At 46.5% G+C, this 52,519-nt stretch overlaps 1 protein-coding gene across 4 annotated transcripts; it reads right to left on the bottom strand.

The window, feature by feature from the left end:
- Positions 1-16,240: 16,240 nt before the first annotated feature.
- On the bottom strand, positions 16,241-51,645 carry KIF3C (kinesin family member 3C). Of its 4 annotated transcripts, XM_058551633.1 has the most exons (9): positions 51,365-51,644; positions 49,329-51,201; positions 32,620-32,721; positions 31,792-31,914; positions 30,546-30,664; positions 29,954-30,070; positions 18,106-18,214; positions 17,756-17,928; positions 16,241-17,516 (listed from the first exon to the last, which is right to left on the bottom strand). In XM_058551633.1, the coding sequence occupies exons 2-9, from the start codon at positions 50,868-50,870 to the stop codon at positions 17,423-17,425; spliced, it is 2,379 nt and encodes a 792-aa protein (XP_058407616.1). In that variant the 5' UTR covers positions 50,871-51,201; positions 51,365-51,644; the 3' UTR covers positions 16,241-17,422. The 4 variants fall into 4 exon arrangements, with proteins under 4 accessions (XP_058407616.1, XP_058407617.1, XP_058407615.1 ...); XM_058551634.1 differs by having other exon boundaries at positions 18,106-18,211; positions 49,329-51,645; XM_058551632.1 differs by having other exon boundaries at positions 49,329-51,644.
- Positions 51,646-52,519: the final 874 nt, after the last annotated feature.

The raw sequence follows: 52,519 nt of genomic DNA, 5'->3' as shown, positions 1-52,519 counted from the left end.
GTGCTATCCTGAATGGAATCCTGGAACAGAAGAAGGACATAAGATAAAATCTAAGAAAATCTGAATTAAGTATGGACTCTAGCTAATAATAATGTATCAATATTGATTCATTAATTGCAACAAATGTATCATGCTAATGTAAGATGTCAATAGTAGGGTTAACTGAGTATAGAATGTAGGGGAACTCTCTGAACTATCTTCACAATTGTTCTGCAAATCTAAAACTCTTCTGAAAAATAAAGCTTATTTAAAAAAACAGAAAGAAAAATGGTTCCCAATGAACCATGCCTCTCTGTGTCCATTCCCCTTTGTAATAGTTCTTGCCGCTCCTCCCATCAAAAGAGAGTCTGTTTCTCTCTTTGAATCTGGGTTGACCTTTTGTCCTGGTTTGACCAATAGAATGTTGTGGAAGTGATGTTCTGAGTCTCCCGAGCCCCGGTCTTAAGAAGCCTTATAGCTTCCACTTCCATTCTTGGAAGCTTGCTCCTAGGTAAGAAGTTCAACTAACCCAAGACCACCAGGCAGTGAGGAAGTCCAAGCTGGCCACAGGGAGAGGCCAGGGAAGCAAGGAACCCCAGCAGAGAGCCGCAGCCCAGCCACTAGTTGGATGCAGTTGTATGAGTGACTCCAGGCAAAACTAGAAGAAGAACTGCCCAGGCAACCCCCAGAAGTATGTGAATTAATAAAGTTTTGGGGTAGTTACACAGTAATAGTAAACTGAGACATTTAGGGAAGCACTTTATTCTGGGAGTTTGAATTTAAGCCCCACTAGCTATAAGATCTTGGGGAAAATGAAAAGAATATTACCTGCTAATGTAGAGGTCCCTCATGAGAATTGGATGAAATAAAGCAAATAAAAATGTTTTGTAAACATTAAAATGCCACACGAGTTTAAGACATTATTAGCAGAAAATTATTAGTAATAATTGTAACTGATAAGTGCACAATTTGTTTCCCCTCCTTGAATTTTAATACCAAAGAAATATTCTCTAACCAGTTGTATTTCTACTCTCTATGGTGTTTAAAGAAGCTGTTTTTGGAGAGAGAGTCTATTCTGAGGCCCCTCAAACTAGCCAAAAGAGGGTCATCTATTCTACCTATAAAGTAGTTCAGCCCTGCTTGGTTATTCCAGTTTTCCACTGAGACTTCTTTTGGAGAGAAGCAGTGGTTATATTCTTATCCACCTCCTCCCACAATCTTTTTTAGTTTTGCCTAAATGATACATCAGAGGCCCAAAAGTCAGGAATAAGGAGCTTCCCCTCCTGCTATGCTCCACTGAAATTCCCTGAGGATCCTTTCCTCACTGAGGGCCTGTGTTTTAGCTACACCCGTGTGCAAAGATTCTCTAGGGATGCTACTTGCCTGCCTGAGCTCAGTCCTTGTAAAAGAGACAGACAGACCCTGAGGAGGCTGACCTTTCTGCCCCTCTGTGAGCCCAGGGGCTGGAGCTCCAGCAGAGCCCTTAGCAAGGATGTCTCATCTCTCAGGTTGGCCTTCAGCAGAATCCCCTGGAAATAAACCTGCATACACTTTGGAGACCAATAGCGCCTCCCATGCATAACAGTAAGAAATAGCAACCCTTGTGGTCCTTGCTTGAAATAGAGGGTAACAGAATCTTTGGGCAGCAGGACTCGGGGTAAGAAAAGCATCAGTGACTCACTTAGCTGTTCCTTCCGGCTTCTGCCCATGAGTGGCATGGTGATCACAACGAAGGACACATCAAAGAAAGCAAGAAAAGAAAGAAATGCTTGTTGAATGCTTATTGTAATGGTAGCTGCTGTGCTAGCTTCTCTCTCTCTCTCAACTTTTTATTATAAACAATCCCAAACATATACAGAAATATAAAAAATAGTTTAATGACCTCCTATTGATCCATCACCCAGTTTCAACAAGTATTCAGGCCCAATCTCGTTTCATCTTTATCCCCACCCTCCACCTCTTCCCCATACTATTTTGAAGCAAATTCCAGATGTCATATCATTTCATCCAGAAATAATATTTTAATATGTATTTCCAAAAGATACTTTTACAACATAACCACAAATCATTAACATACCTTAAAAAATTAACAATAATCCTTAATATCAAATAGCCAGTCAGTATTCAAATTTCTCTAAATGTGTATATACATTTTTTAATCAATTCAGATGTTTCTCTTATTTTTGAACCCTTCACTGCCCCTTGTCATATCTATACTTTTACATTTGTTGTCTTCTTTGCCAGGATTCCCCTTTCTGGTTTACCAAGCAAGACACAGCCTTCCAGATCTACTCAGGTACCTCCTCCAGGAATCTTTCCCTTGCAAAACTAAGCAGTTAGTCATTCGAACATCACTAACACTCTGCTCTGTTTGAGTACATGCCTGTGTCTCCTGGAGACTGTGAACTCCTTGAAGACATGCCCTAATATTATTCTCATGGTCTTTGTAACCCCAGTAGCTAGCATGGTGCCTGACCCACAGTGTTTGCTTCAAGCCGGAATATTATTTCTAAGGAGGGGTTCCCAAGCCCTTTCCATTGTTCTCGGTGTTGATCTAACCTTTTCTCAAGTTCAGTGTCTTTTGCAAAGACAGTGTTTTTCCTCCCTGATCTGGGCTGGGAGTTGACCTGGTGTTTTCAATCTGAAAGCTTTTAGAAACCACTGGAGGCAGGATTAATTGGTTTAGAGCTTTTTTTTTTTTTCTTTTAAGATTCCAGGATTGACATAAAGCAGATAGACTGAGGAAAGAGAAAGCCACTTTGTCAATCAGCAGCCTACTCTGGGATTAATGTAGTAAGAACTGCACAGAACTGAAAAGAAAAGGACATTAGCCTTGCCCTCTAATTGGATACCATGGACAAACCTCTGGTTCTCTGAGAAGGACTTTGGAACATGCTTGCAGTTTCCAAACTGTAATTAATAACAGTTTGAACCACAGTTTTCAAGCATTTCTTTAATCTCAGAACCCCTTCTTCAGGTTTATCTAGGCTGCAAGATCAATATTTTACACAGATAAAGGCTTTCTGGAAAAGTGGCAAGCAGATCCCTGGGGCCTAGTTCTGTTGGACCCTCTGCTAAGTCTCTCCCACATGGCCCCTGAAACACAGAACTCAGAGCACCAAATCAATCATTCATTCAATCTGTCACCATTCAACAACTACTTATTGAGTGCCTGCTATGTGTTTGGTGCTGGTAGCACCATGCTGAACAAGACAGATGGACTTCCATTTGCTTGGATTTACATTCTAGGGGAGACGAGGGAGAGAAGTAAAAATCATTGTAAGCCAGGGGTTTTCAACCTTTAATTTTCATCAGAATCACCTGGAGGGTTTGTTAAAATACACATCTGGGCCCCATCCTCAGAGTGTCTGATCCAGTAGGTCTAGAGTAGGGCCCAAGAATATGCAGTTCTAAAAATTTCCCAGGTGATGCTAAAACTACTGATCCCGGGACCACACTGAGAACTACTAATGTCAACAATCAAATAAATAAAATACCTTCAGATAATGGTAAGTGCTATGCTTTCAGAAAATAAAAAAGGGTAATGGAGGGCCAGCCCCGTGGCTTAGCAGTTAAGTGCGCATGCTCCGCTGCTGGCAGCCCGGGTTCGGATCCCCAGCGCGCACCGACGCACCGCTTCTCCGGCCATGCTGAGGCCGCGTCCCACATAGAGCAACTAGAAGGATGTGCAGCTATAACATGCAACTATCTACTGGGGCTTTGGGGGGAAAAATAAAAATAAATAAAATCTTAAAAAAAAAAAAAAGGGTAATGGAGTAGAAAGTTACCTGGGTGGGCAGCCACTATCCACTAGGTGGCCAGGGAAAACCTCTCTGAGAAGGTAACATTTTTGATATGAGACCTGAATGATGAAAAGGAGTCAGCCATCTAAAAATCTGGGGGAAGGGTATTCCAAGAAAAGGACATGGCAAGTGCAAAGGCCCTGAGCAGGGAACAAGCACAGCACATTTGAGGAACAAAGGAAGACATTAAAAGCGCCAGTGTAGCTGCAGAGTATTTTGAAGGAGGAAGAGTGATACAAGATTGTCATTGAAGTAGACAGGAATCAGATCATGCAGGACCTTGTTGGCCTTTGTAAAAAGTCCAGTTTTTAAATTCTTTTTTATTTATTTTATTTTTTCCCCCAAAACCCCAGTAGACAGCTGTATGTCATAGCTGCACATCCTTCTAGTTGCTGTATGTGGGACGCGGCCTCAGCATGGCCGGAGAAGAGGTGCATCGGTGCACGCCCGGGATCTGAACCCGGGCTGCCAGCAGCTGAGCCCGCGCACCCAACTGCTAAGCCACGGGGCCGGCCCAAAAGTCCAGTTTTTAAAGTGCAACATAAAGCCATTGGAGAGTTTTAAGCAGGGGACTCATATGGGCCTTAGATTACATTTTAAATATAAATTCTTTGCTATGAAATACCTCTTTGGCTATTGTGTAGAGAAGGTAGCATGGGGGCCAGGAGGGAAGGTGAAAGCAAAAGTAGAAGCTGAAAGAGCGGTAAGGAGGCTCTGGCAGTATCCTGGGCAAGGTTTGATGGGAGAGGGGAAGTAGCAATGGAAATGGTGAGAAATGGTAAGCTGTGCAGTGGTGAGGACTTGTTGATGGAAGCCACACTTAGCATAATGCCTTGCTCCTTGTAGGTATTCAGCAAATAGTCATTGAATGAATGAAGGAATGGATGAAGCTCCCTTCCTTTCTGAAATGCCATGACTGTAGTCCTTGACTGATGAATTGAAGAATATTGTAAATTAATCATTCCCTGCACTGAAGTCCATTTCCTAGCTGGTAACAGGGGTTTTGTATAGGTGTATGTGGGTGTGTGTGCATGCACGTTAGTTGAATTTTTTTTGAATGTCCTATTCCCCTTCCACTCTCTAGCTCTCTTTTTAAATATTTCACTGCTACCCTGCCCTCTTTTTTTCAGATAGAATGCAATTTTCCAACAGCTCGATAAGAATTATTTTCCCTTTGTAAAGCAAATTGAGTGCAGCAGCCTGGGAGCTCGTGGTTCCCCTGGGAGGTATAAGTAGTTGGTTGGTCTCCGGGGACTCTGTTGCTGGGAGAGGCTGGGAGTGATGAGCGACTCTTCCCTTCTGCACTGAGGGCAAAAATCAATTTATTCCTTTAAGTCGTTTTCACTGAACTGTTTTTATTATCGTTTCCACTGCATCTCATCCTACTGGAACAAAATGCAATCAAAATATGGATCTAATTTGACAAGGGGAAAGGGCCACAAATGACTGTGAATTGTCAGTACTGTGGCAGACGACAGCCCTGGTCTCTGCAGGAACAGAGATGAGTCAAGCAGCTTTTGCAGATCAAAGGGAGCCGTCATACTGCTCCACTGACAAGGCTTGTTAGGTACGGGAGAATATATCTGAAACACAAGTCCTGCCTTCCACTGCTAGCAAAACTTGTAGAATTTCCTGGGGAAATAAATCATTGTTTGGGCATGAAGTTTCAAAAGCTAAATAATAATAACAGCAAAAAACCTGTTTTTCTTTGCAAAGATGACATTGAAATTCTTGCACCAGTTAAAAGGGTTCAAAGGTCGGCCTTAACTTGCTTTAGCTCCCAGAACCCTGGAGGACAGGAGTGGGGTGCCCCAGCACAAAGCACTTCCTGCTGGGCTCCTTCGCCATCTCCCACCTCTTCATTGCTCTTTGCACGTTGTCCTTGCCGAATACTGTGTTTTCTAGATGACGTCCCTGGATAGCTCTCTCACGTCTTTCTTTATCTCTTTCCTGCAAACACTTTTTTCTCTTTCTCTTACACGTATCTTAACCAGCCAAACCCAAAACCAGCTGAATTGCAGAACTCAAGTCGGTTCTTTTTTATACGTTTAACTATTAGTTTTACATACAAACTATGTAAGCTATATATAAAACATATATAAAAATACATATATGATATTTATATAAAAAATATAAATATATAATATATAAAATATATATATACAACATATAGTTTTATATGTAAATATATATTAGTTCTTCGTTCTTCATTAGATAGGTAAAATATATTTTCATTCTTTCTCAAAAATAAAAAATATTCAATATTTGCTTTTTCTTTATTTTATTTTTTATTTTTTTGGTAATGAAGATTAGCTCTGAGCTAACATCTGTGCCCATCTTCCTCTATTTTTTGTATGTGGGATGCCACCACACCATGGCTTGTTAAGTAGTGCATTAGTCCATGCCTGGGATTCGAACCTGCTAAATCCAGGCTGCCGAAGCAGAGCTCACAAACTTAACCACTACACCACTGGGCTGGCCCCTATGTTTTCTTTTTAAATTACTGATTTTCCCCCTGTGGGCCCCTGGCTCTCCAAAAAGAGAGAGAGAGGTGGAGAGCAAAGAAGGAGGGAAGAAAGGAAGACCCTATGTGCTTGAATTCCATCCTGTGAGAGCAGCCTAATTGTGATCAGACTTTATGCTGATTTTTAAATAAAGATGTTCCTTAATCAGCTACATTCCAGGATTGGCACCGGCTTGGGAAAGGAAGGTCACACAGACTGGACATCAAAAATGAACGTCTGTGTGAATACATGAGACTCTAAAAACTCTTCATCCTCTCCGGAGAGAGACCAAAAACATGGCTGTATGAGGAAGCATGTGTTCAAAAAGCATCTTTGAAAGAGAAAAGAAGAGTGCCAGCCAAACAGAACACAGATTCTACACCATACCTGATGTAGAACAAGTGTGTATACCTGTGTGTGTACAAATAGGAGTGCATGCATGCACATGCGCACACCCACACCCCTGTCATGCCGAGCAGCAACACTCTGGAGAAGCTCAGCCTCCGTGAATGCTGCCTGTGAACAGGGGCTGGGCACAGTCCCAAGGTGGGATGAGCAGCTCTTAGCCACCCTTTCTTAATAGTTTCTAAAATACATAGACAAAAAAATTAAAATTATTTATCTAGGTATTGTTTAATGTCCTGTGTGTGTGTGCATATGTGTGTATATGTTTATTTCAAATTTTATGACTTGGCATGTATTAATCTTATAATTTTAAAAAAAGCTTTATATTAAGAAATTTTTCCATGGTGATACTTGCCCATTTATGTTCTCTTCTTCAGGAGGAGAGATCTTTGGGATGGAGAGGAGGGCAGAAAAGGCAGGGCTCGGGTACCAAAGGGGATGCAAAGTTGCTTTCTACCTTGAATCATGGCCATAAAAGTGCTGCCCTGCTTCTAGGGGGACTGAGGTAGATTTACGATGAAGCTACTGAAGCTGAAACCCCAGGACTCCCTGCTTGAAGGGCCCAGTATTCATATGCTCATATGGTTCTTAAAAAATTCTAAAAGTAAGATATTTTAGCTACAGTCACTTAAGACCACTGTCTCTTTCTACTCCTACTTCCCTCTTACCCTCATGACATGGCTGCATGCATTTTTGAGATGTAGCTAAAGGGAAGTTGAGTTGGGGACATATTTAGTTTGGTTTAGTGGGATATATTTATGTGGTTCACAGTCACTTGCGTGTATAGATAGATTATTGTGCTGACCTGGTGTAGGAATGCCTGCCAGGAATACTCCTATCACCCACTCTGCCAACTCACCCACTCTGGTGGCAAAATATGAAGGTGCAGGGTCAGAGAACACAAATTGATAACAAAGAGTCCTACAGTGCCTGGCACCAGACATCTGTGGGTAGTGAAGAAGGGACAAGATTTGAAATTTACAGAGCCAAAAGCTAGTCTGTGGAAAATTCTTCCAGTGATCAGACATGCAAAACAGTAAATGGAATATTTGCTTCTCATCAATGCCTGATCAAAAGGGAAGTTCTCTCCTGGGAGGAATGTCCATGACACAGTGTATGTATTCACAACACACAATTCATTTTTTTTCCCTCTTTTTGATGGAAACTGTGCAAAAGAGAATTATCACAATTCTTGTGTTTGCAGGCACAATCTTGTAGCAGTACTAAAAGAGCTAGTACATCTCTGTGTATGTTATATGTTTTCTGCATCCCAACAAATACTGACGTATGAAATATAAAAAATTCCTAATAAGCCATTACAGTTAAGATATTGTCAACAAACTGATTAATGAGCATTATTATTTCAAACAGTATTTGGGATTAGTCACTACACACGCACACAAATAACTTGAAATTCCCTGAAATCTTATAGCTCATATATGAAAGAAATTTGATAGAGGTGTCTCCCAATTTAACCATAATTCTAAAAATTTACATGACATTACCAATAATGAGTTGAAGCATAAGGAAACTTTTCTAAACTCTTAATAATAAAAAAAATTTTCAGTCAACCATGTTAAAAGGAAGACTAAATTATTTTCCCATTTTTTGGCTAGAAAATATTACAAAATTGTTGTTGTATGCAGAGGCAACCAAAAAGTACACAGTCAGAAAATGCAGGGCAAAAAGTTTTAGAGAGGTATGTTAGGTATTTGAATAATAAAAACATTATATTGTTTTTCTGAATTTTGTGATGTTCTGGTATTTGTCAGCTTTTAAATTGTGTAATTTGTTGTGATTTATTCTCTCATTCTAAACAAGTATTCACTTTTATACCTAATTTTGTTTCACAATTTTCATTCTTTTTCTTAATAAGAGCTTTCCTCCCTCTTGCCAAAGTTGTAGAAGCTCCAACTCCTGCAAACTGTAGCTCTGCTGTCCTTGGCAGAGACACATCTGGACTCTGCAGAGGCCGTTATGAAAAGCCCAAAGAATACAGGGCTTGTGAACAGGAACAGGGCTAATACATACAGTTGCACCATAATAAAACCGGTGATTATTAGTCATTCAGAATAAAGACACAGATTCCCACCTTGAAGGTAGGTGTGACAAGGTTCTGGCCAATAGGATTATGCAACTTCCGAGTTCCCATAGAGGAACAGGGCACGCCCTCGACTTCACCTTTTCTCCCTCCACTGACTGGAATGCAGATGTGGTGATGAGCATCTTGGCCATGTGTTCAAGGACAACACTCTAAATATGTTAAATCAGCAAGATGGAAGGCGTGTAGGTCTCTAATCCCATGGAACAGCCCTATCAGTCTCCAAACCAGCTCTGGTCTACTTATACCCATATTACTATGTGAGAGAGTAATAAAACTCCTATCTTGTTTAAGCTCCAATTATTTTAGATCTCCATTAGGCAGCTGATCTTACGTCCTAACCAATATAACCACAATAATAGCCCATTGCATTTATAGGGTTCTTTATTCTTTGTAAAATTCGGTAGTGTCTCTTATCATCAGCAACTGCTGATGAGGGGTGGGGTGGGGAAAAGTCTTCACTTTGACCTTTCCTATGAGGAACCTGAGCCCCAGGGAGTTGACTGACTTGCCTAGGGGCATACAAGAGAGGGTCCCTGATACCAGCGAGGACAGGCGCCAGATGGAAGCCAGATGCGTGCACAGTGAACACCAGGGTGGGTGATGAGCACGCTGGGTTTTTGCTCTCAGCATTCAGAAAGAATTTCTTCCTGACCATTCAATTTGTAAACCCCTGGAGTAGGGATGGTTCACATCCCTTCTTTTCGTATCCTCTTGGATTTTTCTAAATTTGCTGCAGCACATAGAGAGGAATATAAAATAGAGGAGGGTTCCTCAAACATAATGTGTCTCTCCCTCTCTCCCTCCTTTTCTTCCGTTCTTCCTTAGTAATTCAGTCAAAAAGCCACTAGGCAAGGCCAAGCAGAGCAGGGGCCTGGCAGAGGTCGGGGCCCACATGAGGAGGGCAACTGAACAGAGTGGCAGCCCTGTGGGGGTCAAGAAATTGACCAAGTACACAGGAATTGGGCAAATAAATAAAAATATTGAGGTTAATGAAAGGCAGGTTTCTCAACTGTCAGAGAAAAGAGTTATAAATGTGAAAAACAGGAACACAGGAATAAACCCTGAGATGCTGGGTTAGAACTGGAGGAAGCGTGAACTCATGGTTAGATAGGTAGACGTAAAGTAAATATAATTGTAAAGTGCGTGTATGTGAAGCATGAGTGTACTATATATATATATATACACACCCACACATATATTTCCAAGCTCTGTCCACTGAGAGCGCCTGGGAGTAGAGACAGCTATTAGCAACAAGCGCACCATTCTCCACTAAAAGGATTCAGGACTCCTTGGATAAGTCTGGAACATCTTTTTGTGGCACAAAGTAAGGAAGTGCTCAAAGAATAGTGGGAACATTTCAAAAGGACACAGAAGCCAGCTTGAAGGCACTGCCACTGACGAAATCTGGGATAATTTGAACAAAAAAACAAACAACGTAATAATGGATTATAACATATAACCCATTGAATAAAATAGGAATTCATAAATTCACATTGATATAAACAAACAAACAAATAAGGGGAAGAGAAAGCTGTTTCTCACAAGTTAATGTCAACTAATAAATGTAGAAGAAATAATGAAATTAAAAAGCCATCATTTAGCAACCATATAGCAATAATTAATTTAAATTAATAATGCTTAAGCAGAAAGCATCAATGGATTTTAAAACTAGTGGGTGAAATTTAGAGGAGTGAGATATTTACATAGTTTCACGGTATCTCCTCACAAAATGCTTACTAATTATAACGGGATAAAGAGTAACTACTTTACAATAGAGAAGCTTGGCAGACACCACCTTAATAACTGATCAGTTAACATCACCAGTAATAGGACAAAGCACTGTCATCGTGTGCCACCTGATGGGATATAGTGACCAGAGCGTCACTTCTGGGCATCACCTGAATCTAATGAGGAGACAGACAAACCTGAATTGAGGGACAGTCTACAGATTAGCTGGCCTGTAACATTAAAGAATGTTAAGGGTGTAAAGGACCAGGAAGGACTGAGGAACTCTTCTAGAGAAGATACTAAAGAGACTGAGTACAACACATGATCCTGGATTGGATCCTTTTGCTATAAAGGTCGTTCTTGGAACAGTTGGCAAAACTTGAACGGGGTCTCTGGGTGAAGAGTATATGGGAGGGGCAGGCCCCGGTGGTGTAGCGGTTAAGTGCATTCGTTCCACTGCTGGCGGCCCGGGTTCGGACCCTGGGCGTGCACAGATGCACCCCTTGTCAGGCCATGCTGTGGCAGTGTTCCATAGAAAGTGGAGGAAGATAGGCACAGATGTTAGCCCAGGGCCAGTCTTCCTCAGCAAAAACAGGAGGATTGGCATGGATGTCAGCTCAGGGCTGATCTTCCTCACAAAACAAAACAAAAAAAGAGTATATGGGAGTCCTTAGTACAATTTTTGCAAATGTTTTGTGAGTTTAAAAGTAATTTTTAAACAGAAATAAAATTAAATAACATAAACAGTGTGTCTGACTAGTAAGTCCTTATGCTTTCCAGGCCCACCTTGCCTGCTAACCATTAGCGTGACTTACAGGAAATCACCTTCCTTTTCTGGGTCTACTTTTCCTTATTGCAAAATGGGAGCTTTGGATGTTAAATCATCACTTTGGTTTTCTAGCTCAAACAAACCGTCCCCTCCCTCCCCCAGTTGTGAAGAAGCGACATGTGGCTGAGCACAGGGGCTCCAGGGGCTCCGAGGTGCCCTCAAGTGGCTTTGTGCCCTGTGCCCCTACCATCCTTGAGTGCAGTCCTGGTGTTTACATAGGCAGGTGGCCCCAATGTTGGCGCTTGTTGAAGGGCAGGCCCACTGTGAGCATGACTGGGAATCACAAACGGCTGGAACCCAGATTCTCGACTTGAGTGAATGTTCACTGGAATCACCTAGAGGTGCTTGTTTCAAATGCAGATTCTCGGCAAATCCCCCTAACACTGGCTTAAATCTGTAGGGGCTTGTCTGGCATCCAGGCTGGTGCAGCAGCACCAACTCTGTCAGGTACTTGTGTCTCCCTTCTCTCCACTCTATCAACCTTTACATGGAGTACTTGTTGCTTTGAAGTTACAATATGGCGGCTACTTCTTGAACAAGCCTGACACGCTCTCATCCACGAAGCCTGCATTTGCTTTCCCTCTCCTGGAGTCCACTTCCTTATCTCCTTCAGGAATTTGCTCAGACATCACCTTCTTAGTAAAGGCTTTAACTCCCCACTCCTATCAGTACTTGGAACTCTCGTCTCCCGTCTCCGCTTTATTTTTCTCAACCATGCTTATCACCATCTGATAGGTGATACATTTTTCTTGCTTAATGTCTTTCTCCCCACCCTAGAACGTAAGCACCGTGAGGACAGGGACTTCTGTCTGTTCTATTCCCTGCTGTATTCCCAGCACTTGGAACAATACTTGGAATATATAGGTTACATATAAATATTTGTTCAATGAATGAATGCACTTCTAGGAGGTGCATTTGAGTTCTAGGCAGGAAGAAGAAAGGAGAAGAGGAGAAATGAGCGATGTCCATATCAGGAAAGCAAAACCATTTCCAGAAATCCCTAGCCAACTTCCACTTACATCTCCTTAGCCCAAACCATGCTACATGGCCACCCATTGCTGCAAGGGAGTCTGGCTGTGCACTGCCATCCTTGGACAAAATTATTTTGTAAGTAAGGAAGAAGGGAAGAACGGTTATTGGAAAGGCAATCTGTAGTGTCTACCACACTGATCTCTCCTGGACCTAATGAAGTAGAATCTCTGAGGGGGGTAATTTTGATGCAGGTGATCTGTTGTAAGAAAAATGGCCAGAATAATAGGATAAGCTCAGAGCAAATTTTTCTTTAGCCATCCTGGGTGATAGAGGCACTGGTCATGGACATCTGACACAACCTGCCCAGAGCACACCCTACCCCCACCGCCATCCCTATCATCTTTTTTGACAAATATATTTCCACTCCCACCCATACACATGGTTATAGTAGTAGGACTCTTGGAGATCTTGTTCATATATCATGTTCCCACCCACCTGACCCAAACTGCTGAATTGGAATCACATTCCCATGAATTTGGCATTGGGACTGAGATTCTAAGTCTCCCCAGATGATTGGATCATGTAAATAGAAAGCTACTGGCAGACGTGTTTTCTACGTCATGAAGTGGAGCAGTTGAGGAAAGAGCACGAACCCCACACAGGAAGGAGAAGTGTGGTGAAACAGGGAGGGTCTTTGCGGTATGTGAGTCCCCAGTACTAGGTCACTCCAGAGGCCTCGTTCTGTCCTAGCCCTTGGAGTCCACTGCATACTTCTGTGTCCTTATTTTGTTCAGGCTAGCTTAAGGGAATCTTCAGTAGCGGCCAAGGGTTCTAACTAACACACCCCCAGCCCTGGGCATCTGAAAACAGAAAGAACTCTCTGGAGCTCAGGTGCCCAGTCTGGGAGGAAAAAGTGAAACGCAGCAGTTGCCTTATCCACAAAGAGTCAACAATAGACTCAGCCAAGGGTGAGTTCCTACCCTCTGGCCGATTTGTGGAGCTCTACCTATCTCAGCCACACACATGACCCCACTGTCAACGGGAGGCACGAGTGGTTTTTATTTTTTTGTGAGGAAGATCGGCCCTGAACTAACATCTGCCAATCCTCCTTTTTGCTGAGGAAGACTGGCCCTGGGCTAACATCCGTGCCCATCTTCCTCTACTTTATATGGAACGCCACCACAGCATGGCTTGACAAGTGGTGCGTCGGTGCGGGCCCAGATCGGAACTGGGGAATCCCAGGCCGCCGCAGCGGAGCGCGCACACTTAACCGCTTGCGCCACCTGGCCGGCCCATGAGTGGTTTTTAAATAGGATCCCCAGGTTGAGGGTCTGGAGATTTGGCTTTAGTTCCAACCACTCTGCCCTTCTTTCCCTGGCTTTCTCCTATCAGTTTTCCTGAGGTACAGATGGTAGAGGTAGCGTGGCACAGAAGAAAAAAATATGGACTTTAGAGTCTGGAAGTCCAGCTTCATCAGTAACTGCACGTCTTTAGCCAAGTTAATTAATTTCCCTAAATCTCATCTATAAACCAGTGACAATAATTCCCACTGCGGAGGATTGAATGAGGGCGCATGTCTAAAGGATCTAACACAACCTGGCAGATCCCTCTCAAACAGCAGAGCCTCTCCAGCCCTGGAACCCTGTTAGAACTCAGGGCTACAGCCTGGCATGGAGGCAGGGAGCTCCCCCAGGAGAACCGTCAGTGCCCAAACCCGGGCTCACTGACATGCTTTGTGCACCAGGCCAACCACAGTGCTCCCCTGGGAATGAGGAGCTTTGTGTTTGTGTGTTTAGCAGCAACTACTTTTCATTTCCTGTAAGACCTCCATCTAACAGGGAGTCAATAGCTAGAACCCAGGGGGAGGGAAAGAGGCCCCGGGAAGAGAGGATAAGGGGAAGCTAGTCTTTTAAGTTATTTTAATTCAGCACCCACCATGTGCCAGGCCCGTCTACGTGCTTTGCCACACATTATTTCCTGCTTTAATCTCTCTTGGCTGATACATGGAGGAGCAAAGGGGGCAGAGCTGTCAAATGATATTGACAGCTAATCTGGACAGCATCTAGGCTGTTCTAAAATCTACTAATAGCTCGAATTAACTGGGTGGGGACCCCTACCCTAGGACTTGACCAGCTGCTGCCATAGGTCTGAGACAAAGTTCAGGCCAGAGCCTGGGCCCTGCTCCTCAGCCCTACTGGGCAGATGGACCCCCTTTTATTTTTTATTTATTTTTAAACAGTTTTATTTATTTATTTTTTTGTGAGGAAGATCAGCCCTGAGCTAACATCCATGCTAATCCTCCTCTTTTTGCTGAGGAAGACCGGCTCTAAGCTAACATCTATTGCCAATCCTCCTTTTTTTTCCCCCCAAAGCCCCAGTAGATAGTTGTATGTCATAGTTGCACATCCTTCTAGTTGCTGTATGTGGGATGCGGCCTCAGCGTGGCCGGAGAAGCGGTGGGTCGGTGCGCGCCCGGGACAGAACCCAGGCCGCCAGTAGCGGAGCGTGCGCACTTAACCGTTAAGCCACAGGGCTGGCACCAGATCCCCTTTTATTAAGCAGCCAGTTCTTTTCCAAGGTGCTGATAACTACAGCCGAGCTCCAAATACTCTTGAACCCCTCTTGGAAAAACAAGGAAGAGAGAGAAGGGAGAAAATGAAAAAGGGAGTAAAAGTAGGAAGAAACAAAGGGAAGAGAAGGCAGGCACCCAACTCTGTCCAATATTCATTCCTTTATTATCGACTGTGTTAATTTGAACAGGGCTGGGGCCTGCAGGCTGCTGGCAGCACTGAGCTGCAGGTGCACGTCAGCTCAACAGAGAGGCCTCATCCTAAGCCAAGGAGACAGAGGGTAATGTTTTATATATATATTTATATATTACATATGTCCTGTATTGTCATATGTATAGAGTGACAAGAATGGGCCACTGCATTGTTAACTGTCATCCCAAATAAAGACCATAGCAACAGACATGGAAATTTGGTCCTAATCAAGGCCCTTATTTTGTCAATCAAATGTTTGATACATCAAAAGGAAAAGAAGAGAAAGAGAGAGAGACAGAAACTGAGATCCAGCCACCCCAGTGGCCGTGTTCCAGTATATATTACGCTGAGTGTAGAGTGTCTTCTGTGGAGGTAAGCACACACACAAACACACACACACACATACACACGTACACAAAACCGCAGGCAGGAGCTCCTCCTCCGACCACACCTCGAGCCCAGCCCTCAGACTGGGGGTGGTGAAGTTGGGTATATTGTGCTATAAGACTGTGAGGGTTGAGTGACCAGACAATGCAGAGTCCAAGTGATGAATGGGGGTGACACGTGCTGCTTCATCCACAAACAAGAAAGAGGTCAGTGGGGGAGGCTGCCCGACACGAGCCGGGAGGGTCCCCTGAGCCCAGGCCACCTGGGGGATTTCTATACACAACTCCTGTCTCAGCCACAGCTCAATCTCTGATCTGAATCCTGAGTCTCAAATAATCTCTTGGGCTCTGAGGAAAAATGTTATTTCCTTGATGGACAGGAGCAAATGGCAAGTGAGCTGCCCAACCATCTAGGCCAGTAATTACAGCAGAAATGACAGCATCATTGAGTTGAACCAAACCATAGCTCGGTCCTTAGAGCAGAACTTGAACTGTGAAAGAAGAGGTCATGTCCCGATGGAAAGAGAATAACCAGGTAATCAGCACCCCCCCCCCCACCTCCCACAGACCAAATTGCAGGCAGATCTGTCAGTTTCATGTCTTTACCCCAAGGACTAAACTCCTCATATTCTAGGAACTGGATTATTCCTATTAGGAATGCCCACTATTAGGGCATTTTGAAATCCTAAACCACTTGTTTTCTTTCATGATTACCTCTTCACTCCTCCATCAAAATACACACTGAAAAAGTAAGTCAAGGAAAACTAATCTCTCTCTCTCTTTTTTTTTTTGGTAGAAATTTACTTATCACTTGAGATACCAGGAGACATCTTGGGATGTGACAATGGAAGGTGAGGAGTACTTCCCTAGGGACCAATTTGCACAACGCTGAAGAAAGGGTCAGCTTTCAACACAATAGTGTCCAGAAACAGGGGTAATGGGCAAAGTTGACAGATTATGCCTGGGTCTCCGTCTCCTATGCTAAATGAGGGGAAAAGCAATAGATTCTGATCCCTTTGCTTAGCCAAGGGGAGAATGGCGTTGATCTCTCCCACTATGAACTGGGATCCAGCAGCTGCAGGGAAAATGATCAAAGCAGGAAGGAGTAGCATCTCAGAAATGGGGAGGTGGCTTGATCATTTGTTGACCAAAGTTACTTCTCAGAGGGGACAGAAACAAAGAGACCTAGATGAGGGACTTCCCTTGATGACTGTCCATGTTGTCTCCATTACTGTTCCATTTCCTGCAGGTCCCCAGGAGGCAGCAACTGGTTGGTTCATAATTCCCATCTTGGGAATGTGGGCAGGAGGCAGAGTTTGGGAAGCCATGAGTTCTTGCCAAAGCTGAAGAGCATGGGTGGTGTCGGTGAGGTCTTTTAAGTCCTTGAAAAGGAGCCCGAGAAGCCGAAAGAGGTTGTCTGAGGCGCAGAAAGTGGAGAGCGGGGCTCTCTCTGCTGGGAGCACTGTCAGGATGTCTCTTGTCCTCAGGGGACATCTAGCATTTTTCTAGTCCCAGAAAGTGCTTAGGAGCTGCTCACCTTCAGCATAGGAGGAGATGGAGATTATGGAGCGAGACAGGTAGAAACAGTACTCTCTTCCCAGGCACTGGCCACCTTCCCTTCCGGGGGCAGCTGATGGGGAGGAGCTTGATGTCTGACTCGGGGGGGAGGGGTCTAAAGTCAGAAGAAAAGGAGGCTATGCAGTGACCACAGCAGGCTCAGGCGAGGGCATCTCTCCCACACTAACTGAGCTCCACGAATAAATAACATTAATTAAATAAAGGAGGCTAAGAAGAGCAGGCAGAGGCACGGTCTGCCAGATTCTCACCCCCTCATACATATGCACACGCACATGCACACACACACACGCACACCGAGCGGCAGGGGAGATGATACAGGGTTGGCTGCCCCATTCCAGGAGACTGTCAGATGGGCAGCCTGACCGAAGGTTGTCACTCGTGGTCTAGCACGGTCGTGGGGTGCAGAGCAGCGGAGGCCAGCGAGGCATGTGTGGTTGAGGCTGGAGGCCGCTGAGGACTCGGGCACCTGCAGGGGGTAGGGATAAGGTGGGTGAAGGGGGAGGTTGGGGAAGTGCAGAAAACAGAAAAGTGAGGACTTTCTTCTCCCTCATCCTGTTGCTGTAGGAGCTCCACCCCCACAGCCCCAGTTGTCACCCTCCCTTGGTGCCCTTTGGGTATAACCAAAACCCTATTCAGCCTCGATCAGCCCATGTGGTTTCCACGCCTTCTAAGTCCATTGCCCACTCTGACCATGGTGGTACTGACCAGGACCTGGACTTTCGGACTTTAGACGTGGAAGGTCTTTCCAGAAAGCTGTCCAACCGCATAAGCCTCTCCATGTGTAGTGCACGAGGGTCTTGTTCTTGGTCATGAGAAAATTCCATCTCAAAGACAGCTGGAGGAGACACATCCAACTCCAGAAACATTATGTTTTCAGCCTATAGTGGGAATATCAGGCCAGACATGAGCAGTGGCCCTGATGATCATACCTTCTAGGCGCTCAGTATATTACTAGGTGTAGCAAGGTGAGGAGGTAGGCAGATGAAACAGAGGCTGTGAGCATCACCTCCCTTGGGCTCTCTGTCCCCTCCCCCCTTCACTTCCCAGCTTCTTACCCTGTACCTGGGGTGGGACCCCATTGCCATGGCAACCCGAGCATACTGGCTGATAGGCCTCTTGTAGCCCACCGCAGACGTTGGCCGCTTCTTCATTTGGCTGCTACTGCTGTAGGGAAGAGCCTATATTAGAATGGATTTCCTTCGAACGCAGCGGGGAGATGATATCATGAGGAATTAAGTATCATTCAAGTAGCCCGGAGGGCCTGAAGAATGCAGATTCTGGAGTTTTCTTCTCTTTGCTCTAATACAACCTGACAACTAAAACTAGTACAACACAAGGAGGCACATATTTCTTCACTCTTGTTGCTTCAATTTTTTTCCACAGTAAAAAGATTTGACTGAGGGCTGGAATGAAGAAAGGAAAATCCAATCTTATTTTGGCTTTCAGACTCATATACACACTACACAAAACCATCGATGATCAGTGGTTCTGCTTTTCATATTCCTTCATAGGAGTCAGCACAATAAAATGATTAAAAACTCAGACTTGAAATGCAAGGGTCCCCAAATAGCCAAAACAGTCTTGAAAAAGCACAGAGTCGGAGGACTCGCATTTCCCAGTTTCAAAACTTATTACAAAGCTACAGTAATCAAGGCTGTATGGTACTGGCATAAAAACAGCATATAGATCAATGGAATAGAATTGAGAGTCTAGAGATAAACTCTTATATTTACAATCAATTGATTTTCTCTAAGGGTATCAAGACCATTCAATGGGGAATGAATAGTCTCTTCAACAAATGGTACTGGGACAACTGGATATCCACAGGCAAAAAAATGAAGTGGGACTCTTACCTTGCACCACATATAAAATTAACTCAAAACGAATCATGTAGATCCAGCTATCCCACTACTGGGAATCTATCCAACGAACCAGAAATCAACAATCCAAAGAGGCTTATGCACCCCTAGGTTCACTGCAGCATTATTCACTATAGCCAAGAAGTGAAAGCAACCCAAATGTCACTCGACTGATGATTGGATAAAGAAGATGTGGTGTATGTGGTGGCCTCCCATATAAAGTATAGGAAGATGGGGACGGATGTTAGACCAGGGCCAATCTTCCTCAGCAAAAAGAGGAGGATTGGCAACAGATGTTAGCTCAGGGCTAATCTTCCTCACAAAAAAAAAAAAAGAAGAAGATGTGGTGTGTGTATATATATATATATATATATATATACACACACACACACACACACACACACACACAATGGAATACTACTCAGTCATAAAAAAAGACAAAATTGTCCCATTTGCAACCACATGGATGGACCTGGAGGGTATTATCTTAAGTGAAATAAGCCAGAGACAGAAAGACAAACACCACATGATCTCACTCATATGTGGAATATAAACCAACACACAGACAGAGAAAAATGTATAGTGGTTACCAGGGGCAAGGGGATTGGGGGGTGGGCACAAGGGGTGAAGGGAGACATGTATATGGTGATTGACAAACAATAATGTACAACCAAAATTTCACAACGTTATAAACTATTAAGATATCAATTTAAAAAAATGAATCATGGACTTTTTTTGTTTTTTTTTTTTGCTGAGGAAGATTCGCCCTGAGCTAACACCTGTTGCCAATCTTCCTCTATTTTGTATGTGAGCTGCCACCACAGCACAGCCACTGACAGATGAGTGGTGTAGGTCCGTGCCCAGGAACTGAACCCGGGCCGCCAAAGCAGAGAGGGCCAAACTTAACCACTAGCCCACTGGGGCTGGCCCTGAATCATGGACTTAAATTTAAGAGCTAAAACTATAAAACTCTTAGAATAAAACATAGGGGTAAATTTTCATGACCTTAGACTAAGCAATGGTTTCTTAGATATGACATCAAAAGCTCAAGCAACCAGGGGCCAGCCTGGTGGCGCAAGCGGTTAAGTGCGCACTCCGCTGCGGTGGCCCGGGGTTCGCCGGTTCAGATCCCGGGTGCGCACCAATGCACTGCTTGGCAAGCCATGCTGTGGTGGCATCCCATATCAAGTGGAGGAAGATGGGCACAGATGTTAGCCCAGGGCCAGTCTTCTTCAGCAAAAAAAGAGGAGGATTGGCAGATGTTAGCACAGGGCTGATCTCCTCATACACACACAAAAAAAACGCTCAAGCAACCAAAGAACTTTGTGCTTCAAAGAACATCACAAAGAAAATGAAAAGACAAGCTACAAAATGGGAGAAATTATTTGCAAATCATATATCTGATAAGGGACTTGTATCCAGAATATGTAAATAACTCTTACAAATCAATGATAAAAAGACAAACAATCCAATTTAAAAACGGACGAAGGATCTGAATAGCCATTTCTCCAAAGAAGATATACAAATGGCCAATAAGCACATGAAAAGATATTATTAGTTATCATGGAAATGCAAATGAAAACCACAACGAGATACCACTTCACAGTCACTAGGATGACTGTAACCAAAGAAGACAGACAATGACACATGTTGGTGAGGATACAGAAAAACCTTTACACGTTATTGGTGGGAAGGTAAAACGGTGCAGCCACTTTGGAAACAGTTTGGCAGTTCTTCAAAAAGTTTAATATAGAGTTATATAACCCAGCACTTCCACTGGGTCAAGAGAATCAAAAACATATGCCTACACAAAAACCTGTATGTGAATGTTCATAGCAGCATTATTCAGAATAGTGAAAAAGTAGAAATACAGTGTCCCTCGGTATCCACAGAGGATTGGTTGCAGGACGCCCCTCCTCTCCCTTTGTGAATACCAAAATCTGAGAATGCTCGAGCCCCTTAGTTGGTCCTCCGTATCCACAGATGGGAAACGCGTGGACACAGAACCCACAGATACGCAGGGCTGACTGTAACCCAAATATCCATCAACTGATGAATAAACAAAGAAAGCATGGTATAGCCATAGAATGGAATATTATTCAGCAATAAAAAGGAATGAAGTATTGATACGTGCTACAACATGGACAAACTTTGAAAACCTTTTGCTAAGTGAAAGAAGGTACACACAAAAGACCATACATTGTGTGATTCTATTTATATCAAATATCTGGAATAGGCAAATTCACAGCGACGGAAAGTAGATTAGTGGTTGCCTGGGGCTGGGGACACTGGGAAGGATGGGAAGTGATTGCTAACGGGTTTGGGGTTTCTTTTTGGAGTGATGAAAATGTTCTGGAATTTGATAGTGGTGATGGTTATACAACTCTGTGAATATACTAAAATCCACTGAATTATACATTTTAAAATGGTGAATTATATGACATGTGAACTACATCTCCATAAAGGTGTTATTTGAAAAACAAACAAAACAAAACTCAGGCTTGGCTTTTAAAAAGTGCATATTCTTTGACCCAAATTCTCACTCCTATGAATTTTCCTAAGGAAATAATCACAGATGGAGACAAAAATTTACATGCAGGGATGTTTGCTGCAATATTATTTACAACTGCAAAAAATTAGAAACAACCCAAATGTGCATCAATAGGGACCAGTGGAATTATTATTCAGCCATGGGAAGGAATATTATGTAGTCATTAAAATGGTGTGTGGCTCTATGTATACATGAAAAGATTTCCACAACATACTAAATAAAAAAGCAAATGAAAAGATGAAGTTTTTGTTTTGTTTTTAAAGAAATGTGTGTGTACGTTTGTGTGTATGTGTGCATATGCTTAGAAAAAAGTCTGGATATTCAACAAAACGTTAACAGTTATTGTCCTTGAATGGCGTGATTATAGGTGATTTTTATTATCTTTATGCCTTTCTGCAATATCTGAATTTTTTTACAATGAATATGTATAACTTTATATCTAATGAATTATTTCAAACATTCAGAAAAGTATAGAAAATAATATATATCTGTATGCTTACCATCCAGCTTTGTCAAATCTTAACATTTTGTTATACTTAACACCAAATTGTTTTTTTTTTTTTTGGTGAGGAAGATTAGCCCTGAGCTAACATCTGCTGCCAATCCTCCTCTTTTTGCAGAGGAAGATTGGCCCTGGGCTAACATCATGCCCATCTTCCTCTATTTTGTAGGTGGGATGCCTGCCACAGCATGGCTTGATTAGCAGTGCATAGTTCTGCGCCCAGGATCCGAACCTGCAAACCCCACGCCGTTGAAGTGGAGCGTGTGAACTTAATCACTACACCACCAGGCTGCCCCCACCAAATCCTTTTTTACGAAATAAAATGTAGGGGCCAGCCCTGTGGCGTAGTGGTTAAGTTCACCACGCTCTGCTTCGATGGCCCGGGTTCAGTCCCTGGGCACGGACCTACACCACTCATCGGTGGCCATGCTGTGGCAGTAACCCACATACAAAATAGAGGAAGATTGGCACAGATGTTAGCTTGGGGCAAATCTTCCTCAGGGGAAAAAAAAAAAATGTAGACAGTTTTTAAGACACCCATCTCTCTCCTTCCCCAGGTTAATCACTCTCTTGAGTTTGTTGCTTATCAATGTCATGCATGTTTTTATACTTATTTATATATATGGGTATTCATAAACATAATATATGTAGTATTTGCACGTCTATTTCTAAATTTTAACTGTATAGTGTACTTACTGCCTTTCTTTTGTGCTGCTCGACAAACGTTTTTCAGGTTTATCCATGTAGCTCTAGATTATATTATTAATGTTTAACTATATCAAGTATTTTAAAGTTTCAATATAGCATTTTATACATATATATGTTTCATATATATTCTTTTGTTGATAGACATCTAGGTTAATTCTCTTTTTTCCTCCATTAAACACAGTGCTGCTATAAACATTTCTGCATAGGTATCTTCAAGTACATAGTCAACAGCTTCCCTGGGATATATACCCAGGAATGGAATGGTTGTGTCGTAGGGTGTATTCATTTTCAACTTTACTAAATATTGCCAAATTGCTTTTCAAATTGCTCTACGTTCTAGCCAAATTATAGTATATCAGACTTTTTCCTTTCAGCAATTTGATGAGTGTGATATATTACTTTTATTATTCAAAACAAACAAAAAAAGATAGGAAAGAAAGAAAGTTATTTCCATTAAAAAAATAACAGGTTTTGTGGTAAGACAGACCTGAGTTTGAATGCTGGCTCTACCCCTGAGAGCTTTGTTACATTGGGAAGTGGTTTAATATCTCTGAGCCTCAGCGAGCTCATCCCTGTCAGGCAGAATTGCTGAGATGAAACCAGATAAGCCCTCAGCACAGGACACCGCAAGGCTCAACATGTGGCAGCTGTGATGATGATTTATCCCCAATTCCACAATTTAAGCAGGGATACAAACAAGCACTGATAAAAGCCAAAAGGCAGACAGAAGACAGAAGAGGAGAAGAAACAGGCCGAGTAATTCACGGATAGGACACTCTGTCCTTGAAGAGGAGAACAAGCCGTGCAGGAGCCAACAGAACAGTGCCTGCCTTTGCAGAGGAGAGTAATGAGAAATAACATTCTTGTAGTTCACTCTATCCGCAGACAAAAGAGTGCTGGAGCCCACTGAGGGGTCCCTGCTGACCCCCTTTACAGATGAAAACAAGGAAGGAGGAGGCTGCAGAAGCCCCAGCTCACTCTGCTGCTGCAGAGCCTCCGGGAGGCGGGGAGGCTGCGTGCGGGGAGAGCGGCAGCATCGGTGACGGCTCTGAGAGGGGAGCGGGAAATTAGTAAAATAACAAGTTGTCATTCATAAGGTGCCTCTATGCATCCCCTTTGAACTTTACAACAACCTCTTGAGGTGTAGACAGGGCAGACAAGGAGACTGAGGCTCAGACAAGCCACGTGCCTTTTGCGTCCAAGGTCATACGGTTAGGAAGAGACTTGGAATTAAGCCTTCCCAAATATTTTATTTTATGATGCTGCACTGTCTCTCAGGAGTACACACAGAACAGTCTGGGGCTGAAGTGCGCCTGGAAGGCTGCGGGCTCTGGGAGCAGGACAGAAGGACAGGGCTGGGCGAGCAGGGCAGTGGATCAGGGCGAATTGGCAGCCTGACCCAATAAAGATGCCAGGGCTATTCTGGGTGGCATGTGGGAAGAAGGGGCTGGGGGAGGGGAGTGTGTAATTGGGACACCAAACTTCCCTTCTACTCCCTCTTCTGCCCCAGGCCTACTTTCCATGATTGATCCCTCTGGAGTAAGCAGGTCGTGGCAGACAGCCCAGAGCGGAGGCCTGGCTCTGCTGGATCCACTCATCCCAACAGTGACCCACAACAGTTATCATGTACCTAGTAGGTCCTAAGAGCTCTCCTAGGACCCTCCCTCCGTATGGCTGCTATCACAGTATTTTCTCCCCTTAATATTAAAAAGTCCTCTCAGCTCCATCTCAGGGGCTGACCCTATTCTCCTTACCAGCTCTGTCTGATCACCCCTTTCCTCTCCTGTTCTGAAAACAGGCACCCAACATCACAGGGTGTGCTTTCCTTCCAGGTCCTGCACACGCAGCTGCCACAGTAAATCCAACTCTCCCCCGTGCTCTGGTCCCTCTGCCCCGCGGGGCAGCTGTCCACCTTGAGCACCCTCTGCGGGTCTCAACTCTCTTCCCCCTCTTCACACTGCCCCGCAGCCCGCCCGGGAAGGTGGAAACTTCTTCCTGTTGCAGACTCTCCTCAGTTGTCACAGGCCTGGGAATAAATCTGGGGACTCAACCCAGAGCTGAGAATGTTCTTACCGAGGTAAACTTTGCCTCTGTAAAAAAGCAGTTTAAGGTCCCATCCTGATTCTAACTAGAGCAAGGAATGCTCTCTCTCTAAACTTGGAGGCAGCCTGAATAAAAAAATCAAAATCCAAAATAAAAACAATAAACTAAATGGCCCTTCTATGGCACTTCTAAGGGATGAGGGCAAACTGGCTTCTCTGGCGTCCCTGTAATTATGATATTGGCTTATTAGTATGATTGCGACCATTTATTGATCATCTCCTCTGAGCGAGGTACTGGCCTGGAGCCTCCCAGACATTAATCTCATTTCAACCTCAACAATTCTGCAGGGTATATTTATTATCTTGACTTTCTAGGTGAAGAAACTTGGGTTCAGAGAGGTTAAAAAACCTTCTCAAGACCACAAGAAAGTAGCAGAGCAGGGACTACAAATCAGAATGTTCTAAATCCAAAGTCCAGTCTCCTTCTACTGCACCATGACGCCTTTGAAAGGAATCTAGGGTGGCTGGGGTTGTGAAGGGCAAAGGGCTAAAGTTACAAATAGAATTTTGTGAACTGGAAACCATAGGCTACAGACATTGCCAAATACTGGACCCTTAGAAGACAGCTTTGTATACACACGATTAAAAATAAAGTTGATTATGAGAAACTAAAAATAAAAGGTCATACTTGTAAAATAGTTATTGCTGGAGCTGGTTGCAAAAATGTTTTTTCAAAGTAACTTCAATACAAAATCATTGGTGATTGTGGGAGGTGCCTCACCTGAAGTCATTGTGTGTCGACTGGCGGAGCACAGAGATAGCAGATGGAGAAAAAAGAAAAAGGGGTAGACTTCCAAAATAAGTTGATATGGGCGTGTTTCAAGAGTTGCCTGACAATCACTCCTTGTTTTAGAGAGAGGCACAAGGAGGGGTGTGGGGGGTAGACGTGCGCAGCTAGAGTAGGATGAGGGAAAAACGTCCTCGAACAAAAGCTTTCTAAAGGGACAGCGTGACTTTAGGTAACTGCTTTCCAACAATGCTTTTTTCCTCTCCCTTTGAGCAGGCTTCAGTGTGCTCATCCCCAGAATACCATAGGCCAAAGCAAAGCAAAATATTCCACACTCGAATTGAGCAAATGGAACAATGCCCTGATTAGTTAAATATGCTTTGGGAAGAAAGAGCTTTTCCAGCCCTGATTAACTTATGTTGTAAATAGTGGGACCCAGTGCTCCCTTCCCTCCCAGGGAGGCAGCTTGTTCTACAGCCTCAGACCCCATGGCTCCTGGGGCTGAACCAGAGAAAGCTGCGTTCAAGGACCTTCTGCTGTGAAATGAGGGGCTAGGAGTAGCTGATCCTGGAGGTCTGGGCCAGTGACTCGTGCCCCATGATGCTACCCTGAGGCTCTCGGTGCTGAGTCAGAACCATAACTGGGATTCCAATCATGAGGGAATTGTTTTTACTTTATTTTAACCACCAACTGCTGCCAAAAAAAAAAAACAAAAACCTAATTAAAAAAATTTGTTTCATATAAAAACTTCCTAGATCTATTTTTACTTTTCTTTTATATTTTTGTGATTTTAAAGTTCTGAGATAAATATTATTTATTACAGTTATCAGACATAACAAAATGGATAGTGATATTAAAAAAATTTATAGTAGTAATACAGAATCGCATATAGTTGATTACCTGGTATTTATTAATAAATCTTTTTGAAGTAATTTACTGAAGTTTTTTCTTAAAGAAATCTACAATGTGTTTATATAATTTGTAGTTAAATATAGTAGAGAACACTGGTGTGTCATAATTGCTCTAATACCTTTTATTCTTACTCAGATATATATATATATATTTTTTTTTTTCCTGAGGAAGATTTGCCCTGAGCTAACATCTGTTGCCAATCTTCCTGTTTTTTTTTTGCTGAGGAAGAGTCACCCTGAGCTAACATCTGTTGCCAATCTTCCTCTATTTTGTATGTGGGTTGCCGCCACAGCATGGCCACTGATGAATGGTATACACCCGCGCCCAGGAACCAAACCTGGGTCACCGAAGCAGAGCATGCTGAACTTAACCACTAGGCCACTAGGGCTGGCCTCCCTTACTCAGATATATTTTGATATTTTCTATTTAAAATATATACTCTAGGGGCCAACCTGGTGGCATAGTGGTTAAGTTCACATGTTCCGCTTTGACAGCCTGGGGTTCGTGGGTTTGGATCCTGGGTGTGGACCTACACATTGCTTGTCAAGCCATGTTGTGGTCGCGTCCCATATACAAAATAGAGGAAGATGGGCACAGATGTTAGCTCAGGGACAATCTTCCTCAGCAATAAATAAATAAATTAAATTAAATTAAATTAAATATATACTCTGTATGTATTCCAAGCAGGTCCATTCATATTCTGTATAAAATAGCATGGTTAAGTTGTGAATATACTTAACCACAATTTTGAAAAAGCTTGTGAATATATTTATATCTTTACATTTTTAATATAAACTTTTCAGGGAACACAGTCCAACTGGGATCCAGTTAGAAGCACTGCTAACACAGACCTGCAAATGCAGGTTGGGGAGCAACTCTGTGCAGATTTACATGAAAGGGGTACAGATGTCAGGTGTGATTCTTCCCAAAGAGTTATGGAAAAGAAAGCACTACAGAGTAAGCTAAAGTTAGAAGCTTTCGAGGAATGATCAGAGTTTTCAGGTTTTCCAAAGGCAAAAAAAAACATTGAATATTTCTCTCTTTGCATTACTTTCCTCCAGCAAGAAAGACTGTGGGGGAATCAGAAGAGAAAGGAAAAGTGGGAAAAGAACATCACAAGAACTAGCTCCACTGTGTCCAGCCCAGGGCGCCTTTAAAGCAGAAGAGAGGGATAAGAGACAATGGGCTGGGAAAGGCAATAGTTAAACAATAAAGACACTGATCTCTATTTTGGAGGACTTCTTTCTTTTTAAAAGTTATTACTGGTATCTACTCTAAAAATTATTTAAAGTGTGCTTTTTTTTTTTAATAATTTTATTTATTTTTCCCCCAAAGCCCCAGTAGATAGTTGTATGTCATAGTTGCACATCTTTCTAGTTGCTGTATGTGGGATGCGGCCTCAGCATGGCCGGAGAAGCAGTGCGTCAGTGCACGCCCGGATCCGAACCCGGGCAGCCAGCAGCGGAGCGCGCACACTTAACCACTAAGCCACGGGCCGGCCCTAAAGTGTGCTTTTTTAAGACAGCTGTTTTAATTTTAAAAATCTGTGAATAGTTTTTCAGTGTATGCAAACCATTTTATTTTTGCAAAAAAAAAGAGAAGTTATTTAAAAGGTTATTTAATTTAAAAGTTATTTAAAAGGAAGAAAGTAAACAACAACAAAAAAAACAGAAATAAAGAATGGAAATTCATAATCATTAAGCAGAAAGCTCATCTTAGCTTCAGGCAAAGCACTCGCCATGCTCTAAAGTCTGGATCGTGTGCTTAGGCAGTCAAGTCAAAACTGCAGGGACGATGTTTTGAGAAATGAACAACCTCTTCTGAAGCATAAAACTGCAAAACTCAAATTAAGATCCCTTCTCATTTCCAGATTAAAGGAGACTAAACAGGCATGAAAATGCAGTGTATGATCTCAGTTGGTGGGGTGAGGAAGGAAATTGCCAGAAAGGACTGGCTAAAATTGAATTTTGCCTATGTAATAGTATTGTGTCAATATAAAATTTCCTGAATTTTAATCATTGTACTATGGTTACGTAAGAGAATGTTCTCATTCTTAGGAAACACAGGTAAAGGGTCAGGATGTCTGTAACTTAAATGGTTGGGAGTGGGGAATTAATAAAGCAAGATGTGGCAAAATACTAACAATTGGTGAATTTTGCTGAAGGGTATATGGGAATTCTTTGTACTATTCTTGCAATTCTCCTTTTTCAAAATAAAATGTTAAAAAAAAAAAAACCACATGCCTTCTCAGAGCCTCTTTCATCCCATCTCTATCCAATGTAAAGAAATTCCTCCACCTGCAAACTTTCAACTCAAGAACTTTTCTAAGCGCAAAACAACTCTACAGAGCAGAGGTCTCACCAGCATCCCTCTCCAGCAGAGGGCACTGGAGTAGTGGTTTGCAAGCCTGGCTTGCAAACCTGGAAGCTTTGGGAAAAAAAAATTAAGTCCTAGGATCCACCCAAGACCCTTTAAATCAGACTCTCTGGAGCCAAAGTGACAGGTGATTCTAGCTGTGGCCAGGGTGGAGACTCTCTACATTAGACGCTATACTACCGCAGGTCTCTACCTAGATGGGAAAGGTGGATTGTAAGTCCAAGGTGACACCACTGAAAAGTCTTTTACTCATCAACTTGCCACTTACAAGTCTGTGTAGTGTCACCTTGGCTAGGATCAGCCTTTCAAAAAGTAGACAGATTAAGTTGGCATCTGATGTTCCAGTAAGAAGCTGTGGACCTCCACAGCTAGCTTCCCACCCCAGCTTTGGGAAGACTCCTGCTCTACCTTCCTAGGATAGAGAGAGCAAAGAATCTCTGGGGAAGGCACAGGTATCTGGCCTCCTAAACACCTCTGTATACAGATTTTCAGTTAAGGGACAGAGAGGTCCTGCTGGGTGAGGCAGTCACTCTGTTGGGCTTGAATGGCTGGTCGTCTTCTTCATGGCCACCAGCAGAGGGAGCTGCACACTCAGCCAATGGACACAAACTGTACCTAAGGGCTAGGATGTGGAAACAGGTGGAAATGCTGAATCACCCAGCTGAGTGAGGCTATAAAGACTGGATCATATCTCTATCATTTCCTGATCTGATTACTACTCTGTATTCTCCACTGGACACACTGGAGCTCCCAACTCTGTCTGGTTTACCTTCTGTCTGCAGAGTCTTGCACAGTGCCCGACACACAGTAAGGCAAATATCAACTATTGTTGCTGTTTTTGGCATCCAACAAATGAATATTCACCAGACTGGCCAAATGTTAGTATACCCTGTGATTGCCAAGAGGCTGAGATGCTCTTCCTCTCCTCCTGAGGCCTCTCATGGGGTATTCTCTGCATCCCAGGCCAATGAGACATTTTGTTTTTGTCACCATACCCTTCCTTCATGGAGACGCCTCCATTAGGTCCTGAGAAATCCATCCCCCATCTGCATCCTTCCACCCCTCCCCCATCCACAAAAACCTCTGTCTCCCAGCAGGCTCCTGGCCACCCCCAACCTGGGGAGGGCTTGCAAGTCCCTAGGCCCAGACAACTGAGAGAGACTCACGCTCCAGCTGACACGAGTGGCTGGAACTTCCACTGCTCCTCCTCACAGTCCAGGAAAAGCCGGTTCATGATCTTGTTCTTCTCCTCAGGGGGAATGAAGTTCTCGATGATTAGGTACCTGAGGTAGAGATGGGGATTTGGGGAGGGAGAGACCACACGGTGTATGTGAAGCTTGAAGATTTAGAAGCAAGAAGCAAAGAGGCAGAGGGAAAAGAGGACATGGCAAAACCAAAAAATTCAGGGGAGGGGATCCCTATAGAAATAACAGAGCTTGAAAATCACTGCTTCTAATGCAAAGATTGTAGGCTCAGGGCATTAGGGGTTACTTTTGGCCAGCACCCAGCATGCACTCTGAGGCGTTCATCAAATGTAGGTAGAGGAGAGGAAGGAAGAGGAAATAAAGGAGGTAGAAGAAATCCCAGAAGTTGGGCCTCTCCCTCCCCCCTCAGACTTGTTCTATTCCTAAGACACACAGACTCATGGGAGAGTAGACAGTCAAAACAAGGCCTTCAGGAAAGAGAGGAGCCTGTCAGGGAGAGGCCTGGATGAGGGATGGCTGTGAGGACCCAGGTCGGGAAGACTAGGGGCCCTACTTGAGCTTGAGTTCCCGGGTCTGCTCATTCTGCGCCTCCTCCAGGTCCTGCCGCACGCGGATGTACTCATCATGCTGGTCCTGGATCTCCGCCTTCACCGCCTGCAGCTTGGCGTAGAGCTGGGTGGGGACAGGTGCAGCTCAGAGGCTGCACAGTGAGGCAAGGAGACCTCGGCCACCCAGTCTGGGCCCTGACAGCTGCAGGCTCAGGGTCCACCAGCTCAGCCCAGGATGAGGTCAGGGCCTGGTCTGAAGCTCCCCCCTGCTGCCCCACCACGAATTGGGTGCTGCCCCACCCCTCCTACACAGTGGCCTGTTACCTGCTCTCTCTCAGCTGCTGTCAGCCTCGTGGAATGTTCAAATTGGAAGGGACTCAAGGGACCTTTTGGTCCAACACCCTCTTTTTATAGATGAGGAAACTCAGGCACAGACTTGCTCAAGGTCACACAACAAGTCAACAGAAGAGCCAGAATCAGGACCCAAGGATAGGACTGCTGGTCCAGAGCTCAGGGAGGGAAGGGGGCTAAGCCAGTTTGGAGAGTGACCCATCCCACCCCTGCCTCTCCAGGGGCTCTCAGAATAGGGGTGTGGAGGGCAGCACTGACCCTGCTGTCCACTCCTAACCCAGTGAGAGATGTCCCTGGAAACTGCCACTGTGGCTGGGCCTCTGCTTGGCCTGCTCTGGGGCAGCCATATCAGCAACTCGAAGGGCTCTCCAGGTTCTTCCCAGAATCCAGACCCTAGACCCTCATCTAATGTACACGCCTTTCCCCAACAATGGACTTTGCAGGGCCCTGGTAGCCAGATATTCTCATCCCTTCACATGTCCTCAAGGGCCTTGTGCTCCTCGCTGAGCGCCCCCAGGCTCGAGTCTCCTCCGGTCTCCTCGCCACTCCCCTGGCCCTGCTCCAGGCCCAGCTATCCAAACTGACTCACTGGTGACACTGTAAAGAGGGAAGGTACCCAGGAGCATGAGGACGGCAACCGTGAAGACTGGAAGTGATAGTGTTCTCAGCCTATCAGGCCCAGCCTTGCCCAGGAGAAAAGGCTCCAATCTCCCCCACGCCAGACCCCTGCCTTCCCTGACTCCTCCCCCCGCAGCCCAGGCAATGTGACTCAGGGGTTCAGCAGTTCAAGTAAAGTGGGGCAGGGGCCCTAAAGCACACAGCCCCTGGGCAGGTGACTGTCTTCAGCAGAGGCTGCCAGGCCCGCACACACCCTGACCCCATCCTGCTGCAGCATTTCACCTTCTTGAGTTTCTTGGTCTTGACCTCCACCTCCTGCTGCAGGGACGTGTAGGTGCCCCGGAGCTCCATGGTCTCCTCATCTCGGAGCAGCATCTCCTGCTGCATTTCCCGCTCACGGCGTTTCTAGGCCAAGGCAGGGCAGAGGGGCTCAGTGGAGCAGCATGTACTGGGGAGGGCCAAGGGAGCCTGGGGGACAGGCTCACTCTGCCTATCATGGGACCTGGCTTCATTGTGGCCACAGGTGCCAGGAAGGAGAAGGGAGGGTCTCATGGCCCATGTCCACTGCTCCTGCCCCGTCCTCAGTGGAGCCTCTCTGAACCTTCTTCTCAGCTCATATGGCCATACCTTTGCCAGGCACTGCCCCATGTGGATGGAGACCCCAGCCCTAAGAGCTGGCACATTCTAGGGGTGTCAACCATACATACAGATGCCCATCATACTGGCTTCCCAGATGCCTCACCCTCTCCCCACGTAGTATCACAGTTGACTAGTAAGACCAACAAATTGTGGTTCTTGATGATTCAGGACACAGTCATACAGTTGGCAAAGAACTCACACTCTTGTGGAAGGCCCAGGAATTAGTAGCAGGTACCTCGTGGAGGTTGACATCATGGGGAACCACCACTTTCTCTCACCCACCAGCTAGCAGTACCCCTGCCAGAGGCAGGCCCTGGGCTGGTGGACCCATGGGATCCAGGGAGGCATGTCTTAGATTCTCAGCACTTTAATTCTTGGGATCCTGAGTCCATGATGGCTCAGTGCCCTATGCCTCGTAGACATGACCTCAAGGCCACGTGCCCCCAGGGGACCTGAAGCTCCCAGCCCTACCTGCTCCGCAATCTCCTGCCTCTTCAGTTCCAACATCTTCTGCTGCTCATTGGTGTGATCCATGATGTTTCTGCCCCCAATGAGCAGCTTGCTTTCCATGGCCTGGGGACAAAGAGGGGTTAAGAGACAGGTTTTTCAGGGGCCATAGCATCCTCAGCTGGAGAAGTCTGGCTTCCCTGCTCTGTGGTCCTTCAGGAGTGGACACAAGGTGTTTCCCAGATGGGGCCTCATGGCCCTCACTGAGAGTGAGGTTTTCCCCTCCAGCCTCCTGAGCCCCAGCACAAGACTCCCTTTGTCGGCAGGACCGTTAGGTGAGACAAAGAGAGAGAATCCCTCAGGGAATATAGGGGACCTGATCCGTTTGCTTTGGATACAGAAGGAAGGTTGGTTCGCTGTGCCTGGGAGGTGGGTGCGGTGCAATCTAATCCTGGCAATCAGCCCCAGCTGGTGTTTAAGAGTAGGGAGACAGAGGACACAGTCACCGGGCAGCCCAGCCCTTTAGCTAACTGGCTCTGACTCAAGAAAAGGGCTCTCAACACAGGCAGCAGAAAAGCGTGTCATCTGTGGCTGACGTGGAAAGCAGAAGAAAAGCCAAAGGGAGAAGACTCTGCAGCACTAAGGGGCCCCAGAAGCAGCATGAGCTTTGGAGATGGCCAGAAAAACTGGATTCTACCCACTAGCTGCAAGGCCAAGGCTAAGTTACCCCTTCAGTTCTCACACCCGTGATATTGGAGCCGCCTCTCTTCCACGATGGCCAGCAAACATTTGCTGAGAGTTATTTGCTGGGGGCTGAACTAAGCCCTTAACAGACATTATCTCCATCCTCACCCTCAGAGAGAGGGACTATTACTCTCCCCATTTAACAAATTGAGAGTAATTAACCTAAGGTCAGGCAGCGGGTTAACAAAGAAGTGAGACTTGAACCCACCACCCCCAGTCTCACTCTGAGTGCCCGTGCTGTGTGAAAGCCCCTGGCCCAGTGCTTGACACAGACATTCCATAGTCCTTGTTGATTCTGAAGCTTAAATGGTAACGGATTTGTGTAAACTGTGTAAATTGTGACTACATAAAATGCACTTTCACTATTGCTGATCAGAGGGTGTGGCCCCAGGACACCCCAGCTGTCCTCTGATTTCATCCCAGGCCTCCCAGAAGGTTGAAATCACCTTGAGCCACCAGAAGAATTTGGCTGCCTCCCCACTGGAATTTTTCCCAGTGTAACCGGCTGACCAGCCTGAGGGCTCACAAAGCAGGGGCTGCCATCAGAATGGGGGAGCAGGGGGCCCCTGTGCCACCTGTGGGAGCCCCATTACTGGGGACAGAGCAGGTCAGGGGTTAAGGGTTGCTTTTGGGAGGTCAGAGGTTGGGTTGTCTGAGGGTGCCATCGAGCAAAGCTGGGCCAGTCAGAGCAGCCCCACACAGCCTCAGAGGCCAAGGAAAGAGCTGCTGCAGAGGAAGGGCCCCAACAGCTGCCTGTCCTCACCGCCACACCACAGCCACCTGCTGCCCTTGTACCTCCCCGCCCAGGCTTTGCTCTGGGTTAATGCCTCACCATCCAGCCCACTACCACACCATGACCCTAACTCATCCTAGACTCTTCCTTCTCACTCAAGGTAGGCATGTGCACCACACTTTTAGTGGGTGACTCCTTAAATTTTGTGCCTTAAGCATCTTACCTACCTCACCCTAGTCCACACCCTGCGTCTCATGCACCCCCTACATCTGGCCAGTCGTTAAATCCCATCAAGTCTGTCTTCTTGGGATGGCTCACACCACTCCCTCCTTCTCATCCTCAGGACACCTGCCGACTTCACTGTGATCCTCATGACTCACCCGGATCATTGCCGTGAGCTCCCCACTGCCTCAGTTTCCCCTTCCATCTATCTCCACACGATACCCAGGGGGATCCACCACAAACACAAGTCTGAGCATGCCTCTCCTCTGCTACAAACTATTCAACGGGCCTCCATTCCTTGCAGGATACAACCCAAAATCTGTAGCAGTTACAGGCCTCGTGGGCTGTCTCCTCTTACCGCTGACCCCCCCACGTGTGCTCTGCACTCCAGCTCCGCCAAAAGAATTCCAGCTCCCTGAATGTACTGTGCCTTTCACAACACTGGGCTTCTCTTTCCACCCCACGTCCACCTGGAAAGCTGCTACTTCTCCTGCAAGACACAGCTTGAGCATCTTGGGACGTTTTCTCTGGTTCCCTCAAATCTGCACATTTCCTCCTTTGGGCCTCCTCAATATCCAGGACACATTCGTCCTATTTTCCCATAATACACCATTATCTTTTTACATCCTGTCTTCCCTGTGGGCTCCTTCAGGGTAGGAATCATGTCTTACTCAGATCTCAATGTCCTAGGGCTTAGCACAGTGCTTGGCACGCAGTAAGTGCTCAATAAATGTCTGATGATCTGAAAGGAATCCCCAGGGTAGTCCCAGAGGGGGGATCCAAGTCCTTTTCCTGGGCTCTCTCATCCAGAGCAGAGCCAGCTCTTTATCCCAGCTGCTCCTCGTTTAATTGACCAACCCACACCCACTCTTGCAGGGCAAAAGGGCAGGGCAGCAGATCTGAGCACCTGGGAACCTGGCGGGAGGGATGGGATGGGTGTGAAGAGGGAGAAAGGAGAGAAGGCAGCTTATCTCTCTTGTACACGGAGGAAGCCTCTACTGCTGTGGGCCACGGACAACTGATCCCTCTAACTACCGGGTAATGGAATCTTGGGGGACATGGTGTCTGACTTGGTCCCCCATTCTGGGACACACTTGTCCACTCCAGCCCTGAGTCCTTGCACTTCCCTTGGCATTTTATGTGACTCTAGTGTGCTTCACTCTTTGCCACCTCATGAAAAGACACTAGGTCTCAAATTTGGTTGTGTATTAGAATCACTGGGGAGCTTTTAAAACTCCCAATGCCAGGCCACATCACATTATTATCTTGGTTCCTTCCCCTCATGACTAGCTGTGACAACTCCCAAGCCAGATGCTCTGGAGAAGATTGCAGTACGGAAGGCATGGGGCAACAGGTGATGCCCTGGCTTTTCCTGCCTGATTTAAAGACTGGGGACTAGGGTGGAGCAAGAAGCACTGGGCAAGGAACCAAGAGGAAGAAATCATTATTTTCCTTGCACCCATTATGTGCCAGGTGTTTCACTTACTCCTCCTAATAACCCTGTAACAGTAGGTCTCAAAATTTGACGTATATTAGAATCACCTGGAGAGCTTTTAAAAAGCCCAGTGCCAGGCTACACCCCACTGCCAGTTAAATTGGAATGGGGGGGAGGCAGGTGGTAAGGTCCCAGCATCTGTGGTTTTTAAAGGTTCCCAGGTGATTTCAATCAAATTTGAGAATCACTGCTTTTTGAGGTCCCCAGAATCAACATTACCTGGAAATTTGTTAGAAATGCAGGGTCTTGGGCCCCATGCAGACCTAGTGAATCAGAATCGCATTGTAACGAGATCCCCAGGTGACTTGTGTGACATGCTTTAAGGGGCATACTATTAGCACCATCATATTTCCAATGAAAGCTCAGAGAGGTTAAGTAATCCATCCAAGGTCACATCATGGCCATTAAATTTAAATGGAGAATCCAGACCCAGGTCGGCTTGGCTCCAAAGCCCACGCTCCTCCTACTGCAGACATTGTGTTTTGAGAGCTTTAGGAAGCAGAACCTGCTAAAAGAAAAGCAACATGTCTCCAGCAAGAGGAAATCACGTCTGACTCATCTCCAAGGTTATTACAGTGCATGGCATCTCTCTAGATGGAAAAATGTTCAAATTTTAAATGATAGACTGGTTTCTGTTAGAAACTGTGCAAGAAAGAGTGCACTGGTGAAATACCCAACTCCAGAGATGCCCCCAAATCCTTGCAGGTGGTAAAGTAAAAGAGAATTTCTAGGCCGTGTGAGCTGACAAAAAATGGCAGATGAGCTTCAATTACAGTTTTACATTTTGGGAAAAAATAATCCTAGCTCTATTCAGTAAATGATAGCTGTGAGCAATCAGTTACAAGCCAAAAAAAAGAGAAGGGGGGGGGAGTAATTTTCTATTGTTCCCAGAAGACATTGGCTTAATATGCTGCCACAGCTAAAAAAGCCAATAGCATCTGGCCAGGCACCATCATGAAGGCTTTTTGGAAACAAAACAAAAATCATTCCACCCTAATATAAAACCATGATGCAGCTGAATCTGGAGTACTGTGTATAGTTCCCTCACTGCATCTCCAGGGACACGAAGGAGAGAGAAGATCCAGAGAACGGCCGCTGAAAACATCCAATGGCTATTCTAAGAGACTTAAAAAAATGGGACTCGTGAGTCCGCAAAGACAAAGAAAGGTTAAGATGGTAGGCCTGGAAACTATACAATCAAAACAGGTGTGAAGAGGAAAGATGTAGACTTCTCCAATCAATTCTGGGTTACAGAGTAAGAGCTTATACCTTGAGTTTTTAGGACAAATAAAGGGAAGTTCTACTGTTTATAGAAGGTAATAAATTTATAGAATTTGTTATCGCAGGAGTACTGGATTAAATACTTAACAGTTTATTAAGGGACTCTGGGGACACATTTTTAACCTTTTATTGTCTTTCTCTCCTTTCAGAAAAAAAATTGCACTAACATCAAAATAACCACAGAAATAAAACAAAATAAGAAAAGACTTCAATTTTCCTCACCATAGCTAATCAGCTTCTTTTATTTTCCCTGTTCTTTCCAGATTTTTCCATACACACACATCATTTTTTCGCATCCCTGGACATGGTATAAATACAAGCTTATGTCCTCCTATTTCCACTTTATCAAATATCTCAAGCATTTCCCGTTACTTCCATAAGGTTTATGATTACAAGTTTAATGACTGCATAATATTTAGTGGATAATTTATAATAGATTTCATTAATCCCATTATAAGATATTTTGGTTGTTTATAATAAACACCCTTGTGCATATAATTTTTGGCTTTTTTAGATGACTTTCTTAGAATGAAATTTCAGGAGTGGACAAAGGGTTATAAACATTTTGTGTATCTTAGAACGTACTGTCAAGTTACATTTCTAACGGTTTATACCACTTTACTGCTAGCAATAAACGATGGGACCACTTTTATTATAATGTCATAGGCATGAAGTATTATTATTTTAAAAATTTGCTATAATAAGAGATATGAAATTGAGCCTCCCTATTTATTTTATATTCTCTGTACCTCTGAGGTGGTCTTGTGGAGGTCTGATCTCTCCTTTCACAACATACCCTTTTATGATGTTTTTTGGTGATTTTAAAGCAAGGAGATGGACCTCTGATTTAAAACAATCCTTTGTTCATTTAGCTTCCACCTTCTCCAGCTACCCACACCTAGTCCCACGCTCTCCTCATTCAAAATTCTGACTGACAGTGTTGAAAGAGGGTTCAAGAAACCCATTTGGACATTGGCAGGCAGAATTTGAGCTACCAATTAGGCCTGGAATCTGATGCATCAGTCAAGACTACCAGGGTCCCAAGTCCCATACCTTCTCCCACCCTACCCCCTTGACATAATTCCCTGGACTGGTTTCTGTGTTGGTTCTTGCTAATCTGCCTCCACGTTAGACCTCCTCCTTGGACCTAGAACTCTGCTTCAGGATCTCTCCTTCTGGCTAGGCCCCGGGTTCCACTAAGAGAATTTCTGCATGATGCCTGACTGCCCATTATCACCCCATTCTGTTTGTCCGCTCCCCCTATGCTTCTCTGCCTGCCCTGCCGGGACCCAGCACAGACGTGGTCTGAATGACAACTGAACTCGCCTTATTGATTACTCGCCAAGTCTCACCCACTTACCCAGCCCACACTATCAGCCAAGCCTGCCTGACAGAACCTGTCTTGTGCTGGAAGAGGGAGCTGGCCGTGGCAGGAAAGCTGGGGGTGGGCCTCAACCCAGGTGCAAGGTCTCAGCCCCCGCTTCTCCCCAGTCTCAATCCATGCTGTCTGCTTCACCCCCACACGCTGAAATACGTCAGGCACGACTTGAATTCTTTGCTTAGAAACAGGTTTTTTTTGCTTTTGCTTTTTATTTTCCTCATTTCTCTGAGGATACCAGTGGCCATCTCCTCCTTTTCCTGAGATCTCTGTCCTTAACTGTCACCTACAGAGGGCAGGGAGAGACAAGGATGCCTCCAATCCCTAGGCCCACTTCAGGCTGGGGGCACTAAGCAGAGGGGCTGGGATTATGGGGTTCTGAGTCCCCAGGAAAAGTTCCCTAGAGCTCTCAGCTGTCTGAGTTAATGCTGCCTTTGTGATCTCTCAGGGCAAAAGAGTACAGGTGGGTGGGGCCTGTGGACAGGACTGGGTTTGGTCCTACTGGTTCTAAATAAGTCCACTGTAACTAAAAGGCCACCAGAGGCTGTGGGGGCAGGAGAGACAGGGCTGAGAGCTCCAGGGCTGTGGTCTGACTCCTGAGAGAGGGATACAAATCACAGGGTAACTAAGGTGACCTCGGGGAATCACTGACCCCAACCCCCTTGGCTTATAGATGAGGAAACTGAGGCCCAGAGATGGAGTATTCTAAGCCCAGAGTCTCATAATTAAGGAATCTTTATGTGTATCTGCTCCTATACAGTCGACGCACTTTCCAAATAATTTCCCAATTTGATCATGGTCCTAAATCCAGGTATTAGAAGCAGGTCAGCTGCTGTGACAATTAACAGCCAAGATCACTACAGTGACCACGTCAGCTTGCAGCCACAGCTTGGGATATCAGAGGCTCACCTTTTCCTATGTCAGGACCAACTGGAGCGCAAAACCAGAAGGTGGAGCAAGGAGGCCCCAGCACTCATTGAGAGCTGATCTGGAAAGCCAGAACGGAGACAGCCGGGCCCAGACAGACACGCTTCTGAGAAGACACCATCAAGTATGCTTTTACAGAGAAGCCAAACAGGCTGTGCCCAGCTACTAATCTGTGACATTCTGGAGCCGACAGGAGTCTCAGATGCAACTTGCTATGTGCCTGTGGCTGGGCTAGGTCCTTTTTACATTAATCATCCCCTTTAATCATCAAAAGAACCTTATGAGATAATGAGTATGATCCTCATTTGACATAAAAGAAAACTAACTCTCAGACAGGTGAAGTGACTTGCTCATGGTTTTTTTGTTAGTGCTGTTGAGTGGATTCTGATTTCTAGTGACCATGTATACAGCAGAGCAGAACCCTGTCTGGTCTTTTTGTACCATCCTCTCACCTTCCGGCGCTATATTAGACAATGCTCTGCTGCTATTCATAGGGTTTTCATGGACAATTTTTTTCAGAAATGGGTGGACAGGTCCTCCTTCCTAGTCTGTTTTAGTCTGGAAGCTCTGCTAAAACCTGTCCACCATGGGTGGCCCTGCTGGTATTTGAAATACTTGTGGCATAGCTTTCAGCATCACAGCAACACGCAGCCGCCACAGTATGACAACGAACAGATGGGTGGTGTGGTTCCCTGACGGGGAAAAAAACCCAAACTGCAGCGGTGAGAGCACCGAATCTTAACCACTAGACCACCAAGGCTGGCTTGCTAAAGAGTATGAAGCTAGTAAACGGCAAAAGTGATGTTGGAACACAAGTCTCCTAATTCCAAGTCCAGTGTCCTTTTCCCTGTTCCACAGCCTTCTCCTGAATTCAGGCAGGAAGGCGCCTTGGAGAGAAACAGAATTTGGTATTTGTACCTTTGCCAACTCAGGAACCATCAGGAAAGTTCAAGGCACCATTTCTTTTTCTTCTAGCTGAAACAGGCAGGGCTCTGCTGAAGATGATTCTGCCTGTGTGAGGATCTTATGGGGGCCTCTGAGAGGAACGGGTCAGAGCTCTTAACTGCCTACTTGCGAGGAGGTTGTCAGTATCACTAGAGTCCCCAAGAGAGACTAAAACCCGGATAGCTCATGAGAAGGGCCACCTTACAAGTTCCATGGTGGGATGATATAAAAAGCACTGGGCATGTCAGTCAGAGAGTGTGAATCCTGGTACACACTCTGCCACCCAAAATCTAGGGCATCAGCCCTTGGACTTCAGTTTTCTCATCTATAAAATGGGGAGAATACCCACTAACCTTGCAGGTCTTGGGTAGGAATGGGGAATTGGATAATAGATGCGAAAGTACTTGGTAAATGATGAGGTACCATCAAATGTCAGTGGTTACTTGCTGTTTCAGTTCCTGATTGACATTTACCCACCATTCATCATAAAGAGCAAAACAAAACAACTAGTGCACCAGTCCTTGCCTCCATCTCCAAGGAAATACAGCCACTCCTACCGTCACAGACCTATTTCTCCTTTTGTGGCCCCCTGGTTGCAGATCTCGAGAAGCCAGCAGTAAGGGAAGAAGAAAAGAAAGACGCAATGGTGACGGGAAGAAGAGTGCTATTTTGAGTGATTCTCTGCCCTGGGGACATAAATCAGGAGACTGAGTCTGAGTTTCTGCCTTGAATCTCCTTGGATGGCCCAAAATACAACACAAATGCTTGGTCTTTCAAATGCTGGGAATTCTCTCATCAAGAAGAAAGAACAATTAAAGATCAGGAAACACCTTGGCTGGGGAGTGAGGTGAGCTGGACTCTACTCCCAGCCTTGTACTGGACGGAGTATGGATGCCCAGAAGTGCTTCAGTCCACCTTGGAGAAAAGCAGGAAGAAAGAAATCAGCCCATCCACTTCAGTGAGAAAATCAGGAGCACCTCAGAGATAGTCCTTACCTTCATCTTTCTCCTCTATTTCCCTCAATTATTTGAAGTGTTCTAGAGGGTTTCTCTCCAGCACCATGGATGCAAATCCAGTCAGACAATAGGATGCTACAAGGTCAGAACTGGAGGAGACCTAAGGATGCATAAATTGCAGACTCAGCATTTTACAGATGCGGTACAGGGCCCAGAGGGCTGAGGTGGGTCATCCTGGGTCATACAGCCTCCAGCTCCTGGGCAATGCTCAGTCATTCCTCTCCAGTCCTCCCTGCCCCCTATTCAGGCTGATCTCTAACCCTGGGCTCCTGACTCACTGCTTCCAAGGTGAATCGGCAAATGGTGCAGAAAGTAAGGAATCATCTATTGATCATTTCTTACAGTCCCTGGGGGGTGGGGGGAGAGTGACTTGTCCAAGGTCACAGGATTATCAATAACTGGGTAGCACTGAGTGTTATTATCAACCCTGGATTTCCCTCAATTTGTCAATACCTTTGGAATCTAATCTAAGCTAATTTTCTAACCAGGTGTTAACACATTTCTTTTATATTTTTTCTCCCTTAAAAAATTGAGATTAGTTTTTGTTTAATTAACAAAGTAATATATGCCTGCTGTAAAAAGAAAAAAAGTAGAGTAAAAAAAGCATAAAGTAAAAAATAAAAGCCCCCCTCCCTATGAAAATCCCTAGAAATAACCATTACCAGCGAGTTCTCATGCTTCCTTCCAGAAATTGAAATAATGTAAAGACAAAGTTAAGGATATCTACCGATTTATGTTCTCGGCCATGGTTACTCAAGAAGATTTGTTGATTATATGAATGAATGGCGCTAGGCTGAGGTCAGAGGCTGGGGTTTTGCATTGTACGGATGGACAGAGATGAGCTCAGGAGACAAGAGCTCCCACTGGGGCCTATTAGCGAGGGATCTGGCATGAATCCTTCCTTTCTGAGGTGGTATTATGCTGTGGAGGTGAGGACCATGGGCTTTGGAGTCAGACAGACATAGGCTCACATTCTGGCCCTAACACTTCCTAGCCTTGTGACCTTGGGTTGTTCATTCCTTAACGTGCCTCAGTATCTACATTTGTCACAAGGAGATTAAAACAGTACTACTTCATGGTGCCATTGTGAGGACTGAATAAAACAACGCACATAAAGAAAACAGCAGAGGGCTTGGCATTAAACATGCACTAAAGAAATGGTAGCTACCATTATGATTACTATCGTTGTTGTTATCATTATTCTGCTGGCCCACCTCAAAAAAGGAGAAAGGCTGCTGGTCTATTACCTAGTGCTACAGAAACAGTTCAACTCAGGGCCTGGTACGTCTCTGTCGAGTACATCTGGGAGGAAAGGGAAACAACTAGAAAGTAACTCTTAGTCTGACCAGGAGTTAATGCCCAGGAATTTCTCAGGATATTAAACATGATAGATACACCAAACCACAAGTGTAGGTGCCTTATTAGCTCTGAGCATAGGGGTCTGCCTTGCACAGCCCCCATGGCCGAAGGGCTGGATTTGTGGGAAAAGGGACCATTTTCTTATCTACTCAGGCCACCTGGTTCAGCAGCTCTCAGGCCCAGCCGGCTCCAGAAGGGCCCAGACTTGCCAGCCGCAGAAGGCTGGCAGGGCACAGGCGGGGAGAAGGGTGCCCTTCTCTAGCTGAATTCCAGGCGCTTCCTCTTAGTCCTCAGAGCACAATGAGAACATTATCACGGCCACTTCATCCAATCTTGCGCTATCTGGGGGCTGGAAATGGCTAAGGGCAATATGATAATATACTCCTCCAGCCAACACACATCCAGAGAAACCCAACACTGGACCAAAAGGCCTGCTGAGCCTCAACATAACTTGAGGCCCAGAACCTCTGATGGAAATGTCTTATATACTTCCTGCCCATCAAATCTTTATATTACAAAATGCCCCCAGCTCATGACAATTCTGTCAACAGATCACATCCACTAGGGATAGGAAAGAGTATAAGTCACGGCTCCTTTCAGTGCCAAGAGGCCATGGGCTCTGACCTAGATGCCAGACCCAGCTTGGAGAACTGGTCACTTGTTATTGTGACGCTTCTCTCAAGGATTGTGGAGGACTCAGCTGGGATGGGGGCGGGGGTGCACACAGTCTCCTGATCACCCAGCCCCACAAATCTCAAGGAGTCTGGCATGGGGCTGGTGTCTTTGGGAACATGCGGAAGAAACCAGACCAGCTTTGGGAAGTAGATGCTCCCTAGATTATTGGAAAGTCTCTGGTGACTTGGTACAGCCCTATTCGGAGACTAACATCAAGATCAGGACAGTGGAACGATACTGAGTGTTTAATTCTCTCCTCTATAGCACTTTTTCTCCCAACTGGGGTTTCTTCTCCCCAGAAACCCTAGTATCCACCCCTGAACCCACCCTCTCCCCTTCTTTTTCCTTGCCTCTATGACTCCCTTTCTCTTGCCCCTCTTCACTGTCCCCTTCTATTTCTTTGTTGTTTTTCCCCCATTTTCTTCTCTCTCTTTTCTTCTTTTCATTCTCTTTCTCTAACTGGCCATGATAGAGAGCTGAAAAATATCTTTTACTATTGGCTGAATTTATACATTAAAATTTAAACCCTTTGATCTTAATTTTCAAAAAGATGAACTGAACATTTTATATTTTGCTCTAAAAATACTATTTTTAGTAAAAGTCCTTAAAAGGACTTTTAAGAGGAGGGGACTTTAAAGATCATCTAGTTCAATGGCTTTTCTGGCACATGAATCCCTCTAGAGGAACTCTGACATTCAGTTTCTCCTCGAACATTTCCAGGGATCAGAGCCCATTACCTCTTGAAGCAGCCCAATTCTAACTGCTAAGAAGTTCTTCTTTATATTGAGCTTAACCTGCTCCCATAATTCCCACTGCCTGCTTACCAGGACTATCTAGCACACAAACACAGTGCAATCAGCAGAAAGGCAGTGAGGTACACATTAAGTTCAAAGGATAGGGGTAGACCAGCTGGCTGTGAGGTTCTTGTGTTGGAGTAGCTTGCTTGAGCAGGCTAGATTGAAGAGATATATTGCAGCCAGAGTCCGGTAGGCCTTTAAAGCCAGACTAAAACATGATGTGTCTGACGTATCAGGAAGGTGGCCAAGTGAAAACGTCCATTAGGCAGTTGGAGATGACAGTAACAGACAGTTATTATTTACTGAACAGTTACATGCCAGGAACTATGCAAAGTGCTTTAACGTTGCTTACCTCATTTAATCCTCTCAATAGCACTACAACATAGGTACTATTATGATTCCATTTTATAGATTTTATAGATGAGGTCTCAGAACTAGAAGTGACTAAACCCTGGCCTGCCTGACTCTGATGCCCGTGCTAATACAGCACTCTCCAAAATGAGGTCGGCAGAGAGACCAGGACAGGAGACCTCGATTTGGGAGCCATTTACATAGAAGGAGAGAGTGTCCAGAAAGAGGGCCATGGGTCTCCTTTGAGCCCTCTTCTAAAGCTGAGCCCCTAGTCTCCATTTCCAGTCTTGTGCTTGCTTCTAAATCCACCGATCCACCTCTAGCTGCCCACTGGATTTTGTCACTTTAAATTCAACATGTCTACACCAGCTCCTGTCTTGTTTTACCATGTTCCCAGCAACCAGTTCCCAACCTGATATTCCCAATTCTTTAAGCATAAAAGAGGATCAAATTTCATGTCAAACCATCAAGGGCTCACCTAGATTTGCCATATTCAAACCACGAGGCCTTGGGCAAGTTAATTAACTTCAATGGGCCTCAGTTGTCCCTTCTATAAAATGCGAACAGTTACAACACCTTTCTTGGAAGGTGCTCGTGGAGATTAAATGAGATAATTTGTGTATAATATATAGCACGGTGCTTGACACATAGCAAGTGTTAAGTAAATGGCACTGTTATCGCTATTACTATTTTTCCTTGGGCTTGAAACTCTCTCTCTTGCATACCCATTCATGGTCAATCCCAACGCTGAGAGGTGGGAGGAAGAAGAGGGACCCACAAAGCGGACAGTGAAAATTCAATGTAGTTTGTATTCTCTGCAGTGACCTCATCCGTCTGGCCTTGAGGCTGCTTCTGCAAGGTCTCTTTCCTACACCCACCACAGAGAGAGCTGGGCTCTAGCCAAGACCCCCCTGCTCTTCTCCCTCCAGACCTACTTCCTCGAGGATCAACAAGCAGGGCTGTTGTTTCTACCTCTTCCACTCCCTCTTCAGTTGGAGCCTGCATTTTGTGTCACCTGCAGCCTTGCCTCCCCCAAACACTCTTCTTTCTCCCTAAGCACCTAGAATCAAAGTTCTAGATATCATCTAGTCCAATCTCTCAAAAAATTAAGTTCAAAATCAAAGCAGTCATTTAAAAAATTTTCTTGCACAATTAAATTTGAGTAAAGTGGGCCTTCTCCCAACCCATCCACATGCATTCACCAGTCCTCACTGCAGGATGTGCATTGTGCACAAACATGTGAGTTTTCACCATGAAGAGACATAACCTCAGTGGTGGGTCTGTCTGAGACTTTACCTACTCCCCCACCCCCACCTCCTAGGCCTAATATGCTCTCAAGCCCCTGGAGACACTGCATAAGTATGGATCGCTAATGATTAGCGAGAAATAGGGCACTGATCACAATCACAAACCCTTACACATTTGCACACCCTAACACCCCTGAGGCCCATGGTAAACATGAAAGGAGAGATGAAAGGAGACTCCAAGGAGACAGACATGGTGTTTGTACACAGTGAGGGGAGAACAAAGGGGACGGGGAGCCTGGAGGTGGCAGGCAGGGAACACAGGCGAGACAGACTGTAAGATGAGTCAGAAAGAGTGAATGAGGGCACTGGGTCGCATCAGCTACCACTTAGCTGCCCCCAGAGGGTGGTGTGAGCTGGAAGGGGGGACTGGGCGGAGGCGACAAGGGGAGTTGATACCATATCTCAGAAAGTGGGAACCAGAGTGTGTTGCAGATGGGGAGCAAAAGCTCAGCTAATTTCCAGGAGGGACCCAAGCTCCTGCCTTCTGAGGTCTCCTAGATCTTTCTTGCCTGGCTCTGCTCCCAGGTCTGCAGAGTTATGGCAAAGCAGCAGGGGAAGGAAAGAGTTAAGCTAACAACAAAGATGTCAATCCTGGAGATCACTAGACCCCTGCTTGGCAAACAGAAGCCACCCTGTGGCTGCTAATGCTCCCCATTTATTTGGTGCTTTCAACTTATTTCAAATGCCCTCACACTAATGATCTCATTTAATCGTCAGCACAACCCTGTGCAATAGGCAGGCCTGGGATTATCTCTAACCTGCTCCACCTCTCTTTACCCTGTGGATCCCTCAAGGGTCCTCAAATTGTTTTCTCCATCCTGGAAACATCCACACTGAACCAGGCGGTGCCTTAGGGGCTATAGGGAGGTTGGGGTCCCCTGTCTAGGCTCCATTCTGGGCTTGCTCACTGCTGTTTGCCCTGGGCCAGGCCTGATGAGAAGTCACAGGATATGGAATCATTCCCTCCTGGAATTTCCCAGGCACCCCTCCCCTCCCCCTTTGCTTATATCTGGAAGCCTGGCACATAATTTTTCACCCAGTCCCCAGGGAGCTATGTCAGACTTCTCATCATTAGCCGAATGGAAACCTGAGGGCTAGAGAGGCAAAGGCCTTTGCCCTGAGTCACACCGGGAGAAAACATGGAGGGATCTGTGATGACTTGGAAAGAGCACAGGTCTAGGGGCATCAAAAGACCTGGGTTCCAGTCCTGGCTTCACCACTTATCAGCCGGGGTCACCAAGACAGTCGCTCAACCTCCCCAGCCTTGGTTTTCATAACTGTCACACCCATCTCTTGGGGTTTCTGGGAGGATGACATGAGATTAAGATGTCAAAGCGTTATATAAAAACGAATGATTCTGATTATCAAGTAGTACAGGTAACATCAGGACTCTGGTGTAATGGAAAGAGGCTGGCCCAAGTATAAAGAGTCCGGGCTCTCTTTCACTCACCTGTGTGGCCCTGGGCAAGCCTGGGCCTCATTTTTCCAAGGCCCCTGCCAGCTATAAGATGGGGGGTTATATGGGCTACGCCTCTGTGCAAGGATTCTGGTGCTGGCCACCCTGAACTCTTGACTGTCCTATGATCTGAGCCCCACATTGCTTTCGATCTAAGAATCTTACTGAGCCAGTCAGTTGCCAACAATGGGAGAGCCCATTGTTCCCAATGGGAAGGACCACTGGATCCTTCGCTCCATCCCCTCTACCCATTTCCTCAGGGCTGAAGTGTGCTTCTGCACTCTATTCTTAGCCTCTGTTGCTTCCCCACTTTAAGGTGCAGTGGGGAAGGGGAGTACGGGGCATTGGGGGTGGGAGGGACTCTTGGTAATGAAACTGATCACAGATTGCTCACGTACGATCTCTCAGTGGAAAGCACCAGACTGTCTGGATTCCCTTTCCCCTAGGGAGAGCTGAGTCTAACTGTCATGCTTTTAACATCCTGCTTCTCCCAAGATGGCCCCAAATGTGCCAGGCCCCTGATCCTTTTTGAGGAAGCACCACAGCATAACTCTTGCTGAGCTCACGGAGATGAATTAAATATTAAATATGGGAGGCCAGAGCCTCTGGTGCAGCAGCACATTCCCGTTAACACAGACAATGGCACACAGCTCATCTGTCCCTTTTCCTGCGGCTGCAGCTCTCTCTCCAGGCTGGGCTTCCCTGCTCCCAGCCCACACTCCTGAGAGGCAATAAGAAATGCCAACGTTTTGCTCTCCCCAGCAAGTGATCAGTTCATGGTTCCCTGCATCCTTCCTCCAACTCCCAGTGTTGACGGCTCCAGGGAACTGGAAATGCCTGGAACATTGAGTTGTGGCATCTGCAGCACTGAAATTAAGCAGGTCTGTGACTGACCAGGTGGGAGCCTCTGTAGCCAGCCCCTAGGGCCTGGAGGCTCCCATGGGGAAAGGAACAGCTCAGGAAGGATGCTGAGGTCCTGATGTATCTCAGGGCCATGGGGAATTGGATCATACCAAGATGAAGCCTGGGTGTGGGGGCCAGTTGGTTTGCTTCTCCGATTAATACAGGTCATAGAACTGTCAGGGTGAAAGAGCCTCAGAGATCACCAGGCCAACCCTCTATTTTACAAAAAGGGAAACTGAGGCTTGAGGAGAGGAGGAAGCAACTTACACAAGGTCACTCAATGAGCTGGAAAATAGCTAGGCCTAGACTCCAGGTCTCTAGTGTAGAGCCCAGTGCTCCTTCCACCCTACCCTCTGCGTGATCCCCTGAATCTCTTTCATAAAGATACCCTGCCATGGGCCCTGCACTGCATGGGCGCAGTGGACCATTTTCACAGGGAGAAGGATCCATTCATAGTCCTGCCTTGCCCTGCAAGAAGTTAAAGAGCACAAGGTCTGTGGTTCCAGCTCAGCTCTGCCACTTCGTAGGATGGAACCTTGGTCATGTCACTTCTCTAATTCCTCACCTGTAAAATGCAGAATTAAGAACTGGTACCCTGGATGGCAACTGTAAGGATCAAATGAGATCATGTACATGGAGTATTTTGGTAACTGTGAAGTGCTATCCAAATGTCAGATATCATTAAAATGGCGTGAGGTTTGAAGGTGCTGCAGAGGGAGGAGGTCCCAGGGGAGGAGACTGTACAAGAGTGAGAACCCACACCCATGAGAGGCTGAGGATCTGCCTGGCCATCCCATGGACCTGACTGATTCTAGGGGCCACTGGCAGAGACTGACAGGCAGCAGGTCAGACCAGCCCAAGCTCATTGGCTTGAGAGACCAGCTGCCTGCTTTGCTTTGTGTGTGTGTATGCGCGCGCGTGTGCGTCCATCCTCCTAGGTGCTCCTGGGAGGCTCTGCCTGGCAGCCCAAAATAGCAAGAATTTGCCTGGCTGCTGCAGGGAAGTATTTGGCAAGAGGGTGGTGTGTGATGCTGAGGGAGGACACCTTGCTTCAGGCCAGGTCACAGACCCTCAGAGAAAAGCCTGCCAGCTCAGATCCCTCTGGGGACCTCTGGAATGCCCCTGCTCCCTCTGGGGCCCTTACCTTGTACTTGGCTGCGAGCAGCTCTGTGGCCTGCTGCTCCCGCCGCAGGTCTTCCAGCATCTTCTCCTTCTCTTCTAGCAGCTTCTGCTTCTCCTCGCTCACCAGGCTGCGGTCATCCTGGATGGCCGCCTTCTCCTCCTCCAGCCGCTCCTTCTGCTCCTGCAGGTAATTCTCCATGTTCTTATCCAAGGCTGACTCCAGGATGGGCTGCGGCGGGCGGTGGTTGTTGTTGTTGTCATCCTCCTCTTCAGCCACCCAGGCCTCAATCACTGGCCCCTCAGGGTACCCGGCCGGAGCAGACACAGCCTTCTTCCTACGGCTGCTCTTCCTCCGGAGCCGTTTTCCCAGCATCCCCCTCTTCTCCAGCTGGGCCTTCAGGCGGGCGATCTCCTCCTGGAATTCCCGCAGCAGCGTGTCCTTGGGGTCCTCATTCACCCGGGGCTTGTTCTTGATGTTCTTGGCCCGGTTGGCGAAACGCAGAGTGGAAAGGCTCTCGTCATAGCTGTGAGAAGCTGGCCCCAGGGTGGCCACCATGATGGTCTTGGCGTTCCCTCCCAGAGAGTCCTGGAGCAGCCGGGTCAGCTTGGAGTCCCGGTAGGGGATGTGGGTGCTCCTGTTGCCCGCCAGAGCAGCGATCACATTGCCCAGGGCAGACAGTGAGAGGTTGATTTTGGAGGCTTCCTTAGGCCTCTCTCCACCACCACCACCACTGCTGCCTCCACCACTGCCACTACCCGTAGACTGTGTGGCTGTCCCTCCAGCTGTGTTGGGGCCTGCCTTATTCTGCCTCTCACTGCCAGCCAGGTCCACCAGGTTGAGCTTGCCCACACGGATGTGGTCCTGGCCGTCCAAGCCACGCTCACTGCACTCCACCGTGATGACGAAGATGGCATGGGAGCGGGAGCTGACCTCATTCATGTGTGTGCTGCCCACTGCCCGGGTCTGGTTCCCTAGGTTCATCACATGCTCAATCTCCTTGACATTCTTGGTGACGAAGGAGGAGAGGTCCTTGATGTAGACACCAGTCTCAGGGTTCTCCTTCAGCTCCAGCCTCTTGCCGGGCTCCTTGGAGAGCAGGTCTCGAATCTCCTCCTGGTAGATTTCCAGGTAGGAGGCCCGGACGAGATACTGCTGGTTCTGGGAGCGCGAGATGTGGGTGAAGATGTGCTCAAAGGCATTGGGGATGACCCCGCGCTGCTCGGGCTCCACCCAGGTTCCCTGCATTGTGTAGGTCTTGCCAGTGCCAGTCTGGCCATAGGCAAACACCGTGCCATTGAAACCCTGAAGCACGGAGTCTACCAGGGGCCGCACGGTTTCATCATATAAGTCTGCCTGCTTGGAGCTGGCATCATACACGGCATCAAAGGTGAAGGTCTTGGGCAGCTCCCCGGGGGCAGCGCGGGGGTTCTGCAGGGTCACCTGGCCCAGTTTCACGTCCATGGTCAGGATCTGCTCGTGACCCGCAGCCTCCTCCTTCCGGCTGAGGGGGCGGCACCGGGCCACCACCTTCAGGGCCTCGCTGGCCTTGGTTTTACTGGCCATCTTGCTGCTCTGTCCTTCCTGCTCCCTCGGCCCCCTGTCAGCCTGGGCGGTCCTGCTGTCCTCCCTAGGTCCGGATCAGCGGGGCCGGCCCAGCCCCCAGGCGCCGCTCTTCAATCCGCATGCAACCTCCTAGGGTGGGGATGCTGGGAGGTGGCCCCGCCGCTGCTGCAGTCCGGGCCTCCACCGCTCTCCGGTCCTCGCTGCACCGGCTGGGCAGGGAGAATTAGGCAGAATCCCCGGGCAGCCGAGGCAGCCGCAGCAGCAGCGCCTGCTGAAGGGCAGTGCCGGGAGCCCGCCCCATGCTGGGGCAGAGGGAGCCGGCCGTAAACAGCTACGGCAACAATGAGATAAAGGAAGAGGAAAATGGGATGGGGGTGGGCGGCAGAGCTGTCTTCTCCTCCTCCTCTTCCTCCTCCCCCTCTAAGGATCCATGGCCGGGGCTGCGGGTCCCGGGGCGGCCGGGGGTCCCGGCCCTCCCAAGGGCAGAGGCTCACCTGGAGTCCTCCTCCCCAGCTGGAGGATCATTCATTGCAGCACCGCGGCTGCTGCTGCCTCCGCCTCCGCCTTCCCCGCCGCCGCCACCGGAGAATGAGAGAGAAAAACAGAAGGGGATGGGGCGGAGCAGCCGCGGCGAGAGTGATGTTGCCGCCGCGCTGCGGCCGCAGCTAAGCCGCCCGGCTGGGGTGGGGCAAGAGGCGGGGCCGCGGGGCGGGAGGCGCGAGCCCGGCGCGGCCAGTGCGCGGCGGACGGGGGTGCATCGCCGGCCCGAACCCCCGCAGACCCCTCCAGAATGACAGGCTCGGGTGCCGACCCAGACCCTGCGCCCACTAGGCGGGTGTAGCGCAGCCACCGCCCGCCGTCACCCCACTGGGCCCGAGCATGCTGGGAGTTGTAGTCCTGCCTTTGTTAACCCAGTTCTGGCAGGTTGCTGATGCCTTCTCCAGTCCGGGAGGCCCCTCCCTCTCTGGCATGCAACCCCCGGAGTGACTGCTAAGGTTGCAGCCTCCCTGGGGCTGGGGCGGGGGCCGGAGGGACAGGGGATGGGGGGAGTTATCCACCACCCACACTTATTCCCTCCACAGTCACCATCCTCTGTCTCTCCACTGCTCCTGCCTTTCTGCCTGCAGACGGGTACATGTCACCCCTCTCCTTCAGGGTGTCATCAGGCACCCTAACTCCTAAATGTTTCTTGACTCTGTCCTTTCCTCTCCCTACCCTGGTTTACCTCTGACCTTCCTCTTCCCTCTCCAGGGACTGCCTTCCAGCTGATTCTCCCCTCACCTCTTCTCCAACACATGCACTCTGGTCCCCTCCCTCCTCCTGCACCCGTCTTCCATATTGTATAAAAGCCTCTCCATCTTCTGACTCCTGCATAACTTCCCAGCCTCACCTCCAGCTACTCTCCAATAGACAATCTGAGTTCCAGACGCTCATTCCTTCAAACAGTTATCCAGCACGAGCTAAACCCCAGGCCCCACTGGAGACTGGACCTTCCTGTCCTCAAGGGGCTCACATGTTCTGTTTCCTTCACCGGCTGTGCTTTGTGCATCCTTGTACCTTTGCCCAGAGGACCCTGTCACCCTTCTGCACTTGGTGCCCTGCCACTTGGGCAGTTCAAGCATCTCCTCTGTGAAGCCTTCTCTAACCAA

The sequence above is a fragment of the Diceros bicornis genome, chromosome 12 (genome assembly GCF_020826845.1).
Source record: "Diceros bicornis minor isolate mBicDic1 chromosome 12, mDicBic1.mat.cur, whole genome shotgun sequence".
Taxonomy (NCBI): domain Eukaryota; kingdom Metazoa; phylum Chordata; class Mammalia; order Perissodactyla; family Rhinocerotidae; genus Diceros; species Diceros bicornis.
Note: the sequence above shows the minus strand (reverse complement) of the source record. Positions and strands in the feature narration are given on the sequence as shown.

Excerpts from the sequence above, each read along its gene's own strand:
- KIF3C (XM_058551632.1), bottom strand. The coding sequence starts at position 50,870 with ATGGCCAGTAAAACCAAGGCCAGCGAGGCCCTGAAGGTGGTGGCCCGG. Across the intron at positions 31,915-32,619 it reads GGCAGGAGATTGCGGAGCAG|AAACGCCGTGAGCGGGAAAT; the intron begins GTAGGGCTGGGA and ends GCCTTGGCCTAG. Across the intron at positions 18,215-29,953 it reads CCACTCGTGTCAGCTGGAGC|CAGTAGCAGCCAAATGAAGA; the intron begins GTGAGTCTCTCT and ends TCTTCCCTACAG.